Here is a 72089-nt window from a genome sequence, read left to right on the forward strand (position 1 = left end):
GCATCTGGAGATAGCATGAGTAACATCTGGCAAGACAAATCCTGAAAGTGGCTCTGTAGGAGAGTGGCACTGGACCCATCAGATGACCAGTGAAGGGGACTCGGGGTGAGGGACATCTCGGATTGAGGGGGAGGGAGTAACTCCGGGTGAGGTGTGGAGGAGTTTCCTCAGGGAGAGGGAGGTCCCTCAGGATGAGGAAAGGGATGTAGGAGATCCCTCAGGGAGGGGGCAACAGAGGTTCCTCAGGGTGTGAGGGGGAGATCCCTCGGGAAAGGGGGATGGGTGGACAATCTATAGGTTGAGAGGGGAGGAAGGTCCCTCAGGTTGGGGATGGGAGGAAAATCCCACAGATTGAGGTTTGGGGAGGGAACTAAATATAAAACTTAAAATGTAAACTAAATCCATACACAGATCTGCAGACACATGTTCGCACATCTTTACATACGTGTTCAGTTGCATCAATGTACATATTTACACCCACATATGCACACGCACGCCATGCCTACATAGTGATCATGCATCACATTGCATTTATATTGATTCTCACAATGATAATTCTAGGAAAAGCCATTGAACAAGTGCTCTGCAGTAACTTGACTATAAATCTAATTCTTTGTAACAAGTGGGATTGGGGTTTAGGTTTATGATTGTCACGTGCACCAAGGTACAGAGAAAAGCTTTGTTTTGTATACTATCCAATTAGATCAGGTGATATTGTACATAAATACAATCAAGTCAAACTTGTACAATAGATAGAACAAAAGGGAAGATGCAAAGTGCAAAATATATTATAGTTCTCAGCATTGCAGGATATTAGATCCATGGACAAAGTCCAATGTCCAGAATGGGTAAACGTGAATTGCACAGTACCCCAGTAGGACCATTCAGAAGCCAGTATCCTGTACCTGCCTTCTCTCCATACCCCCTGATCCCTTTAGATGTGGCCCTTGTGGCTAAAGGGATCAAGGGGTATGGAGAGACGGCAGGTACAGGATACTGAGTTGGATGATCAGCCATGATCATATTGAATGACGGTGCAGGTTCGAGGGGCCGAATGGCCTACTCCTGCACCTATTTTCTATGTTTTTATGTTTCTAATAACAGAAGGCTGTCCCCTGTTTAGTGGTAGCTTCATATACCATCAGCCCGATGGGAATGGGGAGAAAATGGGACGTCTTTCATTATGTTGGCTGCTTTCCCAAGGCAACGTGAAGTACAGATGGAGTCTCTGATAGTGAGTTTAGTCTGTGTGAAGAACTGAGGTGCGTTGTCTGTGAAAAAAAGGGTCACGGAAGTCAAGAGTATTTAATTGTCATATAAACCGACAATGGAACAATGAAACTCCTACTTGCTGCAATACTGCAGGTCTGCAAACAGTACACGCAGACAATATATAATAAACAAAAATATTCAACAAATTCAGAACCAATGTACGTGCAAAAAACCTGTCGTCCTTAGTGCAACCAAAGACAATCCATGGACGTTCATAGTTGAGGTGAATATTGTGTGGTGTTCCAGAAGCTGATGGTTATTGGGAAGTAGCTGGTCTTGACCCTGGTGACCATTGTTGGTGGTAATGTGGGAGATGGCTGACTGCAGAATAAACAGCAGCCATGTAAAAGCCATGTAAAATGCTGGAAGAACACAATGAATCAGGCAGCATCTGTGGAGGGAAATGGACAGACCATGTTTCACATCAGAAGAAGGGTCTCGACCTGTTCATTTCCCTCCACAGATGCTGCCTGACCTGCTGAGTTCCTCCAGCTGTATGATTTTTGCTCAAGGTTCCAGCTTCTGCAGTCTCATATAATGTCTGCAGTCTGCAGTCCAACATAAAAGCCAATCAAGCCTCAGCAGAGCACACATTTCTACATACCTCAAACATATCACTGAAATAACATGGACATACCTTGTGCTCACATACTCAGAGCTATGCAAACACCCTCCTTCACAATGCTTAATGTCAAATGTACATGTATAGCACAGGACTGAAAGTAAGCATGCATGTACAGCAGGCAGTGAAGAAAGCCAATGGCATGTTGGCCTTTATAACAAGAGGAATCAAATATAGGAGCAAAGAGGTCCTTCTGCAGTTGTACAGAACCCTAGTGAGACCACACCTGGAGTATTGTGTGCAGTTTCGGTCCCCTAATTTGAGGAAGGACATTCTTGCTATTGAGGGAGTGCAGCGTAGGTTTACAAGGTTAATTCCCGGGATGGCGGGACTATCATAAGCCGAGAGAATGGAGCAGCTGGGCTTGTGCACTCTGGAGTTTAGAAGGATGCGAGGGGATCTCATTAAAACATATAAGATTGTTAAGGGCTTGGACACGCTAGAGGCAGGAAACATGGTCCCGATGTTGGGGGAGACCAGAACCAGAGGCCACAGTTTAAGAAAAGGAGTAAGCCATTTAGAATGGAGACGAGGAAACATTTTTTCTCACAGACAGTGGTGAGTCTGTGGAATTCTCTGCCTCTGAGTGCGGTGGAGGCAGGTTCTCTGGATGCTTTCAAGAGAGAGCTAGATAGGGCGGAGTCAAGGGATATGGGGAGAAGGCAAGAACGGGGTACTGATTGGGGAAGGACCTCTGGGAAGAAACTCCTTCTCAACCTCTCCGTTCTCACCGTATGGCAACGGAGGCGTTTGCCTGACCGTAGCAGCTGGAACAGTCCGTTGCAGGGGTGGAAGGGGTCTCTCATGATATTGTTGGCTCTGCAGGGGGGCAAGTGAAGTTCCCATAGTACGTTCGGCCTAACGCACTACTCTCTGCAGAGCCTTCTTGTCCTTGGAAGAGCAATTCCCAAACCAGATGGTAATGTTCCCGGACAAGATGATTTCCACCGCCGCTGCGTAGAAGCACTGGAGGATCCTCGGAGACACTCTGAATTTCCTCAATTGCCTGAGGTGGTAAAGGCGCTGCCTTGCCTTACTCACGAGTGCTGAGGCGTGTGATGCCCATGTCATATCCTCGGAGATGTGGACTCCCAGATATTTAAAACAGTTCACCCTATCCATAGGATCCCCATTTATCCTCAATGGAGTGTACGTCCTCGGATGATGTGCCCTCCTAAAGTCCATGATCAGCTCCTTCGTTTTTTTGATGTTCAAGAGGAGGCTGTTATCCTGGCACCAGAGTGCTAGACCAGCCACCTCCTCCCGGTAGGCCTTCTCGTCGTTGTCTGAGATCAGGCCCACCACCACAGTGTCATCAGCAAACTTAATTATTGAGTTGGAGCTGAACCTAGCCACACAGTCATGTGTGTACAGGGAGTACAATAGAGGGCTGAGGACGCAACCCTGGGGCGATCCTGTGCTCAGGGTGAGGGACTTCGATGTATTCCCTCCCATCTTGACTACCTGGGGCCTGGCGGTGAGAAAGTCCATGACCCAGGCACACAGGGAGGTGTTGAGCCCCAATTCCATTAGCTTCCCGGCCAGTCTGGTGGGGACTATCGTGTTGAAGGCTGAACTGTAGTCTATGAACAGCATCCTCACGTAGCCCCCCTTCTGGCTGTCCAGATGGGAGAGAGCGGTGTGCAAGACCTGGGAGACCGCATCGTCCGTGGATCTGTTCGGGCGGGATGCGAACTGCAACGGGTCCATGTTCCGAGGGAGGAAGGCGCAGATATGTTTCTTCACCAGCCTCTCAAAGCATTTCATGACTACCGAGGTAAGGGCCACTGGACGGTAGTCATTCAGACAGGCTGGGGAGGCATTTTTTGGTACCGGTACAATGATGGATTTTTTGAAGCAGGCAGGGACCACGGAATTGTCCAGGGAGAGGTTGAATAATGTAGTGAGCACTGGAGCTAGCTGCGTAGCACAGGACTTGAGCACTCGCCCCGAGATGCCATCGGGGCCTGCAGCTTTTCTCGTGTTCACCCGTGTCAGAGCCCTCCTCACGTCGTGGTCGGACAGCGAGAATGTGTGCACATTCCTCCCTTCAGCTTCGGTAGCCAGCCCGCTGGCGGTATTGTCGATAGTCGGCAGACCTGGAGTGGTGTTGCCCCTCTCGAAACGAGCGTAAAAGGAGTTCAGGTCATCAGCTAGGGAGGTGCCGGCACTTGCGGATGAGGGAGGGGTGCTCGGTAGTTGGTTACAATCCGTAGCCCCTGCCACAGGCTTCTGGTGTCCTGCTGCTCCATCTGTAACTCCATCTTGTCTCTGTACCTTCTCTTTGCGTCCTTCACCGCCCTTCGCAGTCGGTACGACTCTGCCTTGTAGACGTCCATGTTTCTTGATGCCAGGCCCGAGTTGTGGGCAGCGGTGCGAGCATTCAAGGCCACACGAACAGACCCTTACCGTGGGGACGATGTTGTCGGTTACTGTTGAGATGAAGTCCGTGACTGCTTCCGCGAACTCACTGACGTCACTGGAACTTGCTTCGAACATATTCCAGTCGACATCACTCAGTGCATCTTGCAGCATGGCCTCTGACTGGTCGGACCACCGCTTTACGTCCCTCGTCTCTACCGCTTCCCGAACTATCCTCTGTTTATACTCCGGCAACAGGGAGTGAAACGGCCTTGTAGCCTTTCCTGAACGGTGTGTAGCAGTGGTCCAAAGTTCTCTCCCCCCTGGTGGCACACGTGATGTGTTGGTAGAAGTTCGGCATGACCTTCTTGAGATTTGATTTATTAAAATCTCCAGCCACCACCATAGTCGCATCCGGGTACTTGTTTTGATGTCGACATAGCACATCGTGTAGGGCCGATAGTGTCATGTCGGTGTTCGCCTGCGGTGGAATGTAGACGACTGTGACGATCACTGAGCCGAACTCCTGGGGAAGGTAGAATGGGCGGCATGAGATCGTCAGGTGCTCCAGGTCCGGCGAGCAGGAACGGGAAAGCATCTTGATATTTCCAGGGTTGCACCAGTTGTTATTGGTCATGAAGCAGACTCCTCTACCCTTGGATTTCCCAGATGCTTCTGTTCTGTCAGCACGGTGGACAGTGAAGGACTCGGTTGGGCAGATTACCTGATCCGGAATCAGGTAATTCTAGTGTCTATTGACTGCATGCCTCCACACGTATACAACACTCAGACACATTCAAGTGAAAGTAATACTATGAAGGACAGATATTTAATTTTGTAAAAGGGTTTAATATGTGTTATGTTTCTGGGTGGGGGTTGCCTGGAGAATTGTAGCAATGGTAGCATTTTCAGCCATGGTATGTCAATGAAGATCCTGCTTATGGGAGGATTACAAATTCTATAGTGACCCAAGTGATTGTATTTTGTTATATTGCACAAGGCAGCGATGTAATTGCATTTCAATTCACAGCCAAGAATCATGTATAATTAATTGAGAACGTTAAGTCTTAAAATACTAGCTGGAATCTGCAATGCTATACTGAGCTGCAGTTGGCTGATCCTGTCAACAACAGTTTTCCTTACAATAGATAACATCTGAGATGATCATTCTCTCCACATCAGTAGGAAAACATAGTAACTCTGCAGATGAATGATATCTCACATTACAGCTATATGCTGCAGTGATAAATTAACACTGCCTTTGTACCTTCTGAAATGCAGTGAAGTTTTTGTGCTTCTCAGATGATGATTGATGTGATTAGTCGAGATTGGAAAACATCCTTTCTCAGGCACTCTCCACTTTGATCAGGCCGTTCAAGGACAGAACATTCAACATTGCAAAAACATTTGAAACAGCATTCGAGTATTGTCTCGATGAGAATTTGAATTGCCGAAATATCGAAAACCTTGGACCGAGTGCTGGTGGATGCCATTAGTGTAGATGGGTACTTGATAGACAGTGTAGAGATGGAGGGCTGAAGAGTCTATTTCTGTACTGTGTTACACATTGACTCTAATCTTGCCCCACACATCTCCTTTAAACATTGCCCCTTTTACCATAAAGCTATGCTCTTTAGTCTTTGACATTTCCACCCTGGGATAAAGATTCTGACTGTACCCTATCCATGCTGCTCCTTATCTAACGTCAACATCCAGGAGTTACCACTGACCGGAAATTCCACTGCCTTGGTCACTTAAATAAATATAGGAGCTATTTTGTGAATATATCGTGGCCCACAACACCCCAACCAGGACAGTCTGAGGCCTGATTGAATGCTCATCACCTTCCTGGATGAGTGCAGGTCCAAACTCTGTACATCTTGCTGTTAAGCATCTTGCCAATAGGTATATGCTTTCTCCTTGCTAATTCCTTCCTTTCAACATTTCCTAAGAAGCAATTATCTGATCCCTTGGCATAGTTCCCAAGGTTTGCAATCTGCATCAGTTTCTAATGGCTTTAATTGCCTCAGTGCATGCTGAAATTAGCATCTTTACAGTAAGCTCCACTTTCCCTTAACTTAATGATGGCATAACGATAAGCTGACAAGAAGTTAACACACACACACATTAACCAGTGCAGTGGAAACATCACACAGAAGAAATTAAATCACTAATATGGAGCTTTGAGTCCAGTTGGAATACTCAGTTAATCGGCTTTCAGCTGACCTGCATTTCTAGCCATGATTACATTTTATTCTTCCTGTGCTGAGTTAGCTGGAGTGAGAGAACTGGATGATTTTGTTGCATACCAAATATTTTGGAAGCTACGGGGGATTTGGAGCTGAGGGAATTTGACCAAAGTCAAACAAGGGCAGGACCTACACAGTAGGTGGGCGGCGAGACTCACGTCGCAGCGGCCTCTGCAGTCCGTCTGTCTTTTTTATTATTTTCTGTCTCGTTTCAATGTCGTTTTTATTTTATTTGTTTTGACGTGGTATGTTTGTGGGGGAAGGGGGGGGGGGGTGGGGAATCTTTAAAATCTTTCCCCTGCACGGGAGACCAACCTTTTCTTTGTCGGGTCTCCGTTGTCGTTGGGGCTGCAACGTGGAGCGGCCTCCAGCAGGAACGACCTGGGGCTCCAGTCGCGGAGCTGTGGACTTACGTACCATCACGAAGCTGGCCGAGTCCGGAGCAGGAGGAGCGGTGGTGGCGCGCTGCTGTGACCCGACCCCCGGAGTTTCGGAGGCTCCAACCGCAGGTCTGGCAGACAGGAACACCGGGAGCCCGCGGGTCCCTGCTGGGAGACCGCTTTTCGGGGCTTTCGCAACGGCGACTTCTCCCGCCTGAGTTGCGGGGTTGAAGATTACCTGGAGTGGGGCTTTACATCACCACCCCGCGCGGCTTGGAATGGCTGCGGGACTTTGCTAGCGCCCGCCGGGGGCTCCAACAACAAGACCCGGAGCGTGGCCTTGCATCACCCGGCGTGGCTCTAATGGCCGCGGGTCAATTACCATCGCCCGCCGGGGGCTTTGACTCTGACATCGGGGGGTGAGAGGGTAGTGCAGGGGAGAGATACATTTTTTGCCTTCCATCACAGCGAGGAGGAGATGCGCTGTGATGGATGTCTGTGTAAATTGTGTTGTGTCTTGGGTCTTTTTCTTTTTGTATGTATGACTGCAGAAACAACATTTCATTTGGACCTCAACGAGGTTCAAATGACAAATAAAATTGTATTGTTGTATTGTAAATGGTCAGCCTCTGGGTAGTGTTGTGGAGCAGAGGGATGTAGGAGTTAGGGTTAGGTGCATGGTTCCTTGAAGGTCGAGTCGCAGGTAGATAAGGTGGTCAAAAAGGCTTTTGGCACTTTGGCCTCCATCAGCCAGAGTATTGAGTATAGAAGTTGGGAGGTCATGTTGCAGTTGTATAAGATGTTGGTGAGATGGCATTTAAAATATTGTATTCAGTTCTGGGTTCCATGTTATAGGAAAGATATTGTCAAGCTTGAAAGGGTTCAGAAAATATTAACGAGGAAGTTGCTAGGAGTAAAGAGTGTGAGCTATAGGGTTGAGTAGGCTGGGTCTCTATTCCATGGAGTGCAGGAGGATGAGGGGAGATCTTATAGAGGTATACAAAATAATGGGAGGAATAGATCGGGTAGATGCACAGAGTATTTTGCCCGGAGTAGGGGAATCAAGCACCAGAGGACGTAGGTTCAAGGTGAAGGGAAAACGATTTATTAGGAATCCGAGAGGTAACTTTTTTACACAAAGGGTGGTGTGTGTATGGAACAAGCGGCCAGAGGAGGTAGTTGAGGCTGGGGCTATCCCATAATTTAAGAAATAATTAGACAGATACATGGATAGGACAGGTTTGGAGGGATATGGACCAAGCGTAGGCAAGTGTAGCTGGGACATTGTTGCCCGGTGTGGGCGAGTTTAGTCGAAGGGCCTGTTTCCACACTGTATCACTCTATCACTCTATGACTAGTTCATCTCGTTTGAGTTATACCTTCCACAACCTCGTATCACACTTGGTTCTTGATTAAACTGGGGTGGGATGTCAGCAGTCAACAGCCTCTCCCACACTCCTCCAACCCCATCAACTCCTCTGGGCCTCTGCATCCATGTGTTTGAATGGTGCACCAGGAGGAGGCCCCCACTATCTTGCACCCTCTGTAAATGTGGTTGTATAATATTTGATCAAGAGGCAGCCAACACTTGCACCCTCTGTAAATCTGCTCCCCACAATATTTAATCAAGTGGCACCTACAACCTTTCACTCTCTGTTAATCTGGTTACACAATATTTGATCAAGAGGCAGATCATTATTCAATGCTGTGCATACAACAACACTCATTATCCAACTGTCCCACTCAATACAAGGTGACAATATATTTTATTGCACGTTTCTGCATTTTATCTGAGAAATTAGAAATTAGAAATATAAGGAGTTGGTCATCCAGCCCCTGGTCTCTGCTTGTCATTCAATAATAACATGGCTGATCTTATATTTGTGTGATTTTCCAGTGCTCACTCCACATCGCTCTATTCCTGTAAAGTGCAAACTGGTGTGGTGTGTCCCATGGGGTGGGTTAGCCGTGCTTGTTGATTGTCTATCATTGCGCTCAACCCAGACGTGAAAATAATTGCAGAGAATTACAGTGAATTTCACTATCCATAGTAGTTTGTTGTTGAGGTAGGGTTGTGCTCAGGGTTGTAGCCAAAGATTATAGAGCAGAGCAAGATGCGCCACTCTGCGAAAAAAGCGTAGTATGACATGGGTATGACACAACGCCATTTTATTGAGCAGCAATTTACAATAATATTAATAAAATTTACAATAATATTAACTAAATATGTGAAGTGATCGATTATATATAACACACTTTTCCCTACAACACTGATTACACCAAAGATGACAGAGCGGATCAATCTTTGGAACGGTATACACCAAAGATACTAGAGGAGCATTGCCCGCTGCCTTGGGAGCGCGGACCGCGGGCAGACGCTTGAGGCTCTCCCGCCGGCCGCCTTCATCTGGTATTGGGGGGGGACCGAGAATCAGTCCTGGATCAACTCAGGAGTGCAGGAAACGTCCCCTTCCCCCAAAGATACTAGAGGAGCCTCTAGTATCTTTGCTTTTCCCTGCGACCTGATGTAAGAGCAGATTGTATAACTGTGGAGTCCGTCCCCGCTACCAAAGATGTCGCGTTTGGCATAAACAAATGGCGGCCGTGACGTTCCATTACGTACTACACGTCAGCCCATTGGATTTCGGAGGAGTGGTCTATCTTGCTCTGCTCTATAATCTTTGGTTGTAGCTGTGTGGTTCAAGAGCCTGATGGTTGAATGGAAGAAGCTGTTCTTGCATCTGGAGATATTGTGGCTCCTGCACCCACTTCCCAATGTCACAGCGAGATGGCCAGAATGGTGTAGGCCTTTGATGAAGTAGGCTGCCTTTTTGAGGCAGCACCTCCTATAAATCTCTTTGATGGTAGGGAGATCAGTACCCGTAATGGATCAGGCAGTTTCTACAGCCTCCTTTGCTCCTGGGCGTTTGATTAGCTGAAACAGGCCATGGCGCAACCAATCAGTATGTTCTCTTCCGTACACCAGTAGAACATTGATAGAATATTCGGTGATATGCTGAATCTCAAACTTCAGAGGAAGCAGAGACGTTGATGATATTTCTTTATGATTGTCCCCTCCTCACCACATCACAACCACCACTCTGCCATGGGTCCCACTGTCCTTTCCTCTCCCTCCCACAGCCGCCACACTCACAATGAGCAGTCAGGCCCAGTCCTGGGTTCCCACCTGCCAAAGGTGTCTGTGTCAATGACTGTCAAAGACACTCGTAGTTACGTAATAAAAAAACTGAACTAAATTAAAAACACTAAACATGTCCACATTAATTTCAATTCTGAACATTGAAACTGACAATTAACAAGAAATGATGGGTTTTTGGAAACAGTCAAGACAATCTCTTGGGGGGGGGGGCTAGGCTCCTGTTGTGAACCAGCAGCTGCAGTACCTTCATGACTGTTGAGAGATAAACAACCTGCAGGAACGTATATTCACTTGTAACATGGGATGCAATGGAAACAGGTTTTGTATTAAGGAAAATGTTGATAAGTGTGATATTCAATGAATACAACCCCATATAATGCAAGGGTTGCCTGTAATTGCTAAAGGCAACACAAGTAGATAGAGTGGTAAAGAAGGCATATCTGCTTGCTCTTGTAGGTCAGGGCATTGAGTATACGTGTCAGGAGGTCTTGATGCAGCTTTATAGGACTTTGGATATGCCGCATCTGGAGTATTGCATGCAGTTCTGGTCACCCCATTACAGAAAGCATGTGCAGGCTTTGGAAATGGTGCAGAGGAGTGCTACCAGAATTATGCTTAGATAAGGTATTTGTGGCAGGGAGAGTTTGGATAGACTTGGATTGTTTTCACTGGAATGCTGAAGGTTGCAGGGAGATCTGATAGAAGTATAGGGAGTTATGAGAGGCATATATTGGGTAGACAGAACCTTGGATGGAAAAATCAAATACTAAGAATTACTTCAAGGTGAAAGGGGCAAATTTTAAAGGAGGTATGGGGGGCAGGTTTTTTACACAGAGGCTGGTGCGTGCCTGGAAAGCGCTGCCGGGATGGTGGTGGAGGTAGATACGATAGTGGCGCTTAAGAGACTTTTGAATAGACATATTGATACACTGGGAATACACTGATATGGATTATGAGCAGACAGATAAAAGGTGGTCTTGGCATTATTTTGGGCACAAACATTGTGGGCCTAAGGGCCTGTTCCTGTACTGAGGTCTCTGTATTCTATGTTCTATTTGCTGTCTTCTGGTCATTGGCACCTTATGGCCAGGAATTGTACTCTGATCAACAGCCCCAGCAGTCACTTCCCTTGCCTTCCATAGCAGCATGGGATACATCTCATCTGTCCTGGGGATATATCCACTTTTAAACCTGAGCTTGGTGAGCTTTGTTAAATGGACATGGATAAAGTCATCCCATTGTAAACTCCCAGTGAATGTTTTTGATTATTATGGGCTGGAAGTGCTGCATGAATTTGCATATTATTTGTGATTGCTAAAGAGCAGATGTCTAAATCCTTCCTGGATCTGTGAATTATCTTTTATAAATACAATTCCAAGATACCAAAGGCGATTACACGGAAATCAATGTCATGGCTGTTTGTAAAGGAAAGTTAATGGAGCAAATGATTAAAAAGTATCAGCAAACTACCAGAATTTAGAAGATTGAGGGGGGGATCTTATAGAAACTTACAAAATTCTTAAGGGGTTGGACAGGCTAGATGCAGGAAGATTGTTCCCGATGCTGGGGAAGTCCAGAACAAGGGGTCACAGTTTAAGGATAATGGGGAAATCTTTTAGGACCGAGATGAGGAAAAAAAATTTCACACAGAGAGTGGTGAATCTCTGGAATTCTCTGCCACAGAAGGTAGTTGAGGCCAGTTCATTGGCTATATTTAAGAAGGAGTTAGATGTGGCCCTTGTGGCTAAAGGGATCAGGGGATATGGAGAGAAGGCAGGTACAGGATACAGAGTTGGATGATCAGCCATGAGCATATTGAATGGCGGTGCAGGCTCGAAGGGCCGAATGGCCTACTCCTGCACCTAATTTCTATATTTCTATGTTACACCAAGACTCAAGCTCAAAAACTTGGGCAGACACTTAGAGTCATAGCGTTATAGAGTGATATCGTGTGGAAACAGGCTCTTCGGCCCAACTCGCCCACACCGGCCAACGATGATCAAGAAGGAACTGCAGATGACGGAGAATCGAAGGTAGACAAAATTGCTGGAGAAACTCAGCTGGTGCGGCAGCATCTATGGAGCGAAGGAAAAAGGCAACATTTCGGGCCGAAACCCTTCTTCAGACTGAAGAAGGGTTTCGGCCCGAAATGTTGCCTATTTCCTTCGCTCCATAGATGCTGCCGCACCCGCTGAGTTTCTCCAGCAATTTTGTCTACCTTCCGGCCAACAATGTCCCAGCTACACTCGCCTCACTTGCCTGTGCTTGGTCCATATCCCTCCAAACCTGTCCTATCCATGTACCTGTCTGATTGTTTCTTAAACTACGGGATAGTCCCAGCCTCAACTACCTCCTCTGGCAGCTTGTTCCATACACCCACCACCCTTTGTGTGGAAAAGCTACTCCTCGGATTTGTATTAAATCATTTCCCCTTCACCTTGAACCTATGTCCTCTGGTCCTAGATTCTCCTACTCTGGGCACAAGACTGTGCATCTACCCAATCTATTGCTCTCATGATTTTGTATACCTCTATAAGATCTCACCTCAGCCACCTGCACTCCATGGAATAGAGACCCAGCCTACTCAAACTCTCCCTATAGCTCACACCCTCTAGTCCTGACAACATTCTCGTAAATCTTTTCTGAAGCCTTTCAAGCTTGACAATATGTTTCCTATAACATGGTGCCCAGAACTGAACACAATATTCTAAATGTGGTCTCACCAATGTCTTATACAACTGCAACATGACCTCCCAACTTCTATATACAATACCCTGACTGATGAAAACCAACGTGCCAAAAGCCTTTTTGACCGCCTTATCTACCTGCGATTCGACCTTCAAGGAACCATGCACCTGTACTCCTCAATCCCTCTGCTCTACAACACTACCCAGAGGCCTACCATTTACTGTGCAGGTCCTGCCTTTGTTCGTGTCCCAAAATGCACACTTTTCTGTATTAAATTCCATCAACCATTCCTCCACCTGCCTGGCCAATCAATCCAGATCCTGGTGCGATCTTTCACAACCATCTTCACTATCTGCAAAACCACTAACTTTTGTATCATCAGCAAACTTGCTAATCTTGCCCTGTATGTTCTCATCCAAATCATTGACGTAGATGACAAACAGTAGCGTGCCCAGCACCGAACCCTGAGGCACACCACTAGTCACAGGCCTCCAGTCTGAGAAGCAACCTTCCACCATCCAAATCTGCTTCCTTTCATGGAGCTAATTTGCTATCCATTCAGCTATCTCCCCTTGGACCCCATGGGATCTAACCTTCCAGAGCAGCCTACCATGCGGAACCTTGTTGAATGCCTCACTGAAAGTGCTGTTATGTCAATGCCACCACCCCGATGTATGCAAGAGATCTCAGTTGTTCAAGGAAGAGCAGGGTAGTCATGCTTGGGTCCCTGACTAAAGTCCATTCCCCAAACCACCAATATTGCCTTTGTGCATCGAATCACAGACTTAAGTTTGTAATGTTTCCTATATTAAACATTAAACAATAACTACACCTTAAAACTATTTTGCCATCAATGCAGTCCTGAGAGATGTCACAACAATTCACTTAAAGCAGTCAAATTCATAAATTAGTAGTTGGCAAAGATTTCTTTGAATTCGTATCGATGTGAACTTTGGTGAGAGTGTCTGTTGAAGCAGAGTACAATTGCTCTAAAGAGAGTGCCCAGGCGAGGGCGCTGTTGCACCATCATAACTAAAGATGGGACAATCTGCTCAAACAACTGTCCTTTCAAAGTTTAGCTCAGAAACCAATCCACTCCCAGGGTAATGGATCCACTCCCAGAGCAACTGCAATGTGCCTACCTTAAACACCACTATCATATCTGCCTCCACCACCACCCTTGGCAATGTGTCCAGCCACTCGCCACCCACTATGTAAAAACCTTGGACCGCACATCTCCTTTAAACTTTTCCCCTTTCACATTAATGCCCTCCAGTCTTTGACACATCCATATTGAAAAAGGTTCTACCCTATCTACTGTATGTCAATGTTGCTTGCAATGTTTCACTCTCCACACAAGTAGTTCGACCTCCCGAGTATCTCCAGCATTCACTGTTAACCTCCTGTTTGCTGTTTTTTCTGTCAGGTTTCAAACTTTGAAAGTCAGTAGTTAACTCAAGAATTTTTAATTTTAAAACCACCATGACTACAAGTTCTGTGCATTGGGCTATTGCTGTTGGGATACGTGCGTTTGGATTGGTCAGGAGCGATGAGGAAGAAGGTTTAGGAGAAGCTATGTGTGTGAAACAGATTGGACTGGTTATGTTTAGAATGAGAGTATGTGGAGGTGGTAGTACCGAGATAGAACATAGAGAGCCTAGGGCTTTGAAAACTTCAACAACATACACTGTCCTGCCCTCATCAACTCTCTTGCACCTTGTACCTTGTCATTACTCCCGAAGAGTCCACCAGGGACTATACTGGAAGTTGAAGGGGTTGGGAGGGTCATGTGCAACGTCGCAATTAGACACTTTCCTACATCCTCTAGGGACATGTCTTTTACATTTACCAAGCCAATTAACCTACAAACCGAAGATCTTGGAGAAAACCCACGCAGATCAAACTCCATACAGACAGCACCGGTAGTTGGGATCGAACCAGGGTCTCCGGCGCTGCATTCGCTGGAAGGCAGAAACTCTACCGCTGCACCACCGTGACCGCCCTTGGTGACCTCGTCATTTAGAGAAGCACGAAATGCCATGGCATTAAAGGGACTCATGCTGGGCAAATGGATGAGTACAGATAGTTATTTGAAGGCAAAGCTTGGCATGGCGGGTGTATAACCCATAGTTCCACAATCGTAGCTGCAGTGGAGCTGACCCTGAGGTGGGATGTGAAGGACTGGAGTGGGGTCAGGCATTGTCGATTCTGGTAGATTCCAGCTGTTCCTTGCTGGAATGAAAGGCAGAGTAGCTGATGATGGGGAAATCCCTAGGCCAAGTGCAGAGGAGGTATCACTGCAGATATTTGGACAGTGGATGGGTATGACTGTGCCCAGATGAGGGCCATTCCACTGCAGTAGACAATACAAGGTGTGCCGTCAGCTGTGCCAAAGTTAGAGATGAGGGAGGGACAACACAAGACTTTCCTGGCGTTCTGTGGTTGGAGTGGGTTTGCCAAACAGTTTTGGCAGGCGGTTGCAGGAAGGCTGTCATGGAGCAGATGATGAGCATGCCCTGGGGTCTTGGAGCGGGAATGTGGCTGGAGAATTGAATGGCATGCCAAATGGATTAGGAGGATCTAATGGCAGGAGATGGTGGCAGGACAAGTACAGGGGGGGAGCAGTCGGTGGTTTGGACGGACAGATGTGACTGGATATGATGAGCGTGCGATTGGTCTGAGCCACTGGAGAAGGGTATGGGTGCAGGATGTAGTAAGGAAAGCAGCCACCTCATAGTCTCACCGGCTCAATCCCAATCTCTCGTGCTGTCTGTGGAGAGCTTGCATGTTCTCCCTGTGACCGCATGGGTTTCCTCCAACTCACACAAGCTGGTCACCAGTTTACTGGCCTCAGTTGCCTCCCGTGCAGGTGGATGTCAGGAGAATCAGTTGGTTTTGGGCTTGAAGATGCCAATGGGATCCTGTAAGTCGGTGCTGATGGTCAGTGCTGTGGGGGTCTGCATGACTCCCTGCCTGCGATCGTCTTTCAGCTTCAGCAGAAATCACTTCTTGACTGATTAAGTAATGAACTAATGGCAGCAAATGAATTTCTCATTAGTGATGGCACCATTGGGCATAAGGCCAGCTGGGGCTGCACTGGAGCCCACAGAGACTCAGGGTCAGCTGGGCCAAGGCAACAGCTTGTCCGCCTGCCTGGAGACGAGACGAGTGGAGGCTCCTTAGACTTCTGCTCGCATTGTGATGAATAAAAACAACTCAGTGATGGCGCCAACCCATCAGCTTCACAAGCAGGAATGATTCGGAGCTGGATCGAGGCTGACAGGAATTTGTCTGCGCAAATTTTCCTGAGGCTCATTGTGGCTGACACTTTGATCTATTGCTGGAGAGATATTTACCAGAGAGCAGAATGACAGAATGCGACTTCCAGTTGCTCAGACGATAAAGAGCACAAGAGCTTTTATCCGATGATGATGAATGAGTGAAACAGCCAAATTTTATTTGGCCGCAAGATCTTTCCAACTCTGCTGGTGGCCTGGCACCAGGCATTTGACTTGCAATCTTCAGAAAATACCATAAGATCTTTCAATTTAGCTGGACTCACACGTTGAGAGGGATTCATACTCTGGTATATTTATCTTCCCATCACAATTAGAACATAGAACGCAGAACAGTATAGCACAATATCAGGTCCATCGACCCACAATGTCTGAGCAGAACATAAAGCCAAGACCATCTCTTATCTACCTGTACATTACCCATATCCCTCTATTCCCTGCATATCCGTGTGCTCATCTAAAAACCTGTTAAACACTACTATCATATCTGCCTCAACCGCCAACCCTAGCAGCGCATTCCAGGCATTCACCACCCTCTAGGAAATAAAATTGGCCCACACATCACTATTACATTTCCCCTCATCACCTTAAAGATATGCCCGCCAGTATTAGATTTTTTTCAATCCTGGGAAAAAGGTTCTGACTGTCTACCTATGCCTCTCATAATTTTATATAATTCTATTAGGACTACCCGCAATCTCTAATGTTCCAGAGAAACAATCCAAGTTTGTCCAATCTCTCCCCTAATCCAGGCAATATTTTGGTAAACCTCCTCTGCACCCTTTCCAAAGCCTCCACATCCTTCCTGCCATGCCTTGATCAGAATGTGGCCTAACCAAAAATCCTACAAAGCTGCATGATAATATGCTGACCCTATGATCCAACCTATGAAAACAAGCATGCCATATGCGTTCTTCACCACTCTATCTATTTGTGTTGCCATTTTCCGGGAGCTATGGACTTGGACCCCAAGATCCTTCTGTACATCAATGCTGTTGATGGTCATTGTGTATTCTACTTCAAGCATGGGGCAGCAGCGCGATCACATTTCAATTGCACTCCGTGTCTTGTCCCAGAACTTGATCTTCTGCAATTCCAGCCTCAATACATCAGCAAACTCCTGCAGTTATCAATTTCCTCAAACACTCAATGCAAATATAAAGATTTAACTGCACAGCAACGTGCAACACCATCCAAAGGAAAGATTCAATTTTCAATACAATGGAAACGTTCAACGTTCATAAAGCAATTCATCAGCGAGAAACAGGAACCTTAACGGGGTTCCACCAAAGGCTCATTGGGTGCTGACCACAATGGGTAGGCTGGTACACACTGAATTGCATCAAGATAACTCAAGATAGAGGCCAATCACTCTTCACAGCGAAAGCCTGTAACTGCACAAACATTGAGGCAAACACATTATTTAATCTGAATCGAAACAATTATTTATTGGAGCACTGATGGTTTAGGTGTATGGCTTACCTTCATTGCTAGGAGCATTGAATATAAGTCATGAAGTCATGATGCAGCTCTATAGGACTTTGGTTAGGCCGCATTTGGAGCATTGCATGCCGTTCTGGTCGCACCATTACAGGAAAGATGAGGAAGCTTTGGAGAGGATGCAGAGGAGGTTTACCAGAATGCTCCCTGGACAAGTGAGTTCCAGTTACAGGGAGAGGTTGGATAGAATTGAATTGTTTTCTCTGGAGTCGGAGGTTGAGGGGAAATGATAGAAGTATATAAAATCACAAGATGCATAGATGAGGTAGACAGTCAGAACAAGAGGCATAGATAGGGTAGACAGGACATAGCTATAAGGTGAGAAGAGCAAAGTTTAATAAAGATGTGCAGGCAAGTTTTTTACACAGAGAGAGGGGGGCCTGGAAAGCATTACTAGCGGTAATGGTGGAGGCAGATATGATTGTGGTGTTTGAGGCTTTTAGATAAGCACATGGAAGTACAGAGAATAGAGGGATATGCATTATGTACAGGCAGAGGAGTTCAGATTAACTGGGCATCTTGTTCGGCACAAACATTGTGGGCTGAAGGGCCGATTCCTGTGCTATATTCTATGTTCTAGTTTAATTGGCTGGCCTAACAATCTTAGTTTGTACAGATGCTTGAGGAGAAACGGACAGGGCTACCAATCCCATATTTAGAAACAGAGAAAAATAGATCCAGGAGAAGGCCATTCGGCCCTTCGAGACAGCACCGCCATACAATATGATCGTGGCTGATCATCTAAAATCAGTACCCCGCTCCTGCTTTTTCCCCATAATCCTTGATTCCTTTAGCCCAAAGAGCTAAATCTCTCTCTCTCTCTTAAAAACATCCAGTGAATAGGCCTCCACTGCCTTCTGTAGCAACGACTTCCACAGAATCACAACTGTGGGTGAAAATGTTTTTCCTCATCTCAGTCCTAATTGGCCTCCCCCTTATTCTTAAACTGTGATCCCGGTTCTGAACTCCCCCAACATCGGGAATTTTTTTCCTGCATCTAGTCTGTCCAATCCTTTAAGAATGTTTGTTTCCTTTCAACCTATGAATGGCCACACTTAGTTGGTGTCAGCAGAGAGGTGAGACTGGAAGAAAGTGCACTCATCAGACCATCTGACACAAGGCAGGGAAGTGGAAACTCCCCTCAAAGCTCCCCCATTTTTCGAATGCTGCTCATCCCCGACTTAATTCATGAAGTGCTCTGTTCTACTGAGCCACAGTCCGTCTGTACACTGGTTTCACTGAAGAGGGGATCTGGAACATTACATTCGTAACACAGAATCAGTCATCAACATTGAAATGCCTACAGAGCAATCCCAGCATCTTCCTTTAATGTTAGTATCACCTCTTGTGGCGTTACCTAATTGAAACATTCTGTCCTCCAGCATCAAAGAGAGATAGGGAATGGAAACAGGCCTTCGACCCTCCCTGCTCACCCAGAACCCTTCACACTAATCCCACCATCAACTCCTGCTAGATTTTACAGAGGCTAATTAACTTACCAATAATCAGCCTTTGAGATGTGGGAGGAAACCAGAGCACCCGGAGGAAACCCACATGGTCACGGGGTGTGTGTACATAATCCACACAGACAACACCCAAGGTCAGAATTGAACCTGGGTCTCTGGAGTTGTGCGGCAGTGGTTCTAGTGCATGTTAAAGAGTGCTTACGTTCCAAGACACCTAACAAGGTGAAGGAGGAGTAATTATCGAAGTTCGCTGCAGCAGGGGTGAACAAGAGGATGGATGAGGATAGGCAGATACACCCAGACCTTCATTACATAAGAACCATGGCTGGATGTTCCTATGGACTGGCAGAGGCTGGAGTACTTAGATGGAGCATGAGATGGTCAAAGTCCAATTCAACAACCTTGCCTTCTGGTGAGAGAGCAAAGAGAGCATTGCTGGTGAGAGAGGAAGAGTGGGGGTGTTGATGGAGTGGGGCTTCTGAGGGACATCTGACGGGGAAAGGAGAGAAATAGTGATGGTTCTAGGGGTCTTGAACGGTGCCGTAGAAAAGTAACTGTTTCCTTATAGAACGAGCAATGATTGTATAAAAGTTGCCCGTACCTGCACTGAGTCCCAGTGTTACGACTCCCGAATGCAGGTACTTCAGAGCCGCGTAACATAATTCAAAAACCAGGTTCAAGTTCAAAAATAGTTTTAATTTTTCAATGGAACACAAAACCCAAACCTGATTCAAACAACCCAGTCAGGGATATGGATGGACTAACAAACAATTAAACAGTGCTCCAGCCAGCCACGTAATGGGCCGTCGAACCAGAGACTCTAAAACCTGCCTAAAGAGATATAACCCTGAAACAAAATACCCAAAAACACTAAGGTCAGCCCTTATCCGTCCCAATTCAATATTTGTTAACAAGTAATGGTGAAAGTACACAAAGTTCTATGCCATGTGGCCAGGCCTTCCCCAGCTCACACCAGCAGGCTGCTCACAAGTCAGGGTCTACGAAGAAGAGAGAGAATCCTGGGAAACTCTGGTATTTAAGCTTCAGATGAGTCACCCGTCACCTGACGCAGCTTGGCCAATCGGGTACAGGAGCCTTTAACCACTTGATTCCAGACTCACAGCCACGAGGCCTGTACTCGGGAGAGAAACAGAGAAATGTAAGTACATAGTATTCACCAGGGGGGGGGGGGGGGGGAAGCGCCTAACACCCCCACCCAAAGATACTGAATAAGTTTCGGAAGAAGAGAGAAAAAACACCACCAAATCCTAGAAACTATTCAGGAGCTAAAACACTACTGGCGCGACAAGGCGTCAGCCAAGACATTATCCTTGCCACGGATATGCCTGACATCCAGGTTGTAGTCTTGCAGCTGCAAACTCCAGCTCATTAACCGCCGGTTCTTATTCTTCATACTCTGCAAAAATACCAAAGTATTATGATCCGTGAGTACGATGACAGGGACATTCGAGGAGCCAACATAAACCTCGAAATGATTCAGAGACATTAAAATAGCAAGGGCTTCTTTCTCAATGGTGGAGTACCACTTCTGATGACGATTAAACTTCTTAGAGAAGTACGAAACTGGATGCTCCACCCCATCTGAATCATCCTGTAGAAGAACTCCACCAACCCCACGATCACTAGCATCCACTGCCAGCTTAAATGGACGCTCAAAATCAGGTGCCGCAAGCACAGGTGCGCGCACCAGAAGACTTTTAGTATGATCAAAGGCTTGTTGACACTCTGCGGACCACACAAAAGCTACCTTCGGACTCAGCAAATCCGTCAAAGGGGCAGCCACCGCAGAGAAGTTTGGACAGAATCCTCTATAGTACCCAACCATAGCCAGATACCTACGGAGTTCAGTCCAAGAGGTTGGAGCAGGAAATGCGACAATATGCCCCACCTTTTCCTCGAGAGTGTGAACCTGACCCCGGCCCACCACCTTACCCAGATACGTTACTGTGACCTGGCCAAACTCACACTTCCCCAGATTGATCGTTAGGTTTGCCTCCGCTAGACGATGAAATACCTCCTTCAGATGACCGATGTGTTCGATCCACGACCTGGAGCACACAACCAAATCATCAAGGTATGCCTCACAGAAGGACAAACCAGACAATACAATGTTCACCAACCGTTGGAAGGTTGCCGGCGCATTGCGCATCCCAAATGCCATTACCGTGTACTGAAGAAAGTCATCAGGCGTAACGAACGCAGAGATCTCCCTCGCCCGCCTAGTCAAAGGAACTTGCCAATACCCTTTTAACAAGTCCAACTTAGACACAAAAGATGCACTTCCCACACGATCCACGCAATCCTCCATCCGTGGGAGAGGATAGCAATCCGGCTTAGTTACACCATTCACTTTCCGAAAGTCCGTGCAAAACCTGTCCTCCCCATTAGCCTTCGTAGCCAGTAGACACGGAGAACTCCACGGACTACAACTAGGTTCAGCAATGCCATGCCGCAGCATATAGTCAACCTGACTCCTTAGACAATGACGCCTGTCAGGGTTGACCCGATACGGATGCTGTTTAATTGGCGCAGCACCGGCCACGTCAATGTCATGCTGCAGCACAGACGTCTGAGAAGGCACATCCGAGAACAGTGACCCATTTGACTCCACCAAAGCAAGCAGATCACCCCGCTGACTTTCAGTCAAATGAGACAACCGCAAGGGAAGTGACTTCAAAGCCTCAGAGTTACACAGCTTTCCCTGCGTCACTGCCACAGACAACCGTGGCTCACCCACATCACCACCCGTGTCAGGGGGCAGCACCACTGCAGCCAAAACAGGCTTAGACGAAACCGAAGGACACAGCTCCTCCCCATCAACCTCCACAGGCTCCTGCTCATGGTACTGCTTCATCATGTTGACATGACAGAGCTGAGTCTTACGCCTCCGATCAGGGGTACCAATAACGTAATCCCTCTCACCAACCTTCTTAGCCACCTGATAGATACCGAGCCTGCAGACTGGAACCAGGAATAGGCAATAACACCAGGACCTTGTCACCTGGAGAAAAATTCCTACTAGAAGCCTTCCTGTTGAACCAGTCCTTCATCCTAGACTGACCAGAAGCAAGATTACCCATTGCCAGTTCGCATGCCCTCCTCAGTCTAGACCGAAAAGTACAGACGTGGTCTAAAATACTACGTTTTGTATCCTCCTGCAACCATTTCTCCTTCAGGACCCTCAACGGACCACGTACAGTATGCGCGAACACCAGGTCAGCAGGACTGAACCCTAAAGACTCCTGCACGACCTCACGCACCGCAAACATAACTAGATGAACCCCCTCATCCCAGTCTTTTTCAAACTCCAGGCAGTAAGTCCTCAACATAGATTTCAAAGTCTGGTGAAACCTCTCGAGAGCTCCCTGGCTCTCAGGATGATACGCACTGGAGTAACAATGCTTAATATCTAACAACTTCATTACCTGACCAAAAACCTTCGACATGAAGTTGGAACCTTGGTCACTCTGCACAACCTTGGGCAAACCGAACAACGAAAAAAACTTAGTGAGAGACTTCACATTGGTAGGGGCCGTAATTCTACGCAAAGGGACCACCTCCGGAAAGCGGGTAGATGCACACATAATTGTCAATAAAAACTTGTTGCCCACCCTTGTCCGAGGTAGAGGACCCACACAATCAACTAGAATCTGCTCAAACGGCTCACCGACCACAGGGATTGGATATAAAGGCGCAGGAACAATCGATTGGTTCGGCTTTCCTACCACCTGGCAAATGTGACAACACTGCACTGCTGTTTCACGTCCTTTTTCAACCCTGGCCAAAAAAAATTCCGTAAGATACGGTCATACGTCTTATTGACTCCCAAATGTCCACCCAGAGGACCATCATGAGCCAAACAGAGTATCTCGTCCCTATACCGACGAGGCATCACAATCTGATCAACCACGCTCCAATCATCATGCCCAGATATATCCAAGGGAGACCACTTTCGCATCAGTAAGTCCTCCCTTAGAAAATACCCCTTTGCTGTGGAATCCATATCCCCCTCAGGCACCGCGCAGTCGAACAGACCAGATAAACCTGGATCACTCTTTTGCTCCTCAACCAGCCGGTCACGTGACAGCGACACCGGCACATTTCTAGACACTACCCCATCTTGAGATGTAGAAACACCCTTCACAACACAGGATCTATCATCCTGATCCCCAAAAATGCTCTCTCAGGTCCACCACATCCTCAAACTTCGCCTGGCTCTTAGCCATAGCCCTCGTGACAGCACAAGCTGCAAAGACCCTCGGATGCAGCATAGCCAATCTATCAGGACTATGCACCATCGGAACAGCCGTCACCTCAGGAGTAACTAAAACTCTACCTCCTGCCAAATCATTCCCCAAAATCACAGAAACTCCCCCAACGGGAAAACACGGCCGTAACCCAACAGTCACCCGGATTGAAACCAACTCGGACTCGAGACTCACGGTATGCAAAGGCACTACCATGTCATCCATCCCGAATCCTACCACTGGGACACTTGACCCAACCGATGATTCCCCAGAAAACGGCAGTACACTATCCAATATAAAGGACTGAGAAGCACCAGTATCACGCAAGATGGATACTGGAACTCTATCACCCCCATCCTCTAGAGAAACAAAACCATTCATGATGAACGCAGAATAATTCCTACACTCATCAGACTCAGGCACCTCAGGAACCACAGGTGTCTTCTGTGTACCCACCAAAGCCACAGGCTTTGCATCCTTCTTTTTCAGCACGGGACACGACTTTAACATGTGCCCTTTCCCTCTACAATAGTAGCACACAGGACCTTCCTTAGTCCTCAAATTTCCGTCAACCTTATCAGCTTGGACCTCCCCCTGTATCAACGTGCTGCCACTTGCAGGCACAGAAACAGCTTTGACACTGCCACCGGCGACACCACCACGATCAACCGGCCATGCACCAAAACTATAGGATCGCCCAACAAAATCAGATTTATGAGTCAATACATACTCATCTGCCAACACCGCGGCCTTAGACACCTCATTCACCTTCTGCTCATTAAGGTAAATAGCAACCCTCTCAGGGAGACAGTTCTTAAAGTCTTCCATAATCATCAAGGCCCGCAGTAGCTCAAAATCCTTCACTTCTTGAGAAGCGCACCACCTGTCAAAAAGTGCCTCCTTCTCCCTAGCAAACTCCACATAAGTCTGACTATCAAACTTCCTAAAGCGCCGGAATTTCTGCCGGTACGCCTCTGGAACTAATTCATAAGCCCTTAATACTGTAGACTTCACACACTCATAGTCTAGACTGCTTTCAACAGATAAAGACGAGTACACCTCCCGTGCTTTACCCACAAGGACACACTGCAATAGCAAGGTCCACACGTCCCTAGGCCACTTCAAGGTAAAAGCCACCCGTTCAAACACTGTGAAATACCTGTCCACATCCTTCTCACGAAACGGGGGAACCAGGCGGATGTTCTTGCTCATATCAAACTCCCGTTCCCTAGAAAAAACACGGGAATTATCTATTTCTTTTTCCCGCAGCTGAAATTCAGCCCTTTTGGTTTCCTCCTCAAACTCAAGCCGTTTCATTTCAAGAACATGCATGAGCTCTTTCTCTTTTAACAAAGAGGCAATTCTCTGTGACTCAAGCTCCATCTCCTTCAGTTTAATGACGGCCTCCATGTTCTGAACTGGCTGAACAGAAGGTGGGGGACTGTCTGCACAGCCAGGCAAAACCCCACCCTCCACCAACGCAGCCCACAACTCCGATTTAATGTAGTGTTTCTTTGAATGCTTGTCAATAGGCACGGCATAGTTCTCAGCCAGCAAAATCAAATGCTCCTTCGTACATCTATCAAACAACTCCCGACTAGGAGCCTCAACAAACTCTTTCACCTTAAACTCCATCTCTAATGTAGCACCAAACCACCAGCTAAACCCTGGGCACCAATGCTACCACAAACAGGGAAGAAAAAATTCCCTCACAACACAGACTGCCTCAAAGCAGGGAAGAAAAAATCCCCTCACACACACAGACTTCCTCAGTCACCAGAAGCCTACCAAAAAAAACCCCCAAAACGTCTAGGGTCCTCAAAACTTAGGACGAGCCCCCATTTTGTTACGACTCCCGAATGCAGGTACTTCAGAGCCGCGTAACATAATTCAAAAACCAGGTTCAAGTTCAAAAATAGTTTTAATTATTCAATGGAACACAAAACCCAAACCTGATTCAAACAACCCAGTCAGGGATATGGATGGACTAACAAACAATTAAACAGTGCTCCAGCCAGCCACGTAATGGGCCGTCGAACCAAAGACTCTAAAACCTGCCTAAAGAGATATAACCCTGAAACAAAATACCCGAAAACACTAAGGTCAGCCATTATCCGTCCCAATTCAATATTTGTTAACAAGTAATGGTGAAAGTACACAAAGTTCTATGCCATGTGGCCAGGCCTTCCTCAGCTCACACCAGCAGGCTGCTCACAAGTCAGGGTCTACGAAGAAGAGAGAGAATCCTGGGAAACTCTGGTATTTAAGCTTCAGATGAGTCACCCGTCACCTGACGCAGCTTGGCCAATCGGGTACAGGAGCCTTTAACCCCTTGATTCCAGACTCACAGCCACGAGGCCTGTACTCGGGAGAGAAACAGAGAAAGGTAAGTACATAGCATTCACCAGGGGGGGGGGGAAGCGCCTAACACCCAGTCAGTTTCAAATCACCGAGTTAGGACTTTGAATGATTAGAATGCCATATGTCCAGGTTCGCAGTGCAGGTGTGACCAGCTGAGAGCCACCTTCAGATGGGGCCAGGTGGCCGTCAGGTGCAGCTCAATGCTGGGCAATGTTTTCTTGATGACAAGAAGTGGAAATGGGACAAGTCTGCTTGTGGTCCTGTCACATTCTCCTTGGCCCAACCTGACCTTCTCACTGGCACCATGTGTTTCAGGATTTGACAAGCACCATAAATAATCCAGCTGTTGTGAACATGTGGAAAGCACCGTCACAATATCAGAGCAGTGTGTATGAGAAGATGCCAACTGGAACACGACTCTGATGCCTGAATCAAGAGCATGTGTGGAAAAGACAAGGTACTGACTGATGCAATATCCTCACTCACTAAAACTCGTCTTGTCTTTGGGAACCTTTGTCCCACATCTACAATCCCCAATCCCAGAACGTTCAAAAACCTAGAGATATTGATATCCAGGTCACACCATCCCCTATACTAACATAGTTTCTTGCAGCATTGTAAAAATAGCCTGCCTGGGATATTAGTAGCATTTGATAAGGTTCGGCATGGTAGGCTGCTCTGGAAGGTTACATTGGATGGGATCCAGGGAGAGCTAGCTGACTGGATAGAGAATATGCTTCATGTAAAAAAGGAGGGTGATGGTGGAAGGTTGTTTTTCAGACTAGAGGCTGTGACTGGCGGTGTGCCTCATGGATCAATGCTGGACCTATTGCTGTTTGTGGTTTATATCAACAATTTGGATGAGAATGTACAAGGCATTATTAGTAAGTTTGCAGATGGCACTAAAATAGGTGCTATTGCAGACAGTGAAGATGGGTATCAAACGTTACAGCAGGATCTTGATCAGCCGGGCAAGTGGGCTGAGCAATGTTTAATGGAGTTTAATGCTGATTAAGTGTGAGGTGTTGCATTCTGGGCACTACATTCCAAGGCAGCACCTTCACAGTAAATGACAGGGGCCTGGGGAGTTTGTGCACAATAGGGATCTAGTGGTACAGGCACATAGTTCCCTAAGTGGTGTCACAAGTAGATAGGGTAGTCAAGAAGGCTTTTGGTACATTGGCCTTCATCAGCCAGGGCATTGACTAGAAGTTGGGATGTTATGTTACAGTTGCACAAGACATTGGTGAAGCCACATTTGGAGTATTGCATTCAGTTTTGATCATCCTGTTAAAAGAACTATGTTATTAAGCTGGAAAGAGTGCTGAGTTTTACAAGGAATTTGCTGGGTATGAGGGCATGAGCTACAGGGAGAGGTTGATAAGGCTAGGATTTTATTCCTTGAGCTCAGGAGGTTAAGCAGTGATATTAAGGAGGTCTATATACTCACAAGGGAAATAGCTAGGGTGAATGCACACTCTTTTACCTGAAGTAGGGAATCAAGAACCAGAGGACATGGGTTGAAAGTGAGAGGAGAAAGAGTGAATAGGAATCTGAGGGGCCACTTTTTCACACAGAGAATGATGGGAATATGGAACAAGCTTGGTGGCTGTACCATTATATATTGCACTCCATGATGAACTCATGAATGGACTGGATGTGTAGATGTGCAGTGTGGTCAGTCAGGAGCTGCAGTTGGATGCACACTCTCACGTGTGGTCAGCAGACACTAGAACCAGTTGTGGCTGGATCACCCTGTCCTGATGTCATCGTTCCTTCAATGTCTGATGGCCAATTGCCCTGACGTCACAGTGCTGTTGTGTGCTGTTGGCATGCAGCTGATCTGTGCACGGATCTGAGCCAACCAACTCAAAGCCCAAGAGCCGCCAAAGATCAGAGACTCGCCGCACATTATTTGACCAGAAAATGAAACCTGAAATAACTCATGCAAAATTAATCAGGCAGATGAAATACTGCCTCTGAGATTGGGTGGTTTGTTCTCCACGATGCCCTCAGTTTTCCTTCCTCGGAAGAGGTTCATGACCTGAATTTTAATTTCAGTAGCTGTAAGGAGACCTCGATGCTTCTGCTCTAGTTTGGTTTCTCTCGGTTTTACTTTCCACCTCAGCGATCACCCACTTAATGATGCATATTTTTAGCCCAGGGGTTTTGTTAGGTGAATTGTTAAGTTCCTAATAAGTGGAATAGATCTTTGGATCAAGAACATGTCTTCAGGCTGAAAATCATCTCCTCCATCTGCTCAGGTCAGTCAAGTCATTAGATGATTATCTGTTTATTTTGTCTGTTTTCGATGGATTTTCCAAAAAAATGATTTGTCACCGTATTATGATGTGTGGTTGTTGTAAAATGGCTGTCAATATCCCTGCATAGCAATCATCATTGCAGCTCAGTGTAACTTATAAATGGGCACTTTACACTGATGTTCATATTTTCATGTTCATAAGTCATCGGAGCAGATTTAAGACATTGGGCCCATCGAATCTACATCGCTTCAATCGTAGCTAATCTATCTTTCCCTCTAACCCATTCTCCTGTCTTCTCCCCATAACCGTTGACACCCTTAGTGATCAACAATCTGTCAATCTCCGTCTTAAAAATACCTAATGACTTGCCTCCACAGCCGTCAGTGATAATGAATTCCAAGATGCCTTCCAGGGCAAAGAGAATTAAAACGAGGAGGTGCCAGGAGCCACACATCCCAACACGTCATGGATCAAAAGAGCAGAGTACCACCTGCCCATGTAACCACCTACAAAGGTCATTGATTTATGGATCTCTAGACTTTAAAATTCATTTAATAAAGGAACTAAATATCTATACCACGCCCTGTTCCCACAGTCCTCCCATTCACTGTGTATGTTCTCACCTGCTTCAACATCCCAAAGTGCTTCAATTTACCATTGTCCAAGTTAAATTCTGTCACTCCTTTCTCACTTTCCTGGTTGATCTAGGTCCTGTTGTACCTGAGATAACCTTCTTCACTGTACTCCACGCCATCAATTTTGGTGTCATCTGTAAACTTACTAATAATCGTGCCATCAAAATTGGTAATATAGAACACAAACAACAGTGGACCCAGCACCAATCCCTGTGGCACTTCACGGGTCAAGGTCTTAAAACTGAAAAACAGCTCTCCACCACAGTACGACCCGCTGACTCCTTCCAAGTAAACGTTGTACCCAATTGGCTTGTTCATCCTTGATTCCATGTGTTTTAACCTTCCGAACCCACCTACTAGATGCAACACTGTCAAAGGCCTATGCAGCACAAAGAAAAAGGTCTCTCACCAATGAATTGCATTTTGTCCATTACAATGAAAATCTGAAAATATCCATTCTATTCCTCTTATAGGATGTTGGGCCACTTTTGGGCAATGCAACTTTGTCAATTACCCAAGCTGTAAAAGGCTCAAGCCTATTTTCTTCATCAATGAGGTCAGAGAGTAAGCTTTTCCTGGATGTAAATACAGGAAAGAGCACTTTATTGTAGAACTATCCTGCGCAGGTGGCAAGAGGCTCTAGAAACTGTCTTGTGTATATGCTGCAGCACAAATCTGGCCTCTGAGGGTAGCTCAGGAAGGTGACTATTGGGCTGCTGTGGGACATCTCTGTGGGTAGATCAGCCTGGGTACGTCAAGGTCAGGTTTCTGTATGTTGTACCTTGGCCTCATCTCTCAATTGCTGCTCAAGAACCCTTCACACATGGAAATTAACTGTAAATTTGTACATTACAATAGAGACTGCATTTCAAAGATATTTGATTGATGTAAAGCCCTGCGGTAAGTCGTGAAGTTATGAAAAGTATTTTATGAACAGAATTAACAAAAGAATCTGAGGAGCAATTAAAATAAATAATTTATGCAGCAACGCTGCCAAAATCTGGAATGCTGTGCCTCAAAGTGTGATGGAAACAGTTTTAATGATGACTTTCAACTGGGAAACTTGGAAACAAACTGTAAACCTATGGGGAATGTGTAAAACATTTGAGCGTTTAGATAGTTCCGCTAATGTTCTCACAATAATATGTCCATGATCAGAGGGAGTTTGTTAACAATGTCACAGTCAGAAAGAATAAACTCTATATGCTTCAAGTTTATACTTTATAGCAGCAATACAGTAGAACCGGTCTTCTTCTTCAAATGTAACCAACATGATAAATGAGTCTTAAAATTAGAAGGACTGTGACAAGAGCAGTTGGCACCATCAGAAAGGAGCTGGCTACTCACAGCTGGAGGCTACTCGGGATGTACATACTCACTGATATAATCAACGAACATGCTCCCTGCATTGCTCACACCTGCAGGCAGTGCCGCTGTGTTAATTGTCCATAGTAAAGCCACCGGAACAAGATCAAGGATGGATAGTTTGCCATTTCGCAAATTAAACGTATTCAGAGTCATAACCTGCCTTCACAACTAGTTCCATGTGAATTACATTGTACCCAACAAAGGTAATGAATGGTCTTGATAGAGATCTGCACCTATGCTAAATGTATAATTCCATCAAACCATTAGTCTGCACCCAATATATTGATGTAAGCTGCAACTGTAATTATTGAAATTGTAATTTAATATCCTGCTGTTATCTTTGTAGTTCAGAGTATAAAAAATTATGTTCTTTGAATTGAGAGAGATTCTACTAGGAGGTTCTCCCAGGGTAGGGTTCCATCAGATCTCCTCCTGAATATATGTGAGTGCTGAACAAAGACGTCTCTACTCAGTGTGGCTGTCAGAGTCACTATAATACCCCAGACCAGCTCATCTACCATTCTGTCCTACACATCAAGTCCTGTTTCCTCTGATTGTTCCTGCAAGTCAGAACCTATAAGTCAGTGATTCTCTCTTCTCCACCAGGTGGTCTTACAAGCTGAAAATCAAAGCGGTTCAAGGCGATCGCACTGGAAAAGTAAGACTGAGCATCTCAAACTCTATCTCCATGGAAACAATGTGAAGATCAGGGAATCTCGCAACCCGAGTGTCAGATTGATTTCCTCCTCACCCTTCCCCTGACTGTGGAACCAGAATTACTTTCCCTCAGTACACTTACCATTTAAACATAAATAACGTCAACAACACAACGTTTCAGGATGGTTTCATAGGTTGTACCTTGTGGGAAGCACAGGACGACAAGCGATGGTCTGGATGGAAATGGAAGTTAGGTCTCAGCTGAGGCTAAACACCAGAATTCTTCTTTGCTACAATAGTTAGTTAGGATGACAAGTTTCCCCAAGCCAGAGGAAATGAGTAGGATGCCAGGATACTGGATGGAACTGAGAAAAAGGAGACCAGAGTGATCTCTGTGAGAGCTTTGACCAGAAGTGAATCGCCGAGGGAGAAATTACTGGGTTTCTGTCCACAATCTTCCAATCATTGGATTTTCCTGATTTATACACTTCCCCATTCTGACTTGTCCTTGAACTGTGGACAAGTGGCAGCCTGATCTGGACTCAGTTCTGGGCAGCAGGTGAGGACAGAGACCTATTAACCTTGCTCAGAGTTGACAACAGTCGGGTTGTTTCAGTGTGGATCTCACCCAGACAAGTTGTTTTTCTAAATCACAGAGTCATTTAATGACTTGAATCAAGATGCCTAGCTTTTGTTGTTGGATTTGAACTCGGTCTCTGGGTCAATGCACCTGAACTCTGGCTACTGGTTTAGCAGCTTCATTTCACCATCAGTATTTCCGGTGGCGCTGGTGCTAGCTGCCTCCACCTTCAGTCCGGTATCTTTTTGTTTTTTTTGTTATGTTGAAGTGCGTTTTTTTAAATGTCTTTATGTGGGAGAAGAGGGTACGGTAAGGGGGATACCGTCCTTCAGTTGCTTCCTGGGGAGGATGCAACTATTATTCGAGTCACATCCTCGCCTCCCCCCCCCTCCAGCGGCCTACCTACTGGATTGGTGCAGCCTTTCCTGCCGGGACCAACCAGAGCTCCTGCAACTGCAGCGGCGCAGCGTTGGAAACATCGCGGGGCGGGCGATGCCTTACCGGGGATTGCCGTTTGGAGCCCCGGAGTGCTGGGCCTGCTGCACCAACATCGCGGAGCTGTGGTTCGCGGAGCTCCCAACGTGGGCGGCGCTGATCAAAATCGCAGAGTCCTGCGAGTCCGCCCGGCTCGGCCTGCGGATTCGGGAGCCGCGGACTCCGGTGGGAGGTGGCTGATCTGGAGGTCCGGGCCGCTGAGGAGGATGTTCTCGGTCGGGGTTCGGCGTCGGTGTTCCATCAGGGCCTGAGCATCGGGCCGCCCGTGGCGGCGACTGCGGGTGCCCGGGAGGCCCCGACCATGGGTGAACATCTAGGAAGATCGGTGGGGAGGCTGGCTGGACTATGGTACCTTCCTCAACTTTGGTGCCACTGTGTTGTGTTGTGGTTATGTTGTGTCGTGGACTTTTGTGTTTGTGCTTTTTAAAATTTTAATATGTTTTATTTATTATTTATTTATTTATTTTTTATGATACTTGACTGTAAGGAAAATTCATTTTGTTGTCTCTAATATGAGATAATGACAATAAATTGAATACATACATTAATACATTAGTGGTTTCAGGCGACAGTAATTGTGATATCCTTATCTGAGAGGGGCAGCAACAAATCCGGCATTGTAGGCAAGTCCGTTTTACTGTAAGCTTTTAAAAATAATAAATAGACACTTGAAAATGCATGATAATGAAAAAAGAAACCTAGTATGGATTGCTTACTGGCACCCAGAAGTGTGGGCGTGCTGGACAAGAGCGGCAGAGGTCTATGACAGTGAAGCTGCAAACAGAGGACCACATGTATGCTCAGCAGAATACAAGACAGGAGGGAACTGAAATGTTCTCTAAAGTCATAGAGTTATACAGCATGGAAACAGGCCCTTCACCCCATCTACTCCACAATTGGATGAATGAAGCTCCATCAACACCCAGCACTGTCCAAGACAAAGCAATCTGCAGTGCTGACATCTCACCAACAACATCATACATTCTATCTCCCCACCACTGTGGCTGCAGTGTGTGCCCTCTACAACATACACGGTAGGTATTATCCAGGGTATTCCAACAAAACCTCTCAACCTCCACCACTGATCTCCTCTGCCTCCATGTGATCCATATCCCTCCTTTCCTTGCACTTCCATGTGCCTGTCCAAAAGCCCCTTAAACACCACCACCTTCTTCCACCACCACACTTGGCAATGTGTTCCACCACTCTCTGTGGAAGAATTTTCCCTGTACATCCCCTTTAAACTTTGCCCCTCTGACTTTAAAGATATGCCCACTAATCTTTGACCCTGAGAAAAAGGTTCTGACTGTCTACCCCATCTATAGCTCTCAGCATTTTATATGCTTCTATCAGGTCTCCCCTCAACCTCTGACACACTGGAGAAAACAATCCATGCTTGCTCAACCTTATACATAATATCCTTCAATCCAGGTATCATTTTGGTAAAGATCTTTTGCACCTTCTCCAAAACATTCTTCCAGTAATTATGGAATAATATAATTGATGATTAATGTTCTGATTTGTTGAAGGTAGATTGAATGTTTGTTCAAAATTGGATTCTCCCTTGCTATAGCTTTGTAGCCATTGCCTCCTGGTCACACCAGCTCTTTATTTTCACTCATGACACATGTGGTCGATCACAGGGCTGTGATCTGATCCATTGGTTTTGTGATCATTTGGTTCTGTCTATTGTCTGCTGGCTTTGCTGTTTAGAATGTTGGATCTCCTGTATTGTGGTTCACTGGGCTTACTTTTAAATTCACCATGTGCTGTTTCCATGTGCCTTTGTTGACCCATGGTAGACTCCTTGACTTGGAAGCAATGGTGGATGGGTCAGCCTAAGAGGTTGTATTTGGTGCTGCCATACATTCCTGCTGTTTCTTTTTATTTTATTTTATTATTTTTATTAGAAGTACGGTAAGTTACAATAATACACAACACATATGTCTTAATACATATTTTTGTACCGCTTCATTTTTTGAGCTTTAAGAAAAAGATAGAAGTAAAGGAAGTAAGGAAAGTGCGCAAGAGTCGTGAAGGTGCAAGAGAGTGTTGAGAAAAGAAAGCCCCTTAGAAAAGAAGTTAGAGAAGGAAGTAAAGAAAGAAAGTAGACCCTAGAAAAGAAGGAAAAAGAAAGGAGAAACAATCGCTCTATTATAACATTAAACTCCGCAGAAAGGGGACTACCAACCAAGTCTGTTTTTATTGTTTTACCCCCCGTTGCCAGATCCTGGCACCATTTATTTATTTATTTATTTATTTATTTTAAAAATTACTATTGCACCTCATGCTTGTAATAGTTCCAAAAACGTAGACCACGGCTTTTGGAATTGGTCTGCTTTGCCTGCTAAGAGAAATCTCATCTCTTCCAGATGTAGTGTTTCAAACATATTTGATATCCACATTTTTATTGTTGGTGTGGGCACATTTTTCCAGAATTTAAGTATGAGCTTTTTTCCCATTGTTAGCCCGTAATTGAGTAAATTCTTCTGAAACACGTTTAGTTCAGGGTTACCTTCCGATATTCCAAAAATGATCCATTCTGGTTTTGGTACCAGTTTTATTTTGATTAATTTTGTAAAGATATCAAATATTTCATACCAGAATTTTTGGATTTTTGTATAAAAAACAAAAGAATGCGCTAAGGTAGCTTCTTGACACAGACATTTATCACAAATGGGTGAGGTTAGGGAAGAGTATTTATTTTAGTTTTTGAATAATATAGTCTATGTAATGTTTTGAATTGGATGAGAGTATGTCGTACGTTGATCGAACATTTATGCACCTGTAGTAAGTGATTATCCCAGCTATCTTTGGAAATTTTTATAGCCAATTTTTGTTCCCAGCCTCTTCTAATTCCATCAGTTGTGGGTATTTCTATGTTTAAGATGATGTTATATAGGTACGATATTAGATTAGCTGATTCCGCCTTTGTCTTCATTGCTTCATCCAGTGTTATGATAGTCTTTTCATATTATGATAGTCTTTTGTATATTTTTTCATATAATCACGAATTTGAAGATATTTAAAATATTGATTATTTTTCAAATTATATTTCAGTTGTAGTTGTTGAAATTATAGTAATTTTCCCAATTCATACAGATCTTCGAGGGTTTTGATTCCCATTCTTTCCCAATGTATAAATGATTTGTCTATAATTGATGGTTTAAACGATGGATTATTAACTATTGGTATTAAAAGAGATAGGTTTCTTAATTTTAGATTCTGTTTTATTTGTTTCCATGTTCTAATTGTGCTATGTATAATTGGATTTTTATTATAATTTTTGTTATTCAAATGTGTTGGTGAGAGGAGAGTCGCTCCTATATTACACGGAGAGCAGTCCTCTCTTTCCATTACAATCCAGTCCACCTGCTGGGCAGAATTGTCCAGCAGGTGAATCATATTTTTAATATTTACTGCCCAATTATAATACATAAAATTAGGGAGCGCTAGACCCCCCAACTCTTTTCGTTTATTAAGGTGTGCTCTTTGTATTCTATGGGATTTATAATCCCATATAAAATTTGTAATGAGTCCAATTTTTTGAAAAACTTTTTTGGGAGATATATAGGTATTGATTGAAATAGGTATAGGATTTGTGGTAAAAAGATCAATTTTATAGCGTTTATTCTGCCTATTAGGGACATCGGAAGTGTTTTCCAGAATTTAATCAAATTACTTAGTTTCTTAAGTAAGGGATTATAATTGGCTTTAAACATATCATGGTAGTTTCTAGTAATTTCAATTCCCAAATATTTGAATTTTTCTGTGGCTATTTTAAAGGGGAATTTCCGGAGGTGTGTTGATTCTTTTGGTTTTATCGACATAATTTCACTTTTGTTACAATTTGTTTTATATCCTGAGAAGGATCTAAAATCCTCAATTAAATTTAATATGTTTGGTATACTAATTTGTGGTTTTGTGATGTACAATAGTGCATCATCGGTGTATAAGGATATTTTGTTATTTGAATATTTTGTATTATAGCCATAAATATCCGGGTGTGTTCTTATTTTTTCAGCAAGGGGTTCAATTACCAGAGCAAATAACAGCGGTGATAGTGAGCATCCTTGTCTATTGCCCCTTGATAGTTCAAATTTCGAGGATAGTATATTATTAGTTAGTATTCTAGCCGTAGGTTTGTTATATAATAGTTTTATCCATGCGATGAAGTTCTCACCCAATTGGAATTTTTGCAATACTTTAATCATATAATCCCATGCTACTTGATAAAACGCTTTTTCTGCGTCCAGTGAGATGATAGATAACTCTTGGTCATGAGATTTATGTGAGTGCATTATGTTAAGCAAGCGTCTCAAATTATTGAATGAGTGTCTCTTAGGTATAAATCCTGTTTGATCCTCATTTATTAGTCTACTAACATACCTGCTTAGTCTTCTGGCTAGTGTTTTCGCTATTATTTTTTGATCTGTATTTAACAAAGCAATAGCTCTATATGATCCTGGTTCTTCTATATTTTTATCTTTTTTAAGTATTAATGTGATCGTTGATTCTGCTAATGTTTCAGGTAAGCTTTGCTCTTTAAAAGCATATGTATACATTTTCTGTAATCGTGGGGTAACTATGTCGTAAAAGGCTTTATAAAATTCATTACTGAATCCGTCTGGTCCTGGTGTTTTTCCGTTCTTTAGTGTGTTTATTGTGTCTTCTATCTCCTTAGAAGTAATTTGTGCTCCCAGTTCCTCTTGTTCCCTCAATTCTAATTGTGGAAGGTTACAATTTTCCAGAAATTCTGAAACTTTATTATTGTCTATTGACGTTTTAGATGTGTATAGATTCTGGTAAAATTGAGCAAATCTTTTATTGATATCCTTGGGTAGTGTTAATAATTCCCCTCTATCTGATTTAATCTTTAGTATTGCATTCTCTTTTTCCTGTTTTTTCAATTGGCGTGCTAGAAGTTTGTGGGGTTTGTCCCCGAATTCGAAGTGTTCTTGTTTTGAAATTTGAAATAGTGTTATAACTTTCTCTGACAATAATTTATTTAGCTTGAATTTCAATAGTAGAATTTTATTATGTTTATCCATAGTTGGATCTTTAGCATTATCTGTATCTAATTGTTTTATTTGTTCTTCTAAATGTCTTTGTTCATTCTTATTCTTTTTATTTTGAAAAGTTTTGAAATGAAATAATGACTCCTCTAATAAATGCTTTGAAGGATTCCCATAATAGCGTGGGGGATATATCTGGTGTATCATTTATCTCAAAAAATAGATCCATCTGTTTTTTTAGATATATACTCCCTTGTGAGTCTTTTAAAATTTGCGAGTTAAACCTCCAGAACGATTTATTCATAGACATTCCTTCTAATTTTAAAACAAAAGTTAACGGAGAGTGGTCTGAGATCGCATTAATGTGGTATTTAGGGTTCATAGTATGCGGAATTAATTTTGTATCCACTAGGAAATAGTCTATACGTGAGTATGTTTTGTGTACCGTTGAATAAAACGAATAATCCCTTCCCGTCGGGTTTGCAATCCTCCAAACGTCTGCTATATTTGTGTTTTCCATATATGTATGTAAGAGTTCACTGGTTTTAGATTTCATATTACCTTTTTGTTTTTGCATCGATTTATCTAGATAAGGGTCTAAAACACAGTTAAAGTCTCCTCCAATTATAACATTTTGATAATTAAATTCTGCAATTATATTCAGAATTTTGTTGAAAAATTGAGGGTTATCAAAATTGGGCGCATATATGTTTACCAACGTAATTGGCGTAGTATTAATCTCTCCTGAGACTATAAGGTATCTCCCTTCCTTGTCTGATATAATATTCTTTGATTTAAATGGAATTCCTTTACGAATAATGATTGCAGTACCTCTAGATTTGGAAGTGGATGAAGAGTGAAATGTTTGGCCTATCTAGTTCGCCCTCAGTCTCATCTGATCTTGATGTTTAAGATGCGTTTCTTGTAGAAACGAAATGTCCGTGTTGTATGATTTCAACTGAGCTAGTATCTTGCCCCTTTTAATAGGTTCATTAATACCCCTTATATTCCAACTACATAGTGTGATTCCTCCCATTTTCTTTTGATTGTCGTCATGCATTTTTACCAATTTTAATGACCTTATTTATTGCGGTGCATCCATACCTCAGGACTCTGGTTATTTGGGGGGCGTTTATATTATAGACTTCTTTGGTAGTTCCCCTCTGCGATTGTCCTTGAAAAAAAAACACATAGATGTGACATATTGTGATTTTTAAAAAAAATAGATCAAGTAATTTTACAGTGTCTGAGTTTTCGACACCGTAGTGAGTGTACCACTCGTCTGTGGGATTCGACATCGATACAGCTTCCGGCGTAGATGTTATGAGGTTAGCCCCGCTGCCTTTATTACCCTAAACCTAGGTGGTCGGTACCATTTCCAAATCAGTTCTATTTCACCCAGTTGCAGTATATATATATATGTTTCATTCCGACTTATCAAATCTAATCATATATTAAATTACATATATTCCTCACTCTTTATCTATTAACTATTTATAATTGGTTTTAGCTTTGTTAATAGTGAGCTGTTCGCTGAATGGGTTAACCAGAGTCAGGCTCCTGGAATTATGCCAGGTGCCTGAGTCTCCTCCCCTCCCCACTCGGGCTGCGGAACACATGTAATTACAGTGTTGTCTGCGTTATATAGCAGGCAACGCATTTTTTATCAGTTTCCATTACTGTTTCTATATTAGTAGTGTTAGTTATTAATTATTATTAATTCACTATATTTTGTAAAACTATGTAAGCCTTGTAATGTTTTCCACTTTCAGCTCAGCAGATCGTCACTCCCATGTTTATCAGTTTTTCCTCGTTTGAACACAAAGTGTCCTTGAGTTAGATTCCACAATGTTCGAGGGGAGATAATAATGTCTAGACATGTCTCGTGGAAAATCTGTTGCGTTTAATAATTTTTAAAGATTGGTGTTATTTCACTTTTCTTCTAATAATCTCGTTGGGGGAATAAGCAAATTAGTTTGTTCATAACGTCTTAGTGGCGTGATTAATCTTCTTTTGTTCTTACCCTGGCCACGATTTCTTGAGCATATTTAAGAGATTCTACCGAATTAGTGAATGTTTTTGAAACACCCTTGAAAGTAATACGCATCCTGGCCGGATAAAACACTCCGCATATGACATCCTTGACACCGTAAAGAGCTTCTCTTGTCTGTGAGAACTTTCTTCTCTTTTGCACAATCTCGTAAGGGTAGTCCCGTAGGAGTTTAATAGAATCATTTCTGTACATCATCTTCTCTCCGTGTTTAATTTTTTTCATCAGCTCTTCCACTGTTGAGATATCCCGAAGTTTGACTATGATCTGTCGTGGATAGGCTTGGTCTCCTTGAGATCTTGGTGTAAATCTGGGTAGTCGATGTGCTACTTCAATTACAGGTGCCTCAGGTAGCTTGAGTACGTGTTTGATTAGATTGGCAGTGAACTCACAGGCATTGTCCCCCTCAGCTCCCTCTTTTACTCCACGTATTCGTATATTTTGACGTCTTGAGCAAGCTTCTAGGTCAACACATTTATCAGAGACTTTTGTAAGTTGGCTCTTGAGGCTGTCTAATTCTAACTTCATCGCCTGCATATCTCCGGCCATCTCTTCCACAACAACTTCCATATCTTTCACTGCAGTTACATTTGCGGCAACAGTTTCATGCACAGCCTCAAGCTTCTTTGTGGACTCTTCCTCCACCTTATTAATTCTCCCCGTTAGTTCTTCGTGCACATCCTCAACTCTTTTTTGCAGAGCACCAATGCCCGCAAGAATTTTTTCATTACCGGCATTAATGGATTGCATGTTTTCCATCAAGTTTAAGTTTCCAGCTGCAATGTCATTTTTCAAATCTCTTACCGAGTTCTTTATCTCCTCCATTTCGGTTTTCTCTTTTGTGGCCATCTCAGTTTTAGATCGTGTAGCCATTCCAGAGACCCCTCCAGAAGTCAGTTCTGCAGTTTCTTGATGTTTCTGAGTCTTCAGCAGGTGTTTGTAACTCTCCTCTGTGGGCTCTGACCTGGAGACGTGTTTTTCATTTAAAATGCCTTTCCCTCCGTTAAATTCACGGCGCTTACTGATGACGTCATCAGCACAGCGACCCGAGGCTCCGGTAAGTTTTTTAAAACGGTCCCGACCTCCAGACCCGATTTTAATGCGTAAAAACGCGATTTTTTCCAGCGGAGCTAGAAAATTTGCGACTGCTAGCAGAGCATGGCGCCACCGGACTTCCTGCTGTTTCTGAGTTGATCTCATTTAGTACAATGGAGGGTGTCCTTGATGAGACGCTGGGGCTTTGTCTCAACAATGACCACGTGCTGTTCACTTTGACCGACATTATCATGGACATTTACATCTGCTGCAGATAGTTTTTTGAGGATTGGATGCATTAGTCATGTGCCCTAACCTTCTGCACTAGCCCACCATGTACGTATGTAGACAATATGGAAATTGGTGGTGTTGTGGATAGTGAAAAAGGTTGTCTAAGGCTACAGCAGGACATAGATGAGATGGAAAGTTGGGCACAATGTTGGCCGGTGGATTTTAATCCCAACAAGTACAAGGATATACATTTTGAGAAATCAGGAGATAGAACCTACGCAGTAAATGGCAAAGGAGCAAGGAATATTGATGAACCAAGAGTTTCAAGTCCATAGCTCCCTGAAAGTGGCAACAACATAGAGTGGGTGGTGAGGAAGACAAATGACAAATGCTTGCGTTCACCCTTGTGTTAGGGCATAGAATGCAGGAATTGGGACATTATGTTCCAAAATGCTGGTTGCGGCCACAACTGGGGTGCTGCATGCAGTTCTGGTCACCACACTACAGGGAAGATGCGATAAGCTGGGGAGAGTGCAGACGAAGATCACAAGGATAGTACCTGGATTGGAGTTATGCAGATAGATTGGATAATGTGGGCTTGATTTCTTGGAGTGAAATATACCAAAGGCCAATAAAGATATATATAGGATTATGAAAGGCATAGATGTGAAAAGTAGTCAAAATCCTTTTCTGTGGTAAAAATAAGAGGGCACAGGTAAAATGAGAGGGGTTTTAAAGGGGACTGGATGTTTATTTTTAATAAATTGGTTAAGATCTGGAAAATGCTGTCAGTGTTAGGTAACTCCTAACCAACACCCCCCTCCCTTTTATTTCCTTGTCTTTCCCTCCCCATCCCCTGTGCCCCACTTCGACCTGCATCTATTTCTCCCCTCCCACTACCCCTCTCCCATATTCCTTCCTCTGGCTCCACATTTTGCAACTCTTCAATATTCTGTCTAACACCTGGCCTTTGTTTCAACCATTTGCCTAACAAACTCCCCCTCGCCCGTGTCCACCTATTACCTGGCACGCTTTGTCCTGGCTCTCCCCTCTCACAGCTACCTTCCCCCTCCCCTACAATCAGTCTGATGAAGGGTCGCGACCCGAAATGTCACCTCTTCATGTTTCTCCAGAGATGCTGCCTGACCCGCTGAGTTACTCCAGCACTCTGTCCTAAATTGTGAGCACTTATTTCTTAGGTTGTTAACGGATGGTAGCTATTCAGTAACAAATTAGAAATAATTGCATGAATTTATTATACGTCCGGTGCACATAGAGTGATGACACCTACAGCCAGTCCAAGATCTCAGCTGGATATCAAGTGGTCTTTGGTGATTGATGAAATGTATGGACAAGAGCAAGCAATAAAACCAATGAGTAAAATGTATATTATTAAACATTGATATAAATAGCATCTTTAAATCTTCAGCAGAAGCCAGAAGGAAGATTTTGCAGATGGTGACCTTCCTGTGCACTGGTGGGAGATCCCCAGCCTCTAGTTTACCAGGCTCCATTCAATTAAACTAATCCGTTCACATACATCTGCTTCTGCACTATGTTCATTAAGCAGCAGGGATGGGATGCTGTGTCAGAGGCACTGAGAGATACAGCATGGAAACAAGCCCATCAATCTGTACTGAACATCAACCATTCTTTTTATATTAATCTGACATCAATCCCTTGTTGTTATTCTCCCCACATCCTCACCAGCTCCTGCCCCCGTGCCAGGTTCTACAATCCATCTACTTCTTCTTAGGCCCCCTTCAGTCATGGCTGACCATGGGGTGTCTCCAGGTTGCTATTCCCTTTATGGAGGACGCCTGTGCGTGACTTTGTTTAACGTGTGGAGACTGGTGCACAGACGGCCACCCCACAGTCCTTGACAGATCTGGATCAGGATCCAGCGGCATGAAGTCCAAGACGACAGGAGACCCTTTTCTGCTGCAGCCTTCATCCAGCTTCCCAGCCGTTGTGACACTCCACTAAGGTCAGCCATTGTCCTCCGCCTGTTCCACCGTTGTCTTGGTTGGATTGCTCTTTGTCAGAGACCTCCCCTTCGACCTTACCGCCATGGGTGGCCCAACCAGGAGCATAGCTCCAGACGGCATCGCACTCAGGATCTCAGGACCACACAAGCTTCTCCACCACAATCCACGGAGAAAAATTCATCTACACAATTGAGTCAATTTACAGCTGCCAATTAATCCTCTGACCTGCATGTGTTGGAGGAAACCTCAGCAACTGCAGTTAATCCACACGGGGAATCTACACAGACAGCACCAAATGTCAGGACTGAACTGGGTCTCTGGCGCAGTGAGGCAACGGCTCTACCCGATGCGCCACTGTCACCAATGGTGCAGGTACATAGTTCCTTGAAAGTGGTTGCACAGGCAGACAGGGTGGTGAAGAAGGTCTTTGGCATTGGTCAGGATATTGAGTACTGGACTTGGAATGTTATGTTACAGTTGTGGAAGACATTAGTTAGGCCACATTTATAGGAAGGATGTCAAAGGTTCAAAGGTTCAAAGGTTGATTTATTGTCACATACACCTAGACGTAGGGAAATTCCTTTTGCCAATGCAGCACATAAAAAAGAATACAAACATAACAATAATAAATAGCTTTAACATAAAAACATCCCCCCACAATGGTTCCCATTATGGAGGAAGGCACAAAGTCCAGCCCCATCCCCAATGTCCACCCATAGTCGGGCCTATTGAGGCCTCCACAGTTGCCTCTACGGAGGCCCGATGTTCCAGGCCCTTCTCGCCGGGTGATGATGTTCCGGCGTCGGGAGAGTCCTCTCAGCGGCATGGGAACCCTGGAACGGCCGCCTCCCTACTCGAGACCGTGGCTTCCGGAGCCGACAAGGCCGCGCCGAATGGAACTCAACTGGCGATCTCGTCGCGAGATCCCAGGCTCCCGGTGTAAAGTTTCAGCGCCGCCGCCCGCAGCTCCGCGATGTTTTAAATGCCAGTCCCAGCTCACCGGAGTTCCAGCGCGGCGACTCAGGCAAGGCACCGCCCGCCCCGCAATGGCGCTCCAGCGCTGCACCGCCGTCCTCACACCCGCAGCTCTGCCGCCGCCGATGCCAGTGCCGCCGCCGCCGATGCCGGTGCCGCCGCCGCCGATGCCAAGGCTCCGGGCGGTCCCCTCGCTCCTCGGACCCGCTGCTCCGCAGGAACCTGCCGGTCCCCTCAGGAAACGCCGCTCCAGGCCCGCTGGTAGGCCGCGAGGACGGGTCGAAAGTGCAGCCCGGAGAAAAGCTGCATCTCCGACCAGGTAGGGACCCTGAAAATTAGTTTCCCCCTTCCCCCCCCCTCCCCACACATAAAAAAGCTAGAACTCCTTAAAAACAAAACACTAAACTAACTAAAAATAAGAAAAAAGAAATGAAAAACAGACAGCTGCACGCTAGGCAGCCATACCCCCTACAGGTCGGCGCCAGTCATTGTACTGAAGTGCAAAATAAATTTACAAGAATGTTTCTGGGTCTGGGGGATTTAAATTATGAGGAGCAACTACACAGGCTGAGTCTATTTTTCCCTGGCTGAAGGGTGACATAGAGGTTTATAAAATCACGAAGGGCATAAAGTGAAAAGCCACACTCGATAGTATATGTTTAAGGTGAGAGGAGAAGGTTTAAGGTGAGAAGAGAAGGATTGAAAAGGGACCTGAGGGGCAATATTTTCACTCAGAAGGTAATGCGAATATGGAATGCGTTGCCAGCGGAAGTGGCGGTGGTGAGTAGGTACAATTATGAAGTTACAAGACACTTGGACAGTTCCTGAGATGAAAAGGTCGGGGGGGGGGGGGGGGGGGGGGGGGGGGGGAGGAATATGGCCAGGTGCAGGTAAGGAGAACTGGGTTAGCTAGGTTATGCAATTTGATCAGCTTGGACTAGGCCTGCTTCTTTGCTGAATAGCTCACTAACTCTCTGACTCACTGACTCTCTCTCTTTCTCTCTGACTTACACTGAGACTCTCACATTCTCTGATTCGCTGACACTCTCTCTCTCTCTCTCTCTCTCTCTCTCTCTCTCTCTCTCTCTCTCTCTTGCACGTGCGCTCTCTCTTTCTTTCTGACTCTCACACTGAGACTCTCACACACTCGGACTCTAACTCTCTCTCTCTCTCTCTCTGTGACTGACTCTCTATCTGACTCGCACTCTTTGACTGTCTGCCTAATTAATTCACAGACACGAGAAGCTGCCAATATATTGGTCACTAGAGAGTCACAGCCAAGGCAGATTAATTCAATTTGTAGCCCTCTGGTGTCTCAACCATTGTTGTAAATTTGATTTAATACTTTTGAATAGTTCAAAGACTCATTTTGGTCAATAAACGGTGAGAATGTTATCCTAGCCACGTCGGTAACAAGGGAAGAACAAGTTGTGACATTTAGTGTGCTGGCTGTTCATCACCAGCGATGAGAGAGTGGGCTCTGAGCAGGAATGAGAGCAAGGACTGAGCACTGAGACATGCTGGGAGCCAGGTCATCTCCTCCCTTCCCGGTCTTGTCTTACCTTGTTATCTGGCATGGGCTGTAGCAATTTATTAAGAAGCTTACATCAGTAGAAGCTTTTGTGCAGTATCTTTTGTGAAGCTGGATTCCCAATTAACAACGACCCTTGGAGTCATAGAGTCCCGGAGTGATACAGTGTGGAAACAGGCCCTTCGACCCAACTTGCCCACACTGGCCAACAATGTCCCAGCTACACTTGTCCCACCTGCCTGCACTTGGTCCATTTCCCCTAAACCTGTTCTATCCATGTACCTGTCTAGCTTAAACGATGGGATAGTCCTAGTCTCAACTACCTCCTCTGGCAGCTTGTTCCATACACCTACCACCCTTTGTGTAAAAAAGTTATCCCTCAGATTCCTATTAAATCATTTCCCCTTTACCTTGAACCTATGTCCTCTGGTCCTCGATTCCCCTACTCTGGGCAAGGAATTCTGTGCATCTACCCGATCTATTCCTCTCATGATTTCATACACCTCTATAAGATCTCCCTTCATCCTCCTATGCTCCAAGGAATAGAGACCCAGCCTACTCAACCTTTCCCTATAGCTCAGACATTCTAGTCCTGGCAACATCCCCGTAAATCTTCTCTGAACCTTTGCAAGCTTGACAATATTTTTCCTATAACATGGTGCACAGAACTGAACACAATACTCTAAATGCGGTCTCACCAACGTCTTATACAACTGCAACTTGACCTTCCAACTTCTATATTCAATAATCTGACGGCCAAAGTGCCAAAAGCCTTTATGACCACATTGTCTACCTGTAACTCGACCTTCAAGGAATAGCTGGTGTCATATTTTTCTTTAACAAATACAAAACCCAAGGATCATAACAAGAGGTTGGGTTGTGCATGATGATGGAATGTTTGTGCTCACAACCTGTACCCAGCATGGCCACATGGTGACTGCATCCACCTGAGGCAGCGTAAAGACAGTTTACATATTACCACATTTCCCCTACGATTGGCTTCCTTTCTCATCCTTTCAAGAACAGTTGAGGTAAGATCATAGCTTGCCTTCTATTGCTGGCTGCCAGAATATGTTGTCCGGCTTCATGTGTGATCAGGATGATGGAATGAGTTGAGAATGTGTTTTAACGTTCAGCCTTTCACAAGATGCCATTCCCAAAACATCCCCATTTGCTTGCCCTGTTCTCCATTGGTTTTCAGTGGATGTAAACATTTCCCAGCTATGTTCTCACTTGATACTGACCAGATGTCAACTGCCCGACCTCCCTTCACTCTGCTGCTTTGTTCTTGGTTCCCAACATCTTCCTCTGCCCAGCAGTGTCTCTCGGACCTTGTTAGGATACTTCACCTCTCTGGCTGCTACACAAGTGATTGGGACACAGGTTGTGAGCACAAACTGTCAACTTCAATATTGACCCAAGAGGGCAGATGCCTGCTAATTCTTGTTCCACATTAAACAGCCAGAAGAATGTTGTACTTATGAGGCAAAGCTCCAGTTACAGCCTGCAGTCTGTCTGCAATGCGGCATGCAGCTAATCATGATGTTCCTGGTGCCTGCTCTGCTCACTCAATGTTCAGTGCAGCAGAAGTATTAAGATAGCTCTGGGCTCCAGCTCACACTGGCAGTGCGCCTGACACCTGTTTCAGGGAGGTAGGGCCTGCTTGTTCAGTGTGGCATGTGACACACCCCTGGGAAGACACCTGCCCACATCAACTGTTCACTAACATTCTTCTCCAGAACACTGAGGATCATTTCCTCAGCTTTCCGACACATGGATTAGGCCAGAAATACAGGCTTTGGAGACAATCCTTTTTACCAAAGTCAAGGAGATCTCAGAATCGTGGGGATGAACTTTAACTGGATCATGTTGGATTTAGGTCATAACTTGTGTTGAAGCACAGATCTCTGAAGAAGGGTCTCGACCTAAAATGACCCAACAACAGGATATAACAAAGCTGTTAACATCTAGAGGCAATCTTTACATCTAACTTCCATCTGATCTGTCCCCAAACCTGATTGTATGCCAGGCTGCAATGGAGGCAGGGGAGGAGATACCTGGAATTCCAGCTGAGATATTTACACCCTTGCTGGACACAGATGAGGTGCCACATGACTGGAGAATGGCAACTGTTTCACATTGTGTTCCTAGGATTCTTCCTGTACTTGGAGAAACACATGAAGAAACCCATTTCCATTTTAATTCCCCCTTTTATTTTGTCAAGGAGCTGAAGTATTTCTTGAGGAATTTTCATTGTAAAGTTGAATCAAAGTTGTAAAAGGTGCTAAATATCTGCAAATGTTCTTGCAGTCACCGTTCAGCAAACACTTGGCTCATTTGCCTCCTCCGGTTTCGATGGGATGTGTCTGGCTGTCTGCTACTACTGTGATCAGCAGATGGCAATCACTCGACTCCCTCAGGCAATATCCCGTGAGATTCTCACAGCTCCTTCCACCAACAGTTCATCTCACTCCGTGATTCCCCATCAGTCGATTGTGAATGAAAAGTGTTTGGTTCCCATCGCTGAGCGTCACTAATCCAACTTGCACCTACCACCCCTACAGATGCTTTGACTTGCCCTTGCACAGAAACATGGATCACAGCGTGTGATTTAAGCCCAGTAACCATACCCAGCATGGCCACATGATGACTGCATCCACCTGAGGCAGCGTAAAGACAGTTTACATATTACTGCATTTCCCCTTCGATTGGCTTCCATTCTCATCCTTTCAAGAGCAGTTGAGGTAAGATTCATAGCTTGCCTTCTATTGCTGGTTGCTGGAATATGTTGTCCGGCTTCATGTGTGATCAGTAAATGACATTAGGCTTTTCAACTGTGCACATGGAACACAGAACAGTACAACACAGGAACAGTCTCTTCATCCCACAGTGTCTGTGCCAAACAATATACCACTTTCAGGGGGCTATGGACATGCACCCTAAGATCCCTCTATACATGAATGCTCCTATAGGGCCTGTCCCACTTTCACGACCTAATTTACAATCTTTTTTACTCGTGGACATTTTTCATCATGTTGAAAAAACGCCCCAACCTACTTGATGCCACGAGTACCTATGACTAGCATCACGACCTGCTATGACCTACCTACGACCTCCTACGACCTCGTGACGACCATGCTGCGAGTATGAGTCAAGGACAAACTCGGCAGAGGTCGTGAATTAGGTTGTGAAAGTGGGACAGGCCTTTTAGGGTCCTGCCATTTACTGTACACTTTCCCGTTACATTTGGCCTCCTGAAGTTCCACATCCTACACTTGTCTGGATTAAACTCCATATGCCATTTATCCGCCCATACAGTATATCCAGCTGAAATATTCTACTATATTTTTAACAACCTTTCTCACTATCCACAACAAATTTCATGTTGTCTGTACACTAACCAATAAGACCACCTACTAACTTGTCACAAGTTTTACTGAAGTCAATGTATACAACATCCACTTCTGTACTCTCATTAATGATCTTTGATCCCGCCTCAAAATAATTCAATGACGTTTGTAAAACATGAACTCTCCCACACAAACCCAAGCCAACTATTCAAATAAATACATGGTTTTTCCTAATGCGAGCAGATCCTATCCGAAAGAATCTTCTCCGATAATTTCTCGGGCACTGATCTAAGGCACATAAATTATGCTTTCCTGGTTTGTTCCCATTGCAATTCTTAAAGAAAGGAACAACAATGGCTGTTTTTCAGTCCTCTGGGACCTTCCCTGCAGCTAAAGCGTAGATATGTTCAACATAGATATTACTGGAATTGGACAGTTGAGTTATAAGGAAAGATTAGATAGGCAGGGATTTCTTCCCTGGACCAGAGGAGGTTCGGGGTGACGTTATAAAAGTTTATAAAATCACGAGAGGGATAGATGATGATCAGGCTTTTTCCCAGGGTAGGGGAGTCTAAAACCTGAGGACATAGGGAGGAGCAGAGTCCTGCTGCAGTGTTGGGTGAGTGAAGGAGGTTGTGGAGATGGTGGGAGTGGAGATGGTGGGAGTGGAGTGAGGCAAGAGCATGAGGGGTCTGGAGACGGAGGGAGCGTCTCACAGTCAAGCAGTTGCTCTACTGGGAACCAAGGTCAGCAGTGGAGGAGTGACCTGTGAACACAAGTTTGTTTTTGTGAGCATGGATTGTGGGGAGTTAAATGAGGAAGGCCATGCAAGAGCAACTTACACCCCATCCCAATAACCACACCCCCCCCCCCCCCCACCCCATCCACACACACGCATATACACATACACACATGTGCAACCTCAGTCTCACCATGAGCCTGGCCAAGAGAGAGCCAGATACTCAGTGGAGTGAGCACTGACCAGAGTTTCCTCCCCCCTCCCCAACACTGCAAGAAGCTCATTTTGCAGTTGGATACGAGCTTGTTGCAGTGTTCTTAGCGATACATTGGAAACAGGGCCTTTGGCCTACCGAGTACGCACTGACCAGCTATCCCCTTACGCTAGCATTATCCTACACACTAGGGACAATTTACAATTTTTACCAAAGCTAATTAACCTACAAACCTGTACGTCTTTAGTGTGTGAGAGGAAACCGGAGCATTCGGAGAAAACGAATGCAGTCATGGGGAGAATGTAAAAACTCCGCACTGGTAGGCAGGATCAAACCCGGCTCTCTGGGGCTGTAAGGCAACAACTCTAACACTGCACCTCCATGCCACCCCTTTGCTTTCTGCATTCTCTGCTCAAGCCGGCTGCCTAATTGCCAGCTGTGGAACATGACTAAATGCAGATCAATCTTGTGCTGTAATGATGTTCAGTCAGGCTGGCACAGTGCAGCTTGTTAGGCTGCCAGACTTGAATGGCTAACCTGGTTTGTATTCGGTGGTGGCTGAGAATCTGCAGCATCACAGGCACAGATAGGGCAGGGGTTGTGGCATGATGAGCTTGCAGCCACCATTGTTGTCCCTCAACTCAAACGGTCTGTTGGTAGCAGGTTCCGACAGGTACCTCTGCAACCCTGGGAGGGAAGACCCTTTCTGTTCTGATTTGGGTGATTAATGGATACAGTGGGCAAAAGGACAGGAGCAGCAGATAAATGGTGCAGGCAAGTGGAAAGAGAAGCATTGGGTTTAAAAATATTACAAGTCCTCAAGATGTCCCACAGCTCCATATATCTACATTTGAATCTGCTGGATATATAGACACAGCATGTAATTTCCACAAATACTGTTTTGCAAACATTTGGTGCTATAGGGATGTTAGCTATGGGATAAGTAATGTTAGCACACCAGCCAAAAGCTTCTATGGGATTTCACCTCCACCTGAGGCATTGAAACTAGCCTTTGTTTGTCATCTTAAGAAGTGAATGCAGTGCTCCCACAGTCTGTCTCTGGAATGCCAACTGGGATTATCTGCTCATATCTGTAGAAAGAAACTTCAATCCAAAGATGTGTTCGAGGTCAGCATGGTGCACATAGTCTACATGATAAGATCCACATGAGTGACTGGTCCACAAGGTTACAGCCCATGGAATCCGGGACATGGTAAACTTGGATCCAAAACTTGCTTGGTAATTGGAGGCAGAGGGCGGGAGTTGGAGACCAGTGGTGTTCCCCAGGGAGCGGTGCTGGAATTACAACTGTTTGTTGTACATGATAATGATGTACATTTTAATGCAGGAGGTATGATCAGTATGTTTACAACTGAGATAAAAAGTAATCAATGGTATTGATTGAATGAAAGATGCAGCATGGAAACAGGGCCATCAGCTCACCGAGTCCATGCTGACTATTGATCACTCATTCACACTAGTTCTATGTTATTGCATTTTATTCTCATCCACCCCATATACACTAGGAGACATTTGCAAAAACCAATTAACACAGAACTCCATAGGTTTTAAGATTGTTTGAATAGGGATAAGTCTGGACATTGTACCACATTGGAATAAGGCAAACTATAACTATATTTGGCTGGAGCTTGAGATGGTTCACTGTAATTGGATAAGTCCACATCTGACATGTGGGAGTTGTTTAAAGACCCAGTTGATCAAAGTTCAGGACTGGCATGTTCTGGTAAGGAGGAGGAATAAGGACGGCAAGGTAAGGGAATGTTGGAAAACCAAGGAGGTCGTAAATTTGATGAAAAAGAAAAAGGAAGTGCATGCAAGGTTTAAGATGGGGCCTTTGAGAAATATAAAGCAAGGAGGAAAGAACTCGTGGATGTTTAGAAGGGCCACCTAGAAAGTGCCTTTGATGAGTCACATTAAAGAACATTTTTATATCTATATTAGAAACAAGAGAGTAACCAACGAAAAGGGAGGATCACTCAAGGTGAAAGGACTCCAAGTGCTTGAAGTCTGGGGTTGTAAGTGAGGTGCAAAACAAGTATATTATTTTCATCAATGAGAAGGATATCAAGGACAGTGAGATCAGTGTGGGAAATATTAATATGCCAGGGCAGTCTGAGTTTAAGGAGGGGTACAAGGGCATGAAAACATTAAGGTGGATAAATCCCTAGGACCTGGTGGTATTTATCCCAGGTTATTGAGAGAGGCAAGAGAGGAGATTGTGGGAGCCTCAAAGATCTTTGCATTTCTCTAGCCACAGATGTTGTCCTGGAGGACTGCAGAGTGGCCAATATTGTTCCTTTGTTTCTGTGACCAGTGGAGTTTGCCGGAATCTGTGTTGGGACCTGTGCTGTTTGTGATATATATACAAGGTATGTAAATAACTTGGATGTAAACTTAGATGGATGGTTAATAAGTTTGCAGATGACACCAAGATTGCTGGATTTTTGGATGGTGGGGAAGGCTTGTAAATTATACAGCAGGATATAGATCAGCTACAGAAATGGGCAGAGAAATTGCAGATGGAGTTTAATCTCAGCAAGTGTGAGGTGTATTACTTTGGGAGGTCAGATACAGTAGAAGGGGAAAATATGCAATTAACGACATGACCCTTAACAGTATTATTGTACATAGGATCTTGGGGTCCCAGTCCAAAATTCCTGAAAATGGCAATACAAGTAGATAGAATGGTAAAGAAGGCATGTGGTATGCTTGAATTCATAGGTTGGGGGATTGAGTATAAGAGTCACAGCGTTAGAGATATTTGGTTAGGCTGCATTTGGATTATTGTGTGCAGTTGTGGTCGCCCCATTACAGAAAGAATATGCAGACTTTGAAGAGGGTGTAGAGGAGGTTACCACAATGATGCCTTTATTATGTGGTATTAGCTATAGGGAGAGGTTAAACAGACTTGGGTTGTTTACTCTGGAATTCTAGAGGTTGCAAACTCCACCAAGGCCATTAACTGCATTTGCAGCCAATTCTATAGACAATTCCCCCAATTCTCTTCAAAATCAGATGCACCTTTTGGTAATATTTCTATCAAAGCCTTGGCAGCGAGGCACTCCTTTGTACTGCCCTGAGCTGTTAGCCTGCATGAGAAACCTGTGCGAGTTACATTTTAATTGTTAGCATTTACTAATAATTCATAGCTGTAGATTAATATTGAGCGAACATCACAGTTTTATGAACTTACATTTGAAAAGAATATAAATGTGACCCAGACAAAAACATACAATTTCATCTTCACCCTGATGTTTGAAGTTCACTCCAGTCACATCCATCAACGTGTTGTTTTCATTTCTGATATATGAAATGTGGTGGGGAATTAAATACCCTACATGACATGTGGTGGGCAATTAAAGTGGTGTTGGGTTAATTTAAGCACATCAGTCCAGGATGGATTTTGTAGACAGGCCCACTTCCACATCAAGTATGTGACCTAACGGTGCATTCTTTCTCTATTAGAATGGCTGTCATTGTGAAATATTCACAGACTGATGTCCTGAACAATTGGATGCCTCGACAGATTAGAGAAAATGATTTGAAGAGGAAGTTTCCTCTGCAATCATGAAAGTGAACCTATTTTCTTTTAATGTCACACAAGCATTCATTATTATCAGATGAATTGTTTTAGACAATTTGGTTATCATTTGGAGGGGAATGGAGTTTGAATTCTTATTAAAATTGTTATGGAATAATCAAATGTTGCTTTCTTCACGAGCAGCCTATAATTAAGTTTTCGGCCAGAAACTATTCAGTGTAGAGTATCTGCAAGATGCAGTCAAATTGAGATATGTCAGAATTAATGATAACTGCTTGTTGTTTCAACTTTAATAAGATGGTATTTTACAATTAATTGGGCAGCAGGTTCGATTCTGATCCCTGGTGCTGTACATCCGGTCCACAATAGCATGGGTTTCCTCCAGGAGCTCCCGTTTCCTCCCATAGCCCATAAATGTGGCCATCGATGAATCGGCTGCTTCAAATTATGTTTGAGTAGTTTGCTGGAAAAATAAGGATTGAAAGTGAGTTGATGAGTATATGTGAGAGAGAATAAGTCGAAGGGTACAGGGGAATAAGGAGAACCAGAAATGGAACTATTGAGTTAGCATGGATCCAATTGGCTGAATAGCTTCCTTCCGTGTAGTTATGTGTTAAGACGAGAACTACGTACCAGCGGTCTCTGAGAATCAGCCAATGTAATACAGGACACCCAATCAACTGCAGTCAGTACGTTGGTCCCCTTTTCTATGTTGCATTGTGATCTCATGGTCCACCTGCCCAGGATTAAATAAAAGTTAGAAAAGCTTCCTCTCCCAATTAACATTCGTAATTCCCGCTGGGAAATGTGAAGGATATAAAGAATGAAGGTCGGATTGAATGCAGTCTGCCTTGAGCAATGGTCAGCCAACTCACATGCAATGACCTAAATTTGCATTCCAATTTCAGATAAAGTGTGCAAAGATCTCCCAAAATCCTTCCAACTATTGTACCATTTTGCATTCACTGGGATTTTAGATAACTACCTATTTGCAAAAGGTAAGTACGTATTTATAAATTAGGAAAATCACCAGGCCATCTCCAGATGCAGGAATGTTATCATGGGTGCTTGGATTTCCTGACTCTTCCTTCATGTACCACAACCGTGTCCATTTGCACCCAGGCACCAAAACACCCAGAGAAAACAGGGAATTATAGACCAGTTCAGCTCACATCGGTAGTGGGGAAGGTGCTGGAGTCGATTATTAAAGATGTAATAGCAGCGGATTTGGAAAGCAGTGACAGGATTGGTCAAAGTCAGCATGGATTTATGAAGGTGAAATCATGCTTGACTAATCTTTTGAAGTTTTTTGAGGATGTAACAAGTAGAATGGATAAGGGAGGGCCAGTGGATGTGGTGTATCTGAATTTTCAAAAACCCTTTAATAATGTTCCACACATGAGATTAGTGTGCAAAATTAAAGCACATGGTATTGGGGGTAGGGTATTGACATGGATAGAGAACTGGTTTGCAGACAGGATGCAAAGAGTAGGACAATGGGTCCTTTACAGAATGGCAGGCAATGACTAGTGGGATCAATGCTGGGACCCCAGTTATTTACAATATATAAGTGCAGACCCATTGGGTATGTTCCCCCAACGTGCGGTTGTGGGGGGGGAGGCGGCATGCAGCGTCATACACACTAACTATCCCCCCCCGCACTCACGCTAATTACCCCCCTTGATATTATATTAATATTATTAATTTGCTCCTTTTACCCCATAAACACCCTATCTACTGACGCATAGCCCCCAATTTGCAGTCACACCTAGAAGGGGGGGGGGGGGGGGGGGGGGTTAGAGAGTGAGGGCAGAGAGAGAAGGGGCAGAGACAGAGAGAGAGACAGAGACAGAGACACAGAGAGAGGGGCAAGAGGGAGAGGGGGGTGGAGAGGAGGAGAAGAGGGAGGGTGGGTGAGTGGGGAAAGGTGGGGGAGGAGGGGAGGAGAGAGAGAGGATGAGAGGGGGGTGAGGGGGAGAGGTAGGGAGCAGGGAGGGGGAGGTAGGGGGGAGTGTGGAGGGAAGAGGGTAGGGGGTGTGGAGGGGAGGGAGTTTAGGGGAGGGAGGGAGGGTGGGGGAGGGGAGGAGGGGAGAGAGAGAGAGAGAGGGGGGGAGAGAGGGGGAGTGGGGGAGGAGAGAGGGGGTGGGAGAGGAGAGGAGAGGGGGAGGAGTGGGGAGGGGGGAGAGAGGGGGGAGGGAGGGAGAGAGGGGGGAGAGAGGGGGAGGGGGGGAGAGGGGAAAGAGGGGGGGGGGAGAGGGTGTGCTGAGAGGGGAGGGTGAGAGGTGTGGAGCAGGAAGGGGGAGGGAGGGTGGAGGGAAGGGGTAGGGGTGTGTGGAGGGGAGGGGGATTTAGGGGAGGAATGGTGGGGGAGGGGATGGAGGGGATGGGGGAGAAAAAGGGGAGAGAGAGAGAGGGGGAGGAAAGGGGGGAGAGGAGGGGAGGAGAGGAGGGGTGAGGAGGGGTGAGGAGGGGAGAGGGGGGAGAGGGAGGAGAGGGGAGAGGGAGGAGAGGGAGGAGAGGGGGGGAGGGAGGAGAGGGGGGGGGGAGGGAGGAGAGGGGGGAAGAGGAGAGGGGGAAGAGGAAAGGGGGGAGAACCTAAAAAACATTTTTGAGCCAAAAAAGACACATTCTGCAAGCGTTTTAGAACCACTAAGGACACTTACATTTGAGTAGACATGTGTTCAGTGTTATTCACAGCTCAGAGAAACGTGACCCTCTGCCTTCCTCCATCTTGAAGAGACTGTGAGGTACACCACTTCCTGGTTTTATAGTCCCTCCCCCCTGCCGCCAGCAGGGGCAGCAGAGAGAATGGGGAATTTTGTAAATACATTAATATCTCTGTCATTTTTCATCGATGGGAAAAATCCTCGGCACACATACGGCGGAGGGGGGCTCTGAGCAAGGTGGCCAAAAATGACAGCCGTATGTGGCGGCGTTCTCTCAGAAATCGCAGCACAGATGGCCAAAACCGGTCAAGTATAGACTTTTAGTAATATAGATAGATTAACAATTTAGACAAAGGAATTAAATGTAACATCTCCAAGTTTGCGGATGACACAAAGCTGGGTGGTAGTGTGTGTGAGCTGTGAGGAGGATGCTATGAGGCTGCAGGGTAACTTGGATAGGTTTGGTGGGTGGACAGATGCATGGAAGATGCAGTATAATGTGGATAAATTTGAGATTATCCACTTTGGTGGCATGCACAAGAAGGCAGATTATTATCTGAATGGTATCCGATTAGGAAAAGGGGAGGCGCAACAAGACCTGGGTGTCCTTGTACATCAGTCACTGAAAGTAAGCATGCGGGTACAGCAGGCAGTGAAGAAAGCAAATGGCATGTTGGCCTTCATAGCGAGCGGATTTGAGTGTAGGAGCATGGACGTCCTACTGCATTTGTACAGGGCAATGGTGAGATCGCACCTGGAGTATTGTGTGCAACTTTGGTCTCCTAATTTGTGGAAGGACTTTCTTGCTATTGAGGGAATGCAGTGTAGGTTCACCAGGTTAATTTCCAGGATGGCGGGACTGACATATGATGAAAGAATGGATCGACTGGGCTTGTTTGTATTCTCTTGAATTTAGATGAGAGGGGATTTTATAGAAACATATAAAATTCTTAAGGGATTGGACAGGCTAGATGCAGGAAAATGTTCCCGATGTTGGGGGAGTCCAGAACCAGGGGTCACATTTTAAGAATAAGGGGTAGGTCATTTAGGACTGAGATGAGGAAAAACATTTTCAGCCAATGAATTGTGAATCTGTGGAATTCTCTGCCACAGAAGGCAGTGGAGGCCAATTCAATGGATGTATTCAAGAGAGAGTTAGATGTAGCTCTTAGGGATAACAGAATAAAGGGATATGAAGAGAAAACAGGAACGGGGTACAGATCCTGGATGTTCTGCCATGATCATATTGAATGGCCCAAAGGGCTGAATAGCCTATTTCTGCACCTACACTCAATGATTCTATGTTTTCTATGACTCAGCACTGCAGTGATTCGCGTACGACAAACACTCCCCTTGATCTTGAAGAAAACTATCCTAAGTACTTCTTATTCAACATGCATAACTTTAAAATTCGGGTCATCATTTTAAAACCCCTCCATAATCCCATCCCATCTCCACCATCAGATGTCAACAACCTACATTCTAAGATAGCGCTGTCATTCTGCAAAGTTTCCAGTTGATCCTTCCCCTTTCTCCTTTTGCTCCATGCTCCGTGAATGATTTCCAGTATTGCACCCCTTCTCTCTGTGAACAGGACCCTGAATGAATGAAGCCCACAACTTGAACCATTGCTGGATTAGTGATGAGTTCTCCCAGAACAGTGATAGGTAGATATCAGTGATAGGATCTTGGAACAACTGTGAGGAAGGAATCTTTCACATTTCTAGGTCAGGTCAGCCTGATTTCTTGCACTGTAAAATGATGAAGGGCTTGGTGCATGCTGTGTCCAAACATGCTCAGGTATATTTTACTTAATATTTATATGACATTTATAAAAAATTCATTTGACCTTCGAACATGTTGTTGGTAAAAAACATGAAAATGTCGGTTCAGGTAGCGTGATGCAAATATACAGCTCTCACTAACTGAGGGTGTGTGCATTAGAGTTGTTTTAGGGACTACACAAGAAACCAAGCATGGAATCTGAACTTGCAAACAGCATCTTGACCATAACAGCAGAGTCTGAATGCAATTATTTCTAATTGTCTGAGTCATAGACTCATAGACAGATGCAGCACAGAATCAAGCCCTTCAGCCCATCGACTCCACACCAACCAACCATTGGCTATTTACACACATCCCATTTTCTTCTCTTTTGATTCCCATCAACATTTGCCCACAGCAACATAAATGCTGGGTTCCTGGCACTGGGTTTAAGGTGCATCCTTGGAGTCATCCTGTAAGACTATCACCCATGGTCCATCTCGTCATGTTGCAGCATTGCAGACTCAGTGCTGAAGTCCCCGACTTCCAATAACTCATCAGGTCTGGCCACCTATTTCTGCAAGTCATATATCTATGATAGTGGTTGTTATTTCTCCCGCTTCATCACTGCACACTGAACTGCTTCTTTATCACTCTCTAGCTGCCCCATGAACAACCCACCCACTCACCACCCTGGCCACAACCTAACCAAGACATTACCTTTGTCCTATCCAACACCACCCCTCCCCTACCTTTGCTGCAGTTTAAAACCAGCTTGTTTCTCACAATCCCAGTTCGACACAAGACCACACCTCGGTTTTCCTATTCACAGGCGCTGCTGGACTTGCTGAAAGTTTCTACCATTTTCTGTCTTTATTTCAGGTTTCCAGCAGCTGTACGTGTTTGCATCTTGATTGCTAGCTTTGCTGTTGTTGTGTCACCCTGCACCTCAGCCGTGGACAGCAGCCATTTAAATCTCTGCGCCACAGTCCTTGCATTCCCTTCCCACACTTCCCACAGCAGCTGGCTACAGCTCATCAGCCTGGGGCTTTATATGAGGCAGCTAACATCACCTCCTGTTCAATGTGTTGTTCTGAAATATCGCCGCTCCCTCGCTGAATATTCCACAATATATCCTTCCCCTTAATGGATACAGACAATATTTAGGTTTTAGACAAGGTAAGACATCACCAAATCCACACGCAGTTTGCCCTTTTGACCCAAATGAGCCATTCTTGATTAATACACAAAATGACCCAATATGCTGGAGTAACTCAGCAGTTCAGGCAGCATCTCTGGAGAGCATGGACAGGTGACATTTAGGGTAACCATCACATATTCAGAGATGCTGCCTGACCTGTAGAGTTACTCCAGCACTTCATGTCCTTTTGTGCAAACCAGCATCTGCAATTCTTTGTTTCTACATCTTTCCTTGTTACCTTCTTCACCTCAATATACATTAAATATTTTAGGATTTTCCTTGATCATGACCGACTCTGCTATTTGATGTCCCTCTTTACCCACTCTCTGTATTTCCAGGCCAAACGCAATGTAACAGCCCTCGTTTTGGTTGGGTTCCAGAGGGCCGAGAAGCCCACAGAAACCTGGAGTGAGTCTGTGACTGTGAAATGGAGATTCTATGAGATAGTGACAACTGGTTCTGAGGAAAAGCAGGTAAAACTGCCGGTAATCTGGGCGTGTGGAATTTAATGACCATCACTACATGGATCATCTGAGGAGACATTGACTACTAACGTCCACATGTACAATGGTCCCATGTAAATCTAGTCCTGCTCACTGGCTCCTCTTGCTTGGACCACTCACCAGTTGTTGAAGAACAATTCACTCTCAATGTGGAAGAGCCCTCAGTCACATATAACATTGCAGATACAAACTAATGATAGTACTGGGCAGATTCAGCTCTGTCTCCTAACATTTATATTTTACTGTTTTAGAATGTAGTTCAATACTCCATTAGATTTATTGATCACTTCTTTCTGCTGTTTAGACATTCTTCAAGGCCAAATTTACAAAGCTTCAGCGTTAGTTATTTCCACACCATTCTTGAGGTATGCTTGTTGAATACGTTCTCTTCTAGCATCCATCATTCTACATATCTGCATCAATATTTTATCCAACATTGTTTAACTCATGGTACTTTCAAAGCTGACTCGCCTCTCAGGTCTTCTGTGTAGGAAGATGTGAAGGGCCTTGAGATGGTGCAGGGAATATTGTGCAGATAATTTTCAGAGGTAAGGACTAGTTCTGGAGATTGAACAAAGGAATTAGGATTATTCCCTTTGGAGTTAAAAAGATTGAGTTATGATTTGAAGATCATCAAAGGTTTAGACAAGACGAGTAAAAGTAAATGTTTCTGTTTTGGGGGATTGTCAAAGAATCAGGTGGTGATATAAGGACAATGCTTTACTGCCGGACAATGTTGGAGAGTGATAGAAGTAAACAGCACAGAAACAGGTCCTTCGACCCAACTTCTCCATGCCCAGCAGGTTTTGTAACTGAGCTGGACCTAATTGGAAATAGAATAATTGGACTGGTCTTTGCGGGAGAAATCTCTTGCCCACCTGCAGGCAATGGCTAGAGAGAGGGTTTAAGTTTGCTCCTCTTGTACAGAGCCAGTGCAACATCAATGAGCAGAACACCTTCCTCTCTTGTTAGATTGATTCCAGGATACTGCGAGTTTCGGTTTGAATGTAGTAAAAATCACCCATGATCATCACACATTCACATTCTCAGTCAGCGGAGAAAGTGCCTGCCTGCGACCAGACGCAGTTATTTCTATTCTTCACAGGTTAGTGAAGAAATATCTACCAGCGACTGGACACAGTTAGTTTTATCCTTCAGGGGTTAGCAAAGGCTCAGCTTGGAGTTTTCTCCCTGAAACAAACAACTGCAGTACATCACGTTCCACCGACTGCTTCTGCATAATAAGCACCATCTCTGTCAGGAGATGGGAAGATATTTGGTTGATGAATTCTCCAGGACAACAGGCATATAGCTCAATTAGCATGGGTCAGAAATTCCTTTCACGCTCATCTTAAGCTAAATAATTAAACAGCACAATAGCAGCTGAGGCAAGCAACTGCTCAACACCTGTAACGTCCCTGCAATAACACCGAAAGTCAGCACATTCGTGCACAGGGCGGACACAGCAGTTTTTAGTTCACTTTTTATGCAACCTTTTTACTTTTAGTTTCAGATTCAGATTTGTTCCTTGTCAACTAGAGTATGCATGGACATGATAGGTGCAACAAGCTCATAAACAGCATACATGGTCAGGAAAGGTACAAAAAGCTCGTAAACAGTATGCATCATCAGGAAAAGTACAAGCTCGGAAACTATGCATGGTCATGGCAGGTACAACAATGAATGCAACAACAAAACGGCTGAATCTATTCATTACAGATGCCCTGTACCTGAAAGGCATTTGTATATCATTTGTTTGACAAAATGAGGTTCCAGAGTCTCCCCTTACTGGTGTATGTAGTAAAGGCATCAACAACCAACGAAGGCAGCTGTGTCCTCGATGGACTAGGTACTCTGTGACCAAAGTCTATTAATTCCACTCAGCCCAGGAGTAGTCAGGCCAATATGAGGAGCTTCAGTCCGGTGTGGTCAAATGGGTTCAATTGCACTAATACCGCCTGAGGTTTGGAGGATATGAACTCCCACTGACAGCTGGTATCTAATGCAAGGGCAACAGCTGGTATAGTCACCGTTTCACATTACCAAATACATGGGTTCAATCCTGACCTCCGACGCTGTCTGTGTGGAGTTTACATGTTTTCCCGATGACCGTGTAGGTTTCCTGTGGATAATCAGATTACCTCCCTCATCCCACATTCCTAAATCATGCAGGTTAATTGGCCGCTGTAAATTGCCCCCAGCATGTAGGTGAGCAGTGGAATCTTGGGTAAATTGATAAGAATGTGGGGAAGTAAAAAATGGGATTAATGTAACATTAATGTGAGTATTTTATGGTCAGTGTGGTCTCGGCAGGCTGAAGGGCATGTTTCCATGCTGTGTCTGTAACAAGGTGACAAAAGCCTCCAGAAACTTGAAATCTTTGTATTGGGCCTCGGCCCATGAGGGGTCAGACCCATGGCTTCAAATAACCTTATCCTTGTAATTGTGTCACTGTTCTTGTGTGGATTAAATTGAACCTGCAGAAATATTGAAAACTAATATCCATATTCAAAAGAGTAAAATGTCTTTGTGTGAGGTCAGGAATGTGATCAGAATGCCTGAAAATCTGCTGGACGAGTTCTTGGAACTCACTAGTCAGGTGTGGTATTACACAGTGTGTGTGTGAAATACATTTGTTGAAGAGACAATTTTCCTACTCCATAATTGTGAGCAAAATATACTCGTAATAACAGCTTTCCTAAATCAATCGTCGGTATCAATTTTAAACCTCTCTAATCAAATGCAAATAGCTTTTCATCTGTAGTCTCTGAACACACTTAAACCACAGAAGCTGTTGAGATCTGATGCAGTTCTCTGTGGTGTCAATACAAACGTGCGTCAATGTAATGAACAAAGCAATGTATTTCCACCCCAGATCCTTTAGCCAGAGGGTGATGAATCTGTGGAATTCGTTGCCACGGACGGCTGTGAAAGCCATCATTGGGTATTTTTAAAGCGGAGATTGACAGATTCCTGATTAGTAAAGGGTCTGTCCCACTTTCACGACATAATTCATGACCTTTTTTACTTGTGGACATTTTTCATCATGTTAGAAAAAAGGCCCCGGCCTACTTGATGCCACGAGTACCCACGACTAGCATCACGGCCTTCTACAACTGCCTACGACCTCGTGACGACCATGCTGTGAGTATGAGTCCTGGGCAAACTCGGCAGAGGTCGTGAATTAGGTCATGAAAGTGGGACAGGCCCTTAAGGGTATCAAAGGTTAAGGGGTGAAGATAGGAGATTGGGGTTAAAAGGGAAAGATAGATCAGCAATGATTGAATGGCAGAGTAGACTTGATGGGTTGCATGGTCTAATTCTGCTCCCATGACTTATGAACTTATGAGGTCTGCACCTCCATCCTGAATCCAACCCTGAGACAATCACCTTCATGGGAAAAGCAAGGCGGATCACTGGGATTAATGGATCCTGCAAAAGTGAGGTCAATGTGGGCAACAGAAGCCCTGCCACAAGAGATGTTGGAGATACTCCTTGGGTCAGACAGGGTAACAGAGCTAATGTTACAGATTAGTGATCTATCAAAAAAACAGGAGATATAAGCAAACAAATATGCTTTTAGTTACAGAGAGGAGGGGGAGGTAGAACAAGCCAAGGGAATGTCTCTGATAGGCTGGAGATGAAGATTGTCCAGACGGCAGCATGGTGGTGCAGCGGTAGAGTAGCTGCCTTACAGCACCAGAGACCCAGGTTCAATCCTGACCACGGATGCTGTCTGTACGGAGTTTGTATGTTCTCCCCGTGACCAAGGTGTGCTACTGATCAAGGTGTGTGGGTTTTCTCTGGGTGCTCCTGTTTCTTCCTACACTCTAAATATGTACAGGTTTGTAGGTTAATTGGCTTTGGTAAAATTGTAAATCGTCCCCAGTGTGTATAGGGTGGTTTTAGTGTACGGGGATCACTGGTCAACATGGACTTAGTGAGCTGAAGGGCCTGTTTCTGCGCTGTATCACTAAACTAAATTAAATCGAATATTCCTGCTCAACCTTAATATGGACTGTCCAGATGAACAGAGCCTGGATCAGTGCATGGAATTTTTGGTGCTGTGGCCATTCCAGGCATGTGGTTGTGAGAGGGAATAACTAGCAGCACAATGTGCCTGGTTTTCGACGTTTCAGACGTGATCGAGAGGGAGGTAAAAGAGATGGAGGGGTTGTGCTACTGATCAAGGTGATTGCCACGGCAGCACTCAGAGAGGACATACTGGAGGGTTTATCTGCTGAGGCAGTATGGATAAAGTTTAGAAATAAGAAAGGAGCAAGCACTCTAATGGGAACTTTGAGCTTTCCAATAGTGAGTGGGAGAGAGAGGAACAGAAGTGTAGACAGATTAAGGAAAAATGTAAAAGCAACATGATTGTTGTAGTGGGTGGTTTTAACATCCTCAATATTTGTTGGAACTTCCTTAGGGCAAGAACCTTGGACGGGGTAGTCCAATCAGGGATTGGGCCATATAGATACTTTATTGGGAACAAGCCTTGCTAGATGATTGGTATTTCAGTTGAAGAGGAATTTGGAAACGGTGATCACAATGATTTAAAATGGTTATACTGTAAATAAGGATAGGTCTGGACCTTGGGGGATGGTACTAGATTGGGGGAATGGAAGATTACAGCACTATTAGGCAGAAGCCTGGAGAGAGGATTAGGAGAATCTGTTATTAGGTAATTCGATATCTATAACGTGGGGCAAAAAGCTGCTGGAAGGTCTCAGTGGATCAGGTAGCATCTGTGGAGGGAATGGACAATCGATGTTTCAGGTCAGGACCTTTCCTCTGGACTGACAGAGTGGAGGGGAGATGGCCAGTGGTGGGGGAAGGGGGTGCAGAGCCATCATGTGATAGGTGGAGCCAGTGGAGGGGATGGAGCAGAGCCAACATCGGATAGGTGGTGCCAGGGGAGGAGGGTGATTGGTGGATGGAGTCAACTGGGGTGAAAGGGGCAGAGTTAGCGACAGAGGCTGGGACATGATTGGTGGAGGTGGGACTGCAGAGGATGTAGTTCAGTTATGAATGGACAGTTATGAAGGTGGAGAATGGGACCAGGCAAAAATAGATGGGGGGGGGGGGCAGATGGAACAGTGGGGGGGGGGGGGTGGACTTGCAGAGGGAGTGTGGGGGTGATGGCCAGGTGGGGGCGGAGAGGACCCAGTGGTGATAGTATGGGGGTGATGGGCAGTTGGGAGTGGAAGACACATGGTCAGGCGGTGGGTAGGGAGGGTGGGGGAGGGGATGCTCAGATCGGGGTGGGGGAGGGGAGCTGGTGGGAAGCATGTGGGGGTGAAGGGCAGGTGCGGGGAAAGAGGGCCCAGTGGGAAGACTGTGCGAGCGATGGGAATAAATAATTGAGGGGTGGGGGGGGGGGGGGGGGAGGAAGCAGGATGTTGTGGGGAAGAAAGCTGTGTGGCAGCATCTGCAGTCTTAAATGCCTGGTTTGTTTTTTTGCTCCAGATTTCAACATCTGCAATTTCTGTGCCTCCACCCGACACATGAGAGTCATTTAAAGGCCAGCTGAATTCAGGACCTATATGTTCCAGTGATGAAGAATGACAAGGAAGGCATGGTTACGGGATTTTTCAACGATGAAAGATGTTGTAAATTTGGTCAAAAGGCAAAATAAAGCGTGAGTAGGGTCTTGTCTGTGAAAGGAAGCATTAAATAATTTAAAGAGGGAATCAGGAGGGCTAAAAGGGGCTATGAAATGTCCTTAGTAATCGGATTAAGGAGCATCCCTCAACATATTATACGTACATCAGGATATAGAGGGCAGCCAGGGAAAGAACACCATCAAATGCCCGATGACAGCTAAGGGGAGAACAATACCCAGGAGATGGAGCTGAATCTTTACATTAGTACAGACTGAGGTCCAATCAGAAAAGGCTGCTTGACCCTCACCATTAACTAGGGACAGCGAGGCAGCAGATCTGTGGCAGGTTTAATGAAGTGTGGAGGAACTAATTCTACCGTTAGATGGAGTTGTTACCAAAGAATTAAAATAACTGGCATAAGAACCGTGGGCAAAATGTGCAAGCATTTTATGCAGAGAAAGATTTATTTTGGGACCAATTGTTTCCAAATTCTGCTATTTAGCTTATTTGGCAAGGAAATCATTTTTACATTTATGGAGTCAGCACAGCGATGAATGGAGTCACATGAAAATGTCTTTGAATGGTATAAATCAGGCTCGGCCAAGACCCGACAATGTTAGAGACACACATTTGTAATCTACCAACGTTCCTATCAAAAGGAAGGAAGGAAGGCATGAAGTGGCTGGACAGACTAGGATTGTTTTCTCTTAAGTGTCGGACGGGAGACCTGATAGGAGTATATAAAATTATGAAAGGCATAGGTAGAGCAACAGTCAGAACCAAGATAGAAATATCAAGAAATAGAGGGCATGGCTTTAAGGTGAGAGGGACAACGTTTAAAGGAGACGTGTGGGTCAAGTTTTTATACAGAGCACAGAGTGTGCCTGGAACATGCTGCCAGGGGTGGTGGTGGTGGAGGCCGATACGACAGTGGCAGTAAAGTGGGTTTTAGATAGGCACATGGATATGCATGCAGGGAATGGAAGGATATGTGTCACGTGCAGGCAGCGGACACAAGTATAACTTGGCATCATGTTCAGCATGGCATTGTGGGCCAAAGGGTCTGTTCCTGTGCTGTATTATTCACTTGGTGAAATGATCCACAAAATGGGCAGTATTTATTCCCATCCCTGAAGCCTGAGGATGTCCAGTCAAATCTATCTATCTGCATCACTGCAGTTTCCCCACGTCTCGTCTGTCTCCAGACGGCAATTACCTCTGCCTCAATCACCTTCCACTGCACCACAGTGCTGCCGCAGTTCGTGATGCTCTCTTACAGCTACGGGGAGCCAGGTTCAATCCTGACCTCATGTGCTGTCATTGTGGAGTTTGCATATTCTGCATGTGACTATTTGTATGTCCCAAGTGTCGGGTGAATTAATGACCAGATCACAGACTCGGATGACACAGTTGTTTTGACCACTGTGCTGTACTTCATTCTGACTTCAATGCCCCAGTGTGACGGTGAAGGCGTAAGTCCAGTTCTCAGGCCTGGCGTTGTATTCGCTGTAAATGCAGCACTGTGCCCACTGCTCAAAGGGAGCAAATATTTGTCTTTCATTATCTGTGTGGTGTTTGCACCTTCTCCCTGTGGCTATTATCGGTGGGGGCGCTGCAATGGCGGCAGCCCTGTCAGCAGCGCGTTAGTTTTTTCAACTTTTTTATTTTTTTTTAGGATGTTTTAAAGTATGTTTTTAATGTTTCTTTGTGTGTTTTGTGTGGGGGGTGGTGTGGGGGGTGAGGGGGAAACCGTTTCGGCCGCCTCCTCCATGGAGAGGCGACTTTTTCCAGGTCGCCTCCCCCGTGGCCTAACAGCAAGGATCGGTGCGGCCTTTCCCGGAGACGCGCCCGGGGCTTCAGCGGCGGGCGCAGCGTGGACTCTCGGCATGGAGCGGGTGAGCCCTCGCTGGGGCCCGCTGGAGGTGAGCGCTCCGTTTCGCTGGCCCGGGGCAGCCGGCAGCCTGAAGCCGCGCGCGGTCTGCACAGCTCCAGCTGGCGCGGCGTCTACAGCCCGGTATCCCTCATGGGGGACCCGGGGGAAGAAGAAGCCATCACTGCCGGCCCGCGGCCAACTTCTACCGCGGGCGCGGTGGCGACTTACCATCACCCCTGGAGGGGAGCTTCGACCGCCGGCCCTGCGGTCTGCGGTGCTTCTGGCTGCGGCGCGGCGGGAACTTTAAACTTTAAATCTCGACCGCCGGCCTGCGGCCTACACCAACTTAAAGCCGCGGTCTCCGGTGGGGAAGAGCCGATCCTGGACTTACCTGGACTTGTACCTTGTCCTTTTACCATCTGGACGCCCGCAGCAACGGCTGCGGAGGGTTGAGGTCCCGACCACGGGGGAGAATGGAGGAGGACTGGCCAAATTGTGTGCCTTCCACCACAGTGATGAATGCTGTGGTGGATGTTTATGTTAAATTTTTATTGTGTTTTTGTGTGTGTTTTTTATCATTGTACCGCTGCTGACATATTCATTTCGCTTGCACTTTATGTGCAATGTGACAAATAAACCGTATTGTATTGTATTGTATTGTTGTATTGTATTGTTTCCTCCATGTGCTCTGTTTTCCTCCCACATCCCAAAGTTGTGCGGGCTTATGGGTTAATTGGCCTCTGTAAATTGCTCCTAGTGTGTAGGAAGTGGATGAGAGACTGGGATAACATAGAACTAGTGTGAATGGGTGACTCAGTGTGGACGCGATGGGCCGAAGGGCCTGTTTTCATGCTATTTCTCTAAACTAAACTAAATATTGATGATCCTATTGCAAACAGATTCAATGTCCAACTGTAACAGTAATACTGGACTTTATCCTGATTCTGTGTCTGTACATTAAGGTTAGAACTCATGCAGTTCCTTGGGCTGGAGAGATTTATAATGTTTCTCTGTGGATGAGAAGCCTCTTTACATCCTTTTCTTCGATTCAGCAGATTACATCATTGATCTCATGTTTTTTCATGCACCAAGTCCACACCAGATTTCATAGCCATCCAATCAATCTCAAACCTTGACATTGTATGTTCGCTGAATCGTAACAGGAAAACAGGCCCTTCAGCCCATCTAGTCTATGATGACCAAAATGCAAGCGTTCACACTTAATCCACTTTATTCTCCTCAATGTCCCGGCTACTCCCAATGCACCCTGGCCAATTTACAAAGGCTAATTAATTTCCCAACCCACACGTCTTTGGGGGAAATTGGAGCACCTGGGGGAAACTCACACAGTCACAGGATAAACATGCAAACTCCACACAGACAGCACTGGAGGCAGGAGTGAACCTGGGACAGGAGTTGCGTGGGGTGGGCATTGAACCCTCAACCAGCAGCATCACTCTGCTGCCGACATGCAGACAGAGGTCCACCTATACCCACAGAACCATCAACAGCATCACAGCAACTTCTCAGCAGCTAAAAAATGACCTGAACGTCAACACACATCCATCACTATGGAAGCTCATCTTCCGCTTTCCTTTCTGCCTCGATTGTTCCTTCCCTCTCGGGTGAAGGGAAGTCCCTAACATCTTGCCTTATTTAAGTCACTGTGGGTTTCTCTTTAATGCACACTGTGTAAGGAACAAGAAATCCCCTCCAGTTACACCAGATGTTGGCAGCAGTCACTGTGCTTAGTAACAATCCATCCACTTGTCGGAGAAGCCGGGCCCTGCAAGACAACTCTAATGGATGGGATTTATATAGCGCCTTTCTAATACTCAAGGTGCTTTACATCGCATTATTCATTCACTCCTCAGTCACACTCGGTGGTGGTAAGCTACTTCTGTAGCCACAGCTGCCCTGGGGCAGACTGACGGAAGCGTGGCTGCCAATCTGCGCCTACGGCCCCTCCGACCACCACCAATCACTCACACACATTCACACACATTCACACACAGGCAAAGGTGGGTGAAGTGTCTTGCCCAAGGACACAACGACAGTATGCACTCCAAGCAGGATTCGAACCGGCTACCTTCCGGTTGCCAGCCGAACTCTTAGCCCATTGTCGCCATCTGTCGTCCCTAACTCTGCTAAACATTTGCTGCTAGATTGTCGATACACAGTGACAGAGCTCATGGCTGGAATCTCCCTGTGTTCTGCTGGTCCTCAAAGGTGGAGGAAACCTGAAACTGGTTTTCTTATCTCATCAGAAAAGTCCAAAACCCATTAAAGCTGGAAAGAGTGCAGAAAAGATTTATGAGGATGTTGCCAGCACTTGAGGGTGTGAGCTATGGAGAGAGGTTGAGCAGGCTAGGAATTTATTACTTGGAGCACAGGAGGTTGAGGGGTGATCTTATAACATCATGAGGAGAATAGATATGGCAGATGCACAGAGTTATTTTACACATGGTAAAATACATCAAGAACCAGAAGACATAGGTTTAAGGTGAGAGGGGAAAGATTAATAGGACATTGTCCCATTAATTTCACCAGTCTCTCTTCATAACTGAACTACTCCATCTCAGGCAACATCCTGGTGAATCTCCTCTGCACCCTCTCCAGTGTAATCACACCGTTCCTGTAGTGTGGTGACCAGAACTGCCCACAGTCCTCGAACTGAGTCCGACCAAGGTTTTATAAAGTTGGAGCGTAACCACCCTACTCTCATGGTGAATGCCCCAACTAATGAAGGTCAGTATCCCGTGTGCCTTGTTAACCATGTTATCTACCTGAACTGCCACCTGCAACGATCTTTGGATTTGTACACCAAGGTCCCTCTCTTCCTCAATACTGCCTCAGACCCTCGCCTGCTGTTTGTTCTCACTTCATTATACTGGATTACCTCACATTTTTCAGGATTAAACTCCATCTGCCATTTCTCAGCCCATTTCATCAACACATCGATATCAGCCCTCCACATTGTCACCACATCATCAATCTTAATTTCAATTGTGAACCTATTGATCATGCCTATTACATCCACATCCAAATCACTTGCATACACCTCTGTGCTTTACCCTTTCACAGATGTATCTACTTCCTCCCATGTATCCGTAAACAATAAGGGTCCCTGTGGAACTATTACCTGAATGGTGGCCGATTAGGAAAACGGGAGATGCAACGAGACCTGGGAATCATGGTACACCAGTCATTGAAAGTAGACATGCAGGTGCAGCAGGCAGTGAAGAAAGCAAATGCATTCATAGCAAAAGGATTTGAGTATAAGAGCAGGGAGGTTCTACTGCAGTTTGTAAGTTATTGGGGCAAATCCTCCAAAATTATGGAAGAACTCGGATAAGGACATGGACATTTTTAAACCAGATTTGCTGGCTGCAACGGAAAAAACCCCAATCCACAAAGGAAGAACCAGTTTCGAACCTGTCTGTGGGCCTGGGCATTACACCACTATGCGAATGGTATGAGCAGGAAAGGCTGAGACGGAGATAACAAGATTATCTTGGAAACACAAAGGAAGGTACCGAGCCTCAGCAGACGGTGGTAAACAGGCCAGCAGCAAGCACAATCACCATCGTGGATGACCCATCCATCGGGACAATGGGAGCCCATCTAGGCGATGGGATAACGATCAGGCTGAGGGATCATGACATCAGCAAACCCCTTATCATCGGAAGCCTATTGTTCATGCCAGATCGAAACTGGGAATCATCAAAAGACCCTTTTGTCCAGAGGACCACCTGGGGGGTTTCAAGGTAGAAACTCAGGTATAAAAATAAGGAGTCAAGCCAGAACTCTCTCTCTTTCTGCTGGATGGCTCGTGACCCTGCATCAATCTAGCTGTAAGTACCCCAGTGACCTGGTGAAGTTCCCGAAATAGGATAGAGGTTGTGAGCAGAAGGGGAAAGGGGGATGTACTTGCAAGCAAAATTGTGTAAAGTAAGTTTTACGACGTGCCCGATAGTTTTCCTTCCATAGTCTTAGTTTAAAGCATAAGCTTAGCCACGTATGATGTAGTGTTGGTGAGATTCGATTTCTCATTGTTTAATAAAGCCTGTAAATTTTAGACTTGCTTTGAGTCCATCTTGGTTTCTGTTTTCTCTCATCAGCACACTCTGGCCAAGTCAACCTTTTATCATATCCCACCATAATTCCGAGGTCTAGAACCTAGGGGAATCCCTTTTGTTGTATTCTCTCTCTTGGGAACCGCTCGAGTGGAGTGGTGGCCGTTTGACCCTCCGACAAGGGAGAGAATAACTCGGGCAGTTGGGCCCGAGGTGGAGTAAAGGGAAACTAAACCCCTACAGAATGGCGACCATGGCAGGACCTCGGTGGTTTTGGATAGCAAGATGGAGGAGAGAATCTCCTCGTATCTGTTCAAAAAGATCAATCTCACCAAACAATGGGTGATAGCACTTTTGAGAGCACAGCAGCCCACAGCAGCTGCAGCTCAATGGACGGAAAGCAAAGCTTATAATAAAGTGCAGGAAAAGGCAGTTTGGCTAGCGTGCCTATCACAGCAGGTAGCCAAAATGGAGAGACAGGTAGATAGTCTGGAAGAGCAACTGAGAGAAGCTAGGGCCAGTGCTGAGGAAAGCACTAGAGAAGTGGAAGGGCTATATGAGGAACTCAGTGGAGCCAGGCAGTGTATCTTGCAGGCTAGGGAGTCCCACAGAAATGCCCAGGAATTCCTCCGATGCCAGGTGGTAGAGGCAAAGGAGAGGGAACGGAACGCCCAGGAACTCCTGGCTCAGAGTACACAGAGGTACACGGAGCTGGAGGGAAAGTTCCAAGATATCCAAGCAGCATACAGGGTGGCCCGTAGCGAACTGGGGGATTGTGATCACGGGCCTTGCCAGGCAAGGATAGCGCAGCTGGTGGACACTCTGTCCAAGACTAGGGGACGGGTACACCTGGTAGGGCCAGCGGGGTCCCCCGGGGGCAGAGGGCTTCCCTCAGCAGATGATTCCCCAGGAGCAAAGGGGAATAGACCGCCTCCTGAGGCGCCGGGAATAGGTCCGGGTCGGCAGGGGGGGTTCGGGTTGTCCGGGGAGGGACAGGCTCAAGGAGGGGCGGGAGAGCACCCTCAGTTAGCGGCGTCTGCGCCATGTGTAGCACACCACGAGGTGATGGGGTTACCGATCATGGTGGGAGAGCCGGGGGTAAAGGGGCAACAGCCCCGAGTAGGGCAGATGTGCCCGGTACGGCAAAGGAAATATGGTCCCCTGGTAGGGCAGGCAGATAGGGGGCCCATAGAGAGTGATATCATCATTCCCCATGGGGCACATGTGCTGAGGGGGATGGTGGATCACGTTCCCAGGTTAACCAGGGCGGGAGACCCGTCATTGCATTTTATGGAGGTGCAGCAGGCAGCCGACATAAACGATTGTGATGAGGTAGAACGGGTAAAGCTGCTACTGATGACCCTGGATTCATACCTATGCAAGGCGGTGACCTTCAGGGAAGAGGGAAGACCTGAAACATGGGTAGCGGCACAGACCGTGGTTCTGGAGGCCATGGGGTTGAATCAGGGTAGTCCTTTCGCCAGGGTGGGGGAGACGAAGCAGCAGGTAGCTGAGTCTCCGGACATGTTCGCAGATAGACTGTGGGCAGTGTACGAGGGAGCGTGTGGGATGCCTTTAGATAGGCAGAATTTAGATGAGAGAATAGCTCACTGGCTGAAGACTGGTGGCGAATTGCCTCCCGCGAGTTAGGGCAAAGGCCGAGCACTGGTTCGACCCAGCGGACCCAAACCTTAACGAGGCGGAGATGTTCAGGAAGCTCACCCTTGCGTATCGCAATGGGGAGAGAAGTGAGGAGAAGCCGTTTAAGGGCAAGGTGCACGAAATAGCACCGGCACCGCCCAAAAGGAGGCAGTGAAAACAGGAAGGCAGCCGGAACGCTTCCGAGATGAGGCCGGTGTGCTACGGGTGTGGGAAGCCCAGGCACTACAAGAGGGAGTGCAGAAACCCAAGTAGGGCAGTGGGGGATAGGACCCTGGTAACAGCCGACCCAGCCCCGGAGGAGGGAGCGGCAGTGCCGGTAAAAATAACTGTAAGAGATCTATTGACCTATTTGCAGTCAAAGGCGGGAGGGTCCGGACAGGTAGCCATGGCAACTGGCTAGGGCGCGCCCGTATCCGCACCCCCGGC

At 45.5% G+C, this 72089-nt stretch overlaps 1 long non-coding RNA gene across 1 annotated transcript; it reads right to left on the minus strand.

Moving 5' to 3' along the window:
* Nucleotides 1-25772: 25772 nt before the first annotated feature.
* Nucleotides 25773-41967, minus strand: LOC116988243. Its single transcript, XR_004415893.1, has 3 exons — nt 41700-41967; nt 26039-26040; nt 25773-25786 (listed from the first exon to the last, which is right to left on the minus strand). It is a non-coding gene; the product is annotated as an uncharacterized LOC116988243 (long non-coding RNA).
* Nucleotides 41968-72089: the final 30122 nt, after the last annotated feature.

This window comes from Amblyraja radiata, chromosome 27 (assembly GCF_010909765.2).
Source record: "Amblyraja radiata isolate CabotCenter1 chromosome 27, sAmbRad1.1.pri, whole genome shotgun sequence".
NCBI classification, from domain to species: Eukaryota; Metazoa; Chordata; class Chondrichthyes; order Rajiformes; family Rajidae; genus Amblyraja; species Amblyraja radiata.